This window comes from Rana temporaria, chromosome 13 (assembly GCF_905171775.1).
Source record: "Rana temporaria chromosome 13, aRanTem1.1, whole genome shotgun sequence".
Lineage (NCBI taxonomy): Eukaryota > Metazoa > Chordata > Amphibia > Anura > Ranidae > Rana > Rana temporaria.
Genome location: NC_053501.1, coordinates 117,628,627 through 117,700,715, shown reverse-complemented (window position 1 = coordinate 117,700,715; position 72,089 = coordinate 117,628,627). Strand labels below are relative to the sequence as shown.

General features: G+C 47.5%; 1 protein-coding gene across 1 annotated transcript; it reads left to right on the top strand.

Moving 5' to 3' along the window:
* Window positions 1-36,522: 36,522 nt before the first annotated feature.
* Window positions 36,523-65,830, top strand: MEX3A (mex-3 RNA binding family member A). The gene is made up of 2 exons (XM_040332620.1): window positions 36,523-36,955; window positions 64,493-65,830. The coding sequence occupies exons 1-2, from the start codon at window positions 36,607-36,609 to the stop codon at window positions 65,566-65,568; spliced, it is 1,425 nt and encodes a 474-aa protein (XP_040188554.1). The 5' UTR covers window positions 36,523-36,606; the 3' UTR covers window positions 65,569-65,830.
* The last annotated feature ends 6,259 nt before the right edge of the window (window positions 65,831-72,089 follow it).

Sequence of the window (72,089 nt, the reverse complement as noted above, 5' to 3'; positions counted from 1 at the left end):
ATTAAAATATATATATATATATATATTTTTTTTTAATTCATCAGGAAGACTGCCGCCACTTCCAGTTTATAAGAAAGCGGTTTCCCACCGGTCAGTGAATTAAGGGGCCTCCATTGGCCTTGGGCAAAGTTCATAACCTGCCCCTGTCATGACATCAAAGGGTACAGAGGGGCCATACAGCACGTATATCATTTTGACTTGACGAAATTTGCATCTGCAGGGCTGGAGAGAGAGAGCGAAAAAGAGGGCAAGAGTTCAGAGAGGAAAACTTGTCTTAGAGCTGAAATCTAGGCAAACCATATAAAAGACCCTTTAATCCCATTATGTCTTTGAAGGTCATTAAATGTAGTTTTAAATACAGTTCTAAGTACCTAAAAGGTATGTTTCTTTTAGCTTCCTGCCGTAGACACTGAGAGGAAGAGGAGTAAAGCACAAGTCAGTCAGCAATGCCCAGGGCTGGCATTCTGTCAGTGGGCGCAGTATGGTGACCAAACTGTATTGCCATTGCATGCCAGGGGTGGGTGGGAAAAATCAAAAAAATTACCTGGCTAATTTGCATACATTCATTTCATTGTCGTCATTTCAACCAGCTTTTCCATAAAACCTGGCACACTGCTTGGTGGCCTTGCTTTGCATGCAGAGGACGTTAGGAAAGCCTACATCCAGGGCTGATCATAGGCAGGTGCGTGGGGTGCAGTGCACCCAGGCGCCACAGAGGTGGGGGGCACTGAAGCGTCAGAGTGCTCCCCTCCCTCCTCCTCTCCTTGTCCGTTTCCAGAGGCGGCTCTCTCCGCCGGTCACCGCCGCCGCCACCACTGTGTTTCCTGTCCAAGCCTGTCCCCCCTCCCTCCTGTCAGAGGAGGAGAGCGAAGCAGCGGCTGTCTCTGTGTGGAGAGAGACCAGCCGTGCAGTGACATCGCTGAGGGGCGGTCCGTGCCTCACATGTGTTCTCCTTGTCCGTGTTAGAGGAGCATCTCTGTGTTTGAGTCATTGCCATAGAAACATTTGTAAAGAGGAGGCGTTGGTAAGATGACCACGCCCATGTGGGGGCGCCAGAAATAATTCTGCACCCAGGCGTCTGTGACCCTAGGATCGGCCCTGCCTACTTCACCAAGTCACATATATAGTTATAAGTTTGTAGATGAGCTGGTGATACCTCTGGGGTGACACAGGACTTTCATTCAGTTACTATACACCAGCCATTCTCAATTTGGTTTCCTCCAGATGTTGCAGTGGGTTCCTTGAGCTGTGGCAGGTTGGCTACCTGTTTGATGGTACCTGCTTAGCTCCAGGGCCAACGCCATATGGCAAAGCTGGCTGTAGGACACTAATCTAGCTGTCTGTGAGGGTGGCATTCTGACCACCACTGTAGGGGGGGGGGGGGCATTCTTGCCATTGGCCACCAATGTGTGAAGCATTTTTCCCACTGAACTTTATTGAATTGGTTTTAGCAGGGAATCCCCAAGACCTGGAATTTATTTCAAGTGTTCCACCAGGTGGAGAAAGGCTGCTCTACACCAGTGGTTGGCTCAACCTCAGTCCTCCAACAGGCCATGATTGCAGGTTTTCCTTTATCTTACACAGGTGCTTTAAATCAGAGTCAATGGCTTGGTATTTTGGACAGCTATTTAATCTAAGAGAAATTCCCAAAACATGGCCTGTTGGGGGTACTTGAGGACTGAGGTTGAGAACCACTGCCTGCTCTACACTATAAGGCCAAAAGTCATTCATATCTATATAGCTAGTTGCCAGCTTCTATCTCTCTACAGTGACTCACCTGTTGATGATTCTGCTCGTCAGTCTTGCCTACTTAAGCCATCCAGTTCAGTTGCTCTCTGCCTTCGACTTGGTCAACATCACAGAGACTATCTCCTGTGTTCCTGTTGAAGACTTGCTTGGCTGATGTCCCTTCTGGCTCCTGATCCTACTTGCTGTTCTACTACATTCTTCTCTGTGGCTCTATGACATTTGGCTTGGCTGACTATCCGATCAAGTTCCTGAACTCTGGCTATGTTTTGACTACACTTACTCTGTTTATCTTTTTATTATTATTATTATTAATAATAATAAACAAGTGTGATTTAACTGTATTTCTGTCTTGGTCTGATTCGTGGTTTCCGACAGGCTATAACATCCGTCACTCTTCTGGGAAGTCACAAAAGATTTTGGAGGGTGTCTGTGGGAATTGGTGCCCAATTGTGGTGTTGGAAGAGAAGACCTGGCTTGCCATCAGCGTTCCAATCTATCCGAAAGGTGTTCCAAAGAATTGAGGTCATGGCTCTCTCTGGAAGACACTTGAGTTCCTCCACACTGATTAAAACATGTCTTTATGGAGCTGGCTTTGTACACAGGGACACAGTCATGCTGGAACAGAAAAGGACCTTCACTAAACTGTTACCTCAAGGCTGGAAGAGCACAATTGTCTACAATGTCTGTGTATGATGTAGTATTAACGGAAGCACCCACTTCATACACCTGAACTCAATTTGGAGAAGCGTTCACATCTTTTGGGCCATATAGTGTATCAGTTTGTAGTTGGATGGCCCCATTAATGGTAGACTTCCTTAATCGTGAGCCTCCAAAGACCAGACTGATTTTAGGTGAGAAGATCTGGCTCACAATCAACATTCCAATTCATCCCAAAGGTGTTCGGTAGGGTTGAGGTTAGGGCTCTGTGCAGGACAATCAAGTTCCTTCACACCAAACTGGTCAAACCATGTCTTTTGGAGTTGACTCCACTCTTCTGGGACATCTTTCCACAAGATTTTGGAGGGTGTCTGTGGGAATTTGTACCCATTTGTGAGGTCGGTACTGATGTTGGATGACAAGACCTGGCTCACCATCACTATTCCAATTCATCCCAAAGATGTTCAGTAGGGTTGAGGTCAGGGCTCTGTGCTGGATACTCGAGTTCCTCCACGCTAAACTGGTCAAAACATGTCTTTATGGAGCTGGCTTTGCACACAAGGGCACAGATGCTGGAACAGAAAATGGTTTTCACCAAACTGCTACTGTCAGGGCTGGGCTCAGCCCTTCCTTCTCTGAGCTGGCCGCTCAGCTGTCGGCTAATTGCCAGCTCCTATCTCTCCACAGTAACTCACCTGTTGGTGATCCTGCTTGTCAGTCCTGCCTACTTAAGCCTTCCAGTTCAGTTGTTCTCTACCTTCGCCTTGGTCAACATCACAGAGACTATCTCCTGCGTTCCTGTTGAAGACTTGCTTGGCTGACGTCCCTTCTGGCTTCTGATTCCGCTTGCTGATCTACATGTTCTTCTCTGGCTCTCTGACATTTGGCTTGGCTGACTATCCAATCGGGTTCCTGAACTCTGACTATGTTTTGACTACGCTTACTCTGTTTATCTTTTTATTATTATTAAAAAGTGTGATTTACCTGTACTTCTGACTCGGTCAGATTCATGGTTTCTGACAGCTACCACAAGGTTGAATGAGCACAATTGTCTACAATGTCTTTGTATGATGTAATAGAACAGGACCCACATCTGAACTCAATCTGGAGGAGTACCCACATCCTTTTGGGCATATCGTTCTTCAGTTTGGACTTGGATGACCTCATTACCATTATTGGTAGAGTTCTTCAATCGGAAGCCTCCAAGGACTGGACTGATGTTGGATGAAACACTCGGCTCACAATCAGCATTCAAAAGGCATCCAGAAGGGTTGAGGTCAAGTCTTTGTGCAGGATAATCGACTTTATCCACACCTAACTGGTCAAACCATATCTTTATGGAGCTGGCTTTGCACACATGGGCACAGTCATGCTGGAACAGAAAAGGGTCTTCACCAAACTGCTACCACAAGGTTGAATGAGCACAATTGTCTACAATGTCTTTGTATGATGTAGTAGAACAGGACCCTTCACTGAAAACGTCTCAACTCAATCTGGACGAATATCCACATCCTTTCGGGCATATCGTTCACCAGTTTGGACTTGGATGACCTCATTACCATTATTGGTAGAGTTCTTCAATTGGAAGGCTCCAAGGACTGGACTGATGTTGGATGAAACACTTGGCTCACAATCAGCATTCAAATTCATCCAAAAAGGCATCCAGAAGGGTTGAGGCAGGACACTCGAGTTCCTCCACAAACAACCTTTCAAACCATATCTTTATGGAGCTGGCTTTGTACACAGGGACACAGTCATGCTTGAAAAGGGCCTTCACCAAATGGCTACTTCAAGGTTAGAAGAACATAATTGTCTATAATGTCTTTGTACGATGTAGTATTAATGTGTATGTATTCATACACCTGAATTTAATTTGGAGAGGTGTCCATATCGTTCGGGCCTTATAGTGTATCAGTTTGTGGTGGGATGACCCCATTAATGGTAGAGTTCTATATTCATGAGCCTCCAAGGACAGGACTGATGTTGCGTGAGAAGACCCGGCTCACAATTAACATTCCAATTCATCCCAAAGATGTTCACTCTTGTGGGAAGGCTTTCCACAAAATTTTGAAGGGTGTCTGTGGGAATTTGTACCCATTTGTGAGGTCAGGTACTGATGTTGGATGTGAAGATCTGGCTGACCATTAGTATTCCAATTCTTCCTAAAGGTGTTCAGTGGGGTTGAGGTCAGGGCTTTGTGCAGGACACTTGAGTTCCTCCATGCCAAACTGGTCAAACCACATCTTTATGGAGCTGGTTCTACTCTTCTGGAAAGACTTTCCACAGGATTTTAGAGGGTGTCTGTGGAAATTTGTACCCATTTGTGAGGTCAGGTACTGATGTTGGATAAGAAGATCTGGCTCACGTCGCTCGAGTTCCTCCACACCAAACTGGTCACACCATATCTTTATGGAGCTAGCTTAGTACACAGGGGCATAGTTATGGTGAAACAGGGGTCTTCACCAAACTGTTACTGTCTGACCTGAACTCCATCATTTGGAGTGGGGGGTGTCCACCTGCTTTGGCCAAATAATGTAGGTGTGATGGTCAGGTGTCCACAATTTTGGCCATATAATCTACCAAACTATTTGTCAGACTGTGGTTGAATACTTCTAAACCCAATTGTTGCTCCGGGAACGATCCCCGTTATTTTATCTTGACTTAGGGCTGACAGATAGACCTTATTTATAATATACGTATGGAAACACTTTTGCAGCCTCCTCTTTGTGAAAGTTTATTTTATTTTGCTGCACACAGGGTTCTTTTCAGCGGGAACGCGGTGGAATGCAGTTCCCGGCACCTCCAGAACTGAATGAATGTAATGGCAAGGGGTTCCCGGGGTGTGCTGGAGGGTCTATCAACGATGGCTGCTGGGGAACCTATTGTTGCTGGAGAGGATCTATTTTTGCGAAGGAAGAGGGCCTATTGTTGCTGGGGAGTTGCACGTGGGGGATCTATGGTTGCTAGGATGGGTCTTATGTTGCTCGTGGGGGGGATCTATGGTTGCTAGGATGAGTCTTATGTTTCTGGGCGGTCAGTCATTGCTGGGAGGGATGTACTGTTGAGAGAGGGGTCTTTGTTGCCGGCTGCTGGAAGATCTATTGATGTTGGCTACTGGGGAATCAATTGTTGCTAGAGGAGATCTGATTTTGCAAGGGGGGGTCTATTGTTGCTGGGGATGTCTACTGTTGCTGATGGGGGATCTATTGTTGCTAGGGGTGGGTCTTATGCTGCAGGGGGGGGGTCAATCATTGCTGGGAGGGGTCTACTGTTAAGGGAGGGGTCTAATGTTACTGGCTGCTGGATTGGTCTATTGATGCTGGCTGTTGGGAGTCCATTGTTGCTGTAGTGGATCTATTGTTGCTAGGGTGTCCATTGTTGCTTGATCTAATTTTATGCCTTTCTTGTTATCATTAACAAATTTCATACAATATACTTAACACCACAAAGTGATACTTGGTTCTGTATTCTCGAAAAAGGGGCGCCACTGGGAGGTAGGTAGGGGGGTGGAACCAAGGGATGTTGCTCAGAGGTGGGTAGGGGGGTGGAGTCAAGGGGCAACTCAGACTGGAGGAGTTCCTGCACCTATTCTCTGAGTTCTACCTCCACACTTTGGATTCTACATATGCCACTACAGAAAGAGATTATGGGCCATATTCTCAGTAGAGTTACGACGGAGTATCTCAGGAAACTCCGTCGTATCTCTCTTTTTTGACCCGCGTATCTATGCGAGTGATTCCTAGAATCATTTTCGCATAGATACACTGAAGATCCGACATGTGTAAGTCACTTACACTGTCGGATCTTAAATGTAATTTGCCGCCGGCCGCTAGGTGGCGTTTACGTTCAGGTCTCATTTGTTTATGCAAATGAGCCTGATACGCCGATTCACGAACGAAATCGCGTTGCGTAACCGTCGCTTACGTCGTTTGCGTAAGCGTAAGGTTACCCCTGCTATATGAGGGGTAACCTTACGCCAGTCCCACGTATGCCATGTTAAGTATGGCGTCGGGTCTGCGTCGTCTTTTCCCGTCGGGTACGTCGTTTTCCTAAGTCGTTCTTGAATAAGACTTTACGTCAATGACGCACACGTCGGCGTCATTGACGTTTTCCGCCGAGAACTGGAGCATGCGCACTGGGCTATTTTTAGCCTGGCGCATGCGCAGTTCGATCGAAACGGGGGCGCGCTTAATTTAAATATAAGCCGCCCCCTTTGAAATACGCAGGGATACGCCGGGCCTTTTACACTACGCCGCTGCAAACTACGGAGCAAGTGCTTGAGGAATACGGCACTTGCTCCAGTAAGTTGCGGCGGTGTAGTGTAAATAGCTTACGCGATGCCGCCGCAGAAAGTACGAGAATATGGCCTGATGGGATCACCCTAGGCTGAATAAGCCACATCTGCCAGGGGAGGTCCAAATCGCAGGTCGGGTTGCAGCGGGAGCGCCTGTAATGCGGGTCTAAATGTCCGGGAACCGCTGAATAGAAGGCAGCGATGTACATATACGTCGGAGACGACACTTTCACGCTTTTTCCCCCCCCCGACGACACGTCTCCGCACGCTCCATCATCCCCTTGCGTGACTCCTACTAATGTGATCTGTGCTGTGTAATTTAAACCAAACTGCTGAACTGGCTGGCCGTATTATTTCAGATTTCAACTGGTGAGCCCATCCCCCGTATACGGTCATGATTTTTTTTTTTTCTGCTAATGTTTATGTTTCCCGGCCTTTCTCACCTCTTTTAACACGAAGGAAACCTCGGAATATCTTCGGGAACGTCTTAGGGAACCCCCCCGATTGTACTTATTGTATCTACTGCTCCCGATACATCAGCATGAACAGTGAAGCTGAGATCGAAGGATGAATGGAAGAATAAGGGATTTGCCGTACTTACAGGATTTCACAACCGGCAACAAAATAATTCTCTGCGGTGCAAATAAAAAGGAAACAAATTATAATAATCAACAGAAAAGAAAGGCAGACGGTGAAAATTGTAGCGTTCCCTCAAATTTGTCGGAAGATTAAAAACATTCTTATATTGCTGGTTAGTAAAATGTCCCCCCCCCCACCTTACATTGATGGTCAACGAACAAGGGCCTCCTTACATTGGTGGTCGTTGGGAGAAGGAATGTCCCTTACATTGGTAATCAGTGGGAAGAATGTTCCTTACATTGGTGATCAGTGGGAAGAATGTCCCTTACATTGGTGATCAGTGAGAAGAATGTTCCTTACATTGGTGATCAGTGAGAAGAATGTCCCTTACATTGGTGATCAGTGAGAAGAATGTCCCTTACATTGGTGATCAGTGAGAAGAATGTCCCTTACATTGGTGATCAGTGGGAAGAATGTCCCTTACATTGGTGATCAGTGAGAAGAATGTTCCTTACATTGGTGATCAGTGGGAAGAATGTCCCTTACATTGGTGATCAGTGGGAAGAATGTCCCTTACATTGGTGATCAGTGGGAAGAATGTCCCTTACATTGGTGATCAGTGAGAAGAATGTTCCTTACATTGGTGATCAGTGGGAAGAATGTCCCTTACATTGGTGATCAGTGAGAAGAATGTCCCTTACATTGGTGATCAGTGAGAAGAATGTTCCTTACATTGGTGATCAGTGGGAAGAATGTTCCTTACATTGGTGATCAGTGAGAAGAATGTCCCTTACATTGGTGATCAGTGGGAAGAATGTCCCTTACATTGGTGATCAGTGGGAAGAATGTCCCTTACATTGGTGATCAGTGAGAAGAATGTCCCTTACATTGGTGATCAGTGAGAAGAATGTCCCTTACATTGGTGATCAGTAGGAAGAATGTCCCTTACATTGGTGATCAGTGAGAAGAATGTCCCTTACATTGGTGATCAGTGAGAAGAATGCTCCTTACATTGGTGATCAGTGAGAAGAATGTTCCTTACATTGGTGATCAGTGGGAAGAATGTTCCTTACATTGGTGATCAGTGAGAAGAATGTCCCTTACATTGGTGATCAGTGGGAAGAATGTTCCTTACATTGGTGATCAGTGGGAAGAATGTCCCTTACATTGGTGATCAGTGAGAAGAATGTCCCTTACATTGGTGATCAGTGGGAAGAATGTCCCTTACATTGGTGATCAGTGGGAAGAATGTCCCTTACATTGGTGATCAGTGAGAAGAATGTCCCTTACATTGGTGATCAGTGAGAAGAATGTCCCTTACATTGGTGATCAGTGGGAAGAATGTTCCTTACATTGGTGATCAGTGAGAAGAATGCTCCTTACATTGGTGATCAGTGAGAAGAATGTTCCTTACATTGGTGATCAGTGGGAAGAATGTTCCTTACATTGGTGATCAGTGAGAAGAATGTCCCTTACATTGGTGATCAGTGAGAAGAATGTCCCTTACATTGGTGATCAGTAGGAAGAATGTCCCTTACATTGGTGATCAGTGAGAAGAATGTCCCTTACATTGGTGATCAGTGAGAAGAATGCTCCTTACATTGGTGATCAGTGAGAAGAATGTTCCTTACATTGGTGATCAGTGGGAAGAATGTCCCTTACATTGGTGATCAGTGAGAAGAATGTCCCTTACATTGGTGATCAGTGAGAAGAATGTCCCTTACATTGGTGATCAGTGGGAAGAATGTCCCTTACATTGGTGATCAGTGGGAAGAATGTTCCTTACATTGGTGATCAGTGAGAAGAATGTCCCTTACATTGGTGATCAGTGGGAAGAATGTTCCTTACATTGGTGATCAGTGGGAAGAATGTCCCTTACATTGGTGATCAGTGAGAAGAATGTCCCTTACATTGGTGATCAGTGGGAAGAATGTTCCTTACATTGGTGATCAGTGAGAAGAATGTCCCTTACATTGGTGATCAGTGAGAAGAATGTCCCTTACATTGGTGATCAGTGGGAAGAATGTCCCTTACATTGGTGATCAGTGGGAAGAATGTCCCTTACATTGGTGATCAGTGGGAAGAATGATCCTTACATTGGTGATCAGTGAGAAGAATGTCCCTTACATTGGTGATCAGTGGGAAGAATGTCCCTTACATTGGTGATCAGTGGGAAGAATGTCCCTTACATTGGTGATCAGTGAGAAGAATGTCCCTTACATTGGTGATCAGTGGGAAGAATGATCCTTACATTGGTGATCAGTGGGAAGAATGTTCCTTACATTGGTGATCAGTGAGAAGAATGTTCCTTACATTGGTGATCAGTGAGAAGAATGTCCCTTACATTGGTGATCAGTGAGAAGATTGTTCCTTACATTGGTGATCAGTGGGAAGAATGTTCCTTACATTGGTGATCAGTGGGAAGAATGTTCCTTACATTGGTGATCAGTGAGAAGAATGTTCCTTACATTGGTGATCAGTGAGAAGAATGTCCCTTACATTGGTGATCAGTGAGAAGAATGTTCCTTACATTGGTGATCAGTGAGAAGAATGTCCCTTACATTGGTGATCAGTGGGAAGAATGTCCCTTACATTGGTGATCAGTGGGAAGAATGTCCCTTACATTGGTGATCAGTGAGAAGAATGTTCCTTACATTGGTGATCAGTGAGAAGAATGTTCCTTACATTGGTGATCAGTGGGAAGAATGTCCCTTACATTGGTGATCAGTGGGAAGAATGTTCATTACATTGGTGATCAGTGGGAAGAATGTTCCTTACATTGGTGATCAGTGGGAAGAATGTCCCTTACATTGGTGATCAGTGAGAAGAATGTCCCTTACATTGGTGATCAGTAGGAAGAATGTTCCTTACATTGGTGATCAGTGAGAAGAATGTCCCTTACATTGGTGATCAGTGGGAAGAATGTCCCTTACATTGGTGATCAGTGAGAAGAATGTCCCTTACATTGGTGATCAGTGGGAAGAATGTCCCTTACATTGGTGATCAGTGAGAAGAATGTTCCTTACATTGGTGATCAGTGAGAAGAATGTTCCTTACATTGGTGATCAGTGAGAAGAATGTCCCTTACATTGGTGATCAGTGAGAAGAATGTCCCTTACATTGGTGATCAGTGGGAAGAATGTCCCTTACATTGGTGATCAGTGAGAAGAATGTCCCTTACATTGGTGATCAGTGAGAAGAATGTCCCTTACATTGGTGATCAGTAGGAAGAATGTTCCTTACATTGGTGATCAGTGGGGAGAATGTCCCTTACATTGGTGATCAGTGGGAAGAATGTCCCTTACATTGGTGATCAGTGAGAAGAATGTTCCTTACATTGGTGATCAGTGGGAAGAATGTCCCTTACATTGGTGATCAGTGAGAAGAATGTCCCTTACATTGGTGATCAGTGAGAAGAATGTCCCTTACATTGGTGATCAGTGAGAAGAATGTCCCTTACATTGGTGATCAGTGAGAAGAATGTCCCTTACATTGGTGATCAGTGAGAAGAATGTCCCTTACATTGGTGATCAGTGAGAAGAATGTTCCTTACATTGGTGATCAGTGGGAAGAATGTCCCTCACATTGGTGATCAGTGAGAAGAATGTCCCTTACATTGGTGATCAGTGAGAAGAATGTCCCTTACATTGGTGATCAGTAGGAAGAATGTTCCTTACATTGGTGATCAGTGGGGAGAATGTCCCTTACATTGGTGATCAGTGAGAAGAATGTTCCTTACATTGGTGATCAGTGAGAAGAATGTCCCTTACATTGGTGATCAGTGAGAAGAATGTTCCTTACATTGGTGATCAGTGAGAAGAATGTCCCTTACATTGGTGATCAGTGAGAAGAATGTCCCTTACATTGGTGATCAGTGAGAAGAATGTTCCTTACATTGGTGATCAGTAGGAAGAATGTTCCTTACATTGGTGATCAGTGAGAAGAATGTCCCTTACATTGGTGATCAGTGAGAAGAATGTCCCTTACATTGGTGATCAGTGAGAAGAATGTCCCTTACATTGGTGATCAGTGAGAAGAATGTCCCTTACATTGGTGATCAGTGGGAAGAATGTTCCTTACATTGGTGATCAGTGAGAAGAATTTCCCTTACATTGGTGATCAGTGAGAAGAATGTTCCTTACATTGGTGATCAGTGGGAAGAATGTCCCTTACATTGGTGATCAGTGAGAAGAATGTTCCTTACATTGGTGATCAGTGAGAAGAATTTCCCTTACATTGGTGATCAGTGGGAAGAATGTCCCTTACATTGGTGATCAGTGAGAAGAATGTCCCTTACATTGGTGATCAGTGAGAAGAATGTTCCTTACATTGGTGATCAGTGGGAAGAATGTCCCTCACATTGGTGATCAGTGAGAAGAATGTCCCTTACATTGGTGATCAGTGAGAAGAATGTCCCTTACATTGGTGATCAGTAGGAAGAATGTTCCTTACATTGGTGATCAGTGGGGAGAATGTCCCTTACATTGGTGATCAGTGAGAAGAATGTTCCTTACATTGGTGATCAGTGAGAAGAATGTCCCTTACATTGGTGATCAGTGAGAAGAATGTTCCTTACATTGGTGATCAGTGAGAAGAATGTCCCTTACATTGGTGATCAGTGAGAAGAATGTCCCTTACATTGGTGATCAGTGAGAAGAATGTCCCTTACATTGGTGATCAGTGAGAAGAATGTCCCTTACATTGGTGATCAGTGAGAAGAATGTCCCTTACATTGGTGATCAGTGAGAAGAATGTTCCTTACATTGGTGATCAGTAGGAAGAATGTTCCTTACATTGGTGATCAGTGAGAAGAATGTCCCTTACATTGGTGATCAGTGAGAAGAATGTCCCTTACATTGGTGATCAGTGAGAAGAATGTCCCTTACATTGGTGATCAGTGAGAAGAATGTCCCTTACATTGGTGATCAGTGGGAAGAATGTTCCTTACATTGGTGATCAGTGAGAAGAATTTCCCTTACATTGGTGATCAGTGAGAAGAATGTTCCTTACATTGGTGATCAGTGGGAAGAATGTCCCTTACATTGGTGATCAGTGAGAAGAATGTTCCTTACATTGGTGATCAGTGAGAAGAATTTCCCTTACATTGGTGATCAGTGGGAAGAATGTCCCTTACATTGGTGATCAGTGAGAAGAATGTCCCTTACATTGGTGATCAGTGGGAAGAATTTCCCTTACATTGGTGATCAGTGAGAAGAATGTCCCTTACATAGGTGATCAGTGAGAAGAATGTTCCTTACATTGGTGATCAGTGAGAAGAATGTCCCTTACATTGGTGATCAGTGAGAAGAATGTCCCTTACATTGGTGATCAGTGAGAAGAATGTCCCTTACATTGGTGATCAGTGAGAAGAATGTCCCTTACATTGGTGATCAGTGGGAAGAATTTCCCTTACATTGGTGATCAGTGGGAAGAATGTCCCTTACATTGGTGATCAGTGAGAAGAATGTCCCTTACATAGGTGATCAGTGAGAAGAATGTTCCTTACATTGGTGATCAGTGAGAAGAATGTCCCTTACATTGGTGATCAGTGAGAAGAATGTCCCTTACATTGGTGATCAGTGAGAAGAATGTCCCTTACATTGGTGATCAGTGAGAAGAATGTCCCTTACATTGGTGATCAGTGAGAAGAATTTCCCTTACATTGGTGGTCAGTGGGAAGAATGTCCCTTACATTGGTGATCAGTGAGAAGAATGTCCCTTACATTGGTGATCAGTGAGAAGAATGTCCGAACGGTCTCAGCATTCTCCAGTAGGAAGGAGCAGCGAAGGGTGACTTTAGGCCGCTGCATGCCGGTTCAGAATTTAATGCGACCGCCGGCCCTCCACCTACAGGAAGTTATCGTTGTTATGTTTTGCGGTTGATTGGTTGTTTTGATTGCCTTTTGTGTTTCAATCTGTGATGGTTGGCGTGGCGATTCCTAATCCGCCGCTATAATCCAACATGCGCCAGGGAATCAAATTTTCCACATGAATCAGACAAGAGGAGATAAAAATTCAAGGAAGTGATCCACGGGTCGCAGCCACCCGCAGGAAGGGTTTAGAGCGTTTTTTTTACACCTGTTGGGAAATCGTTCCCGTCCTTTGGGAAGCGCTTTCGGTGTAAGTGACGATTCGGAGGATAGAATTTTCAGTGAACTATCATCCATTCTCTCCAGATTCTTTACCCTAACTCATCAGTCTCCAAACCACAACCCTTTGCTTGACTTTATCCGGCCTTAGGAACACTGTTCAATCCACCGACACCAATGATGGGACACTATTCCCCCCACCGACACCAATGATGGGACACTATTCCTCTCACTGACACCAATGATGGTCCACTATTCCTCCTACTGACACCAATGATGGGACACTATTCCTCTCACTGACACCAATGATGGTCCACTATTCCTCCCACTGACACCAATGATGGGGAACTATTCCTCCCACTGATACTAATGATGGGGCACTCTTAATTAATGCCAGGACATTTTATACTCCCACTGGCCCCCCTAAAGTCTGAAGGATGGCTAATTGGCCATTTGTAAAGTTGGGGTTAACTCTCATCCATTGAGATCAGTTTTGGGTGGAGTGACCCTTTAAGAAGCTTTCCCTGCCAATATCTACTGGTGGTTACATCCAGCGTGCTAAGCACCCACAGAAGGATGAAGTCCCGGCGGCGCTGACCACAAAGCCCGCAATGCAATGGGGCAGGCGATTCAGGAGTAGGGATGAGCGGAACAACCCCCTCTCCCCCCCCCCCCGGTTCGGTTCGCAGCAGAAAATGTGAACAGGCAAAAAATATTTCACTTTTATTGTTTCACTTTAAGCATTATTAAAATCACTGCTCCCGAAAAAAACTGAGGTTTTAAAACTTTGTTTTGCATTGATACATGTCCCCTGGGGCAGGACCCGGGTCCCCAAACACTGCCCTGGGGCAGGACCCGGGTCCCCAAACACTCCCCTGGGGGAAGGACTCGGATCCCCAAACACTCCCCTGGGGCAGGACCCGTGTCCCCAAACACTCCCCCGGGGCAGGACCCGTGTCCCCAAACACTCCCCCGGGGCAGGACCCGGATCCCCAAACACTCCCATGGGGAAGGACCCGGGTCCCCAAACACTCCCCCGGGGCAGGACCCAGATCCCCAAACACTCCCCTGGGGGAAGGACTCGGGTCCCCAAACACTCCCCTGGGGGCAGGACCCAGGTCCCCAAACACTCCCCCGGGGCAGGACCCAGGTCCCCAAACACTCCCCTGGGGGAAGGACTTGGGTCCCCAAACACTCCCCTGGGGCAGGACCCGGGTCCTCAAACACTCCCCTGGGGCAGGACCCGGGTCCGCAAACACTCCCCCGGGGCAGGACCCAGGTCCCCAAACACTCCCCCGGGGCAGGACCCAGGTCCCCAAACACTCCCCTAGGGGAAGGACCCAGGTCCCCAAACACTCCCCCGGGGCAGGACCCAGGTCCCCAAACACTCCCCTAGGGGAAGGACCCAGGTCCCCAAACACTCCCCTGGGGCAGGACCCGGGTCCCCAAACACTCCCCCGGGGCAGGACCCGGGTCCCCAAACACTCCCCCGGGGCAGGACCCGGGTCCCCAAACACTCCCCTGGGGCAGGATCCGGGTCCCAAAACACTCCCCTGGGGCAGGATCCGGGTCCCCAAACACCCCCCTGGGGCAGGACCGGGTCCCCAAACACTCCCCTAGGGGAAGGACCCGGGTCCCCAAACAATCCCCTGGGGCAGGACCCGAGTCCCTAAACACTCCCCCGGGGCAGGACACGGGTCCCCAAACACTCCCCCGGGGCAGGACCCGGGTCCCCAAACACTCCCCCGGGGCAGGACCCGGGTCCCCAAACACTCCCCTGGGGCAGGATCCGGGTCCCCAAACACTCCCCTGGGGCAGGATCCGGGTCCCCAAACACTCCCCTGGGGCAGGATCCGGGTCCCCAAAACACCCCCCTGGGGCAGGACCCGGGTCCCCAAACACTCCCCCAGGGCAGGACCCAGATCCCCAAACACTCCCTTGGGGGAAGGACTCAGGTCCCCAAACACTCCCCCGGGGCAGGACCCAGATCCCCAAACACTCCCCTGGGGGAAGGACTCAGGTCCCCAAACACTCCCCTGGGGCAGGACCCGGGTCCCCAAACACTCCCCCGGGGTAGGACACGGGTCCCCAAACACTCCACCGGGGCAGGACCCGGGTCCCCAAACACTCCCTCGGGGCAGGACCAAGATCCCCAAACACTCCCTTGGGGAAGGACTCTGGTCCCCAAACACTTCCCTGGGGGCAGGACCCGGGTCCCCAAACACTCCCCCGTGGCAGGACCCAGATCCCCAAACACTCCCCTGGGGGAAGGACTCGGGTCCCCAAACACTCCCCCGGGGCAGGACCCGGGTCCACAAACACTCCCCCGGGGCAGGACCCCGGTCTACAAACACTCCCCCGGGGCAGGACCCGGGTCCAAAAACACTCCCCCGGGGCAGGACCCAGGTCCACAAATACTCCCCCGGGGCAGGACCCGGGTCCCCAAACACTCCCCCGGGGCAGGACACGGGTCCCCATCAGTTTTGGGTGGAGTGACCCTTTAAGAAGCTCTCCCTGCCATGGTTAAGGTCAATATCTACTGGTGGTGACATCCAGAAGGGTTAAGCACCCTCAGAAGGATGAAGTCCCGGCGGCGCTAACCACAAAGCCCACAATGCAATGGGGGGGGGGCAGATGCACGAGCAGCAAAACATGAATAGACGGAGACTCAGGTGGCGGCAATTAGCCCCGACCATCTGTCAGGCTTGTTAGGCGATGCGGGAAAAAGGGATCAGATGTATTGATTATCAGTTATTAGGAGCCTGGGAGTCCCTGCCCTGCGGCCCCCACCCCCCCGGGGAGCAGATGCGGAGGGCTATGAGATCATAGCATCAATGTAGTAATCTATGAGATAAGCGGCGGCCAATCGGAGAGCCCGAACGGGTGACTTCCTGACAGCGCCGTGTGAGGAAAAGTGACACGGGGTCAGGATGGGGGGGGGGGTCTGAAGGAATTGCCGCTCACTATCCATGCAGTTAAAAGCTTCAGCACCACATTGGAGGTTAATCCAGAAAAGGGGTTCTTTTTTTTTTTTTATGGACACCCCCCCCCCCCCTCGTTGTTTTGAATTTTAAAATCAAGAGGGACCTTTTCATCGGGGGGCGCCCCATCCCGTCTCTCCCCCCCCCCCCCGGGCCACCAGGGGTTAAAAGTTCTGCCACAAGCACGGCGCTGACTCTTCGGGGGGATACGACAACATGGCCGCCGGCACCCTTTGTTCTCAGCGCTGCTGCAGTCAAGTTTTGGGGTGGGGGGGTGTCCGGGTGAAGAAAGGAGGGGGGGGTCTCTGGCTCTGGGCAGGCCACTGGGGGGGTCACAGAACTCAAAAGGGAAAGGGAAGGGGGGGTCACACGTGGGAGCGCGGACGGACCTCTGCATTGAAGGCTCCTCATGTAGCTGGATGAAGAGGGGGGCGTGGTGGCGGAGATCCAGTATTCGGAATGCTGCTAGGCAGAATCTGAACTGGGGGGGGGGGGATAGGAGAGGGGGTCCCCCCCCTTTTCTAAACAAGGGGGCGCTCTCCCTGTAATATTTCCTAGTAGAAGTGGATCACATTTAAAGGGCACCTGTCCCGTATTGGGTTGCCATTCTGAAAATTCTGATTCTGATTGCCTGGCTGCATGGCTTTCCAGGGCAAGCATGCAGCAAGTGAAAAAAAAAGGTAGAAGCCCTTGAATCCTTACTCAATCCCAGTCACTGATTTAAGGAGAGAAAAAAAAAAAAGATCAACATGGCAGCCAGGAAATTAGACATTTCTGAACCGGGCGCATCTTAGTAAACACCCGGTGGGGGGGCGGGCCATGTCGAGATCCAATGATCGCTTTGGGATCCCAGCAGCAGGAGATCTGTACCTACCCTCTTTACATCAACCACCTTTGCCGTTTCCAGTGTCCCCGCCCCCCACCTTAGGGTGACTCCTCCCCCTCGCATTCCTCCATAATAAAAATGTTTTAATACCGGCTAGTGCAAATATCAAAGCACCTTGGTGGGGGTCAGTCTGGAGGAGTGGGCGTTCCTAGGCGGGCTGTATTTACATAGGTAACGCCCACATGTGATCCTGAGCCTCCGTGATTGACAGAACTGATATCCAATGAATGAAAGGGGAGGGGTCAGTCTGGAGGATTGGGCGTTCCTGGGCAGGCTGTATTTACATAGGTAACGCCCACATGTGATCCTGAGCCTCCATGATTGCAGCCAATGAATAAAAGGGGCGTGTCAATCTGGAGAAGTGGGCGTTTCTAGGCAGGCTGTATTTACATAGGTAACGCCCACATGTGATACTGAGCTTCCACGATTAAAAGAACTGACATCCAATGAATAAAAGGGGTGGAGTCAGTCTGGAGGAGTGGGCGTTCCTGGGCAGGCTGTATTTGCATAGGCAACGCCCACATGTGATCCTGAGCCTCCGTGATTGACAGAACTGACATCCGATGAATGAAAGGGGTGGGGTCAGTCTGGAGAAGTGGGCGTTTCTAGGCAGGCTGTATTTTCATAGGTAACGCCCACATGTAATCCTGAACTTCCACGATTACAAGAACAGACATCCAATGAATGAAAGGGGCGGGGCCAGTCTGGAGGAGTGGGCGTTCCTGGGCAGGCTGTATTTGCATAGGCAACGCCCACATGTGATCCTGAGCCTCCGTGATTGACAGAACTGACATCCGATGAATGAAAGGGGTGGGGTCAGTCTGGAGAAGTGGGCGTTTCTAGGCAGGCTGTATTTTCATAGGTAACGCCCACATGTAATCCTGAACTTCCACGATTACAAGAACAGACATCCAATGAATGAAAGGGGCGGGGCCAGTCTGGAGGAGTGGGCATTCCTGGGCAGGCTGTATTTACATAGGAAACGCCCACATGTGATCCAGAGCTTCCAAGATTGACAGAACTGACATCCAATGAATGAAAGGGGCAGGGCCAGTTTTGAGGAGTGGGCGTTCCTGGGCAGGCTGTATTTGCATAGGTAACGCCCACATGTGATCCTGAGCCTCCATGATTGAAAGAACTGACATCCAATGAATGAAAGGGGCGGGTTCAGTCTGGAGGAGTAGGCGTTCCTCGGTAGGCTGTATTTACATAGGTACGCCCACATGTGATCCTGAGCTTCCAAGATTGACAGAACTGACATCCAATGAATGAAAGGGGCAGGGCCAGTTTTGAGGAGTGGGCGTTCCTGGGCAGGCTGTATTTGCATAGGTAACACCCACATGTGATCCTGAACTTCCATGACTGAAAGAACTGACATCCAATGAATAAAAGGGGCGGGGTCAATCTGGAGGAGTGGGCGTTCCTAGGCAGGCTGTATTTACATAGATAACGCCCACATGTGATCCTGAGCCTCCATGATTGCAGCCAATGAATGAAAGGGGCGGGGCCAGTCTGGAGGAGTGGGCATTCCTAGGCAGGCTGTATTTACATAGGTAACGCCCACATGTGATCCAGAGCTTCCATGATTAAAAGAAAGAGGCGGGGCCAGTCTGGAGGAGTGGGTGTTCCTAGGCAGGCTGTATTTACATAGGAAACTCCCACATGTGATCCTGAACTTCCATGATTAAAAGAACTGACATCCAATGAATAAAAGGGGCGGGGTCAGTCTGGAGGAGTGGGCGTTCTTGGGCAGACTGCATTTACATAGGTAACGCCCACATGTGATCCTGAGATTCCATGAATGATTGAAATAACTGACATCCAATTAATAAAGGGGCGGGGCCAGTCTGGAGGAGTGGGCGTTCCTGGGCAGGCTGTATTTGCATAGGTAACGCCCACATGTGATCCTGAGCCTCCATGATTGAAATAACTGACATCGAATGAATGAAAAGGGCCGGTTCAGTCTGGAGGAGTAGGCGTTCCTCGGTAGGCTGTATTTGCATAGGTAACGCCCACAGGTGATCCTGAACTTCCATGACTGAAAGAACTGACATCCAATGAATGAAAGGGGCGGGGTCAATCTGGAGGAGTGGGCGTTCCTAGGCAGGGGCGGAGTCAGGCTGGAGAGGAACGGGGTAAGATGAAGCCAGATCTCCTCCAACCAGGAAGCGGGGGGGCGGGGCTCTATCTGACTTGCTGGAGCTTCTAATGCACAAGGTGAGACGCTCGCAGTGTGCGAGAAATCAGAGGAAGCCAGGAGAAGAGACGGTACACCTGGAGGATGGAGGTCGGATTTAATGATTGGTTGGCCCGAGGTTCGGGCGCGCTGCGTTGCGCTTCGTCGGGGGTGCCAATTACTGTCTAGACAACCCCCAGAGAGGCAGACGTGTCGACTCTCCCGCAGGGAGTAGCTGCTGCCCTATATAACCATCGCTGAGCCTTCTATACTGACGGCCGCCGGGGCTAACAATGCCGTCCCCTCAGCATGCGCTGCGCTCAGCGTAAACACACCGCCGCCGTCCGCCCCGCAGAGCCGCCGTTTACTATTCATTGACCTCGTTACGATTACAGCAGCACCGCGAGACGCCTAATCGTCTCACATATGTCACACGCGCGCCTATGTGCCCCCCCGCATTGATCTCTGCCTGAAGTCTAAATAAAATAAAAAATACTAAATACAAAAAAAAAAATTAAAAAATTAAGACGATATCAACTAATAAAAACACGGGGAAAAAAAAACAGTATACAAATTAAGATTAAAAAATAAAAATAAAAAAATATCAAGTACAATAAACAAAAATGTATAGAAAATAAAAAGTTTCAAAAAGTGCAAAAAAAAATAATAATGGAAATATAAATAATATAATGTACAATACATTTAATTATTAAATAAAATATGAAATAATAAATGGAGCTCAAAAATAGAATACTTTTTTTTTTTCAAAAGGACAAAAAAAAAAAAAAAATAGCAAAAAATAAATGTAAAAAATACATATACACACACATATTGTATATTTTATATAAATACACACATTTTTATAAAATATTTAATAATCATTTTAAAGATTATTAGTTTAAAAAAGAATAGGCTAAAAAAGAGCAAAAAAGCCAATAATCAAAAATAAAATACACACACACACATTATATATATATATATATTTATTTTTCATATATATATATATATATATATATATATATTATACTTGAAAAATAAATAAAAACTAAATAAATAAATATATATATGAAAAATAAATATATATATGAAAATTAAATAAATATATATATGAAAAATAAATAAATATATATATGAAAAATAAATAAATAAATAAATAAATAAATATATATATATTACACATACACACACAAAACACAAAAAAGGTTGAATATATATATATATTCAATCTTTTTTGTTGTTTGTTTGTTTTTATATATATATATATATATATATATATATATATATATATATATATATATATATATATATATATATATATATATATATATATATATATATAATAAAAAGTAAATAATAGTTAAAACAAAAGAAAGGTAAACATAAATGATATAAAATAAAATACATGTAAAATTATAGACATAAAATGCAATACAACACTGTATTAAATAAATACAATTAAAAATGTGTTAAAAATAAATGATCTCTTTTCTGGAAAAATGAATAAATAAAATGAATGTAATAAAATAAATAAAAATAAATATAATTAAACAATAAATAATCTAAAAGTAAAAAGGGAAGAAAATGTAGAAATGGCTTTTTTTGCCTTCACTCCGATATTGGCGAGGTAGTCAGCTGTGGAAGCTCGCGTGTCCTGAAAATCTACAAATAAAGGCCACCTCCCCCAGTGACCAGTCTGCTGCAGGCAGTAAGAAGCATTTCCTCAGTCTCTCCTCCCCCAGTGACCAGTCTGCTGCAGGCAGTAAGAAGCATTTCCTCAGTCCCTCCTCCCCCAGTGACCAGTCTGCTGCAGGCAGTAAGAAGCATTTCCTCAGTCCCTCCTCCCCCAGTGATCAGTCTGCTGCAGGCAGGAAGAAGCATTTCCTCAGTCTCTCCTCCCCCAGTGATCAGTCTGCTACAGGCAGGAAGAAGCATTTCCTCAGTCTTTCCTCAGTCTCTCCTCCCCCAGTGATCAGTCTGCTGCAGGCAGGAAGAAACATTTCCTCAGTCTCTCCTCCCCCAGTGATCAGTCTGCTGCAGGCAGTAAGAAGCATGTCCTCAGTCTCTCCTCCCCCAGTGATCAGTCTGCTGCAGGCAGGAAGAAGCATTTCCTCAGTCTCTCCTGCTTCAGTGACCAGTCTGCTGCAGGCAGGAAGAAGCATTTCCTCAGTCTCTCCTCCCCCAGTGACCAGTCTGCTGCAGGCAGTAAGAAGCATTTCCTCAGTCCCTCCTCCCCCAGTGACCAGTCTGCTGCAGGCAGTAAGAAGCATTTCCTCAGTCCCTCCTCCCCCAGTGATCAGTCTGCTGCAGGCAGGAAGAAGCATTTCCTCAGTCTCTCCTCCCCCAGTGATCAGTCTGCTATAGGCAGGAAGAAGCATTTCCTCAGTCTTTCCTCAGTCTCTCCTCCCCCAGTGATCAGTCTGCTGCAGGCAGGAAGAAACATTTCCTCAGTCTCTCCTCCCCCAGTGATCAGTCTGCTGCAGGCAGTAAGAAGCATGTCCTCAGTCTCTCCTCCCCCAGTGATCAGTCTGCTGCAGGCAGGAAGAAGCATTTCCTCAGTCTCTCCTGCTTCAGTGACCAGTCTGCTGCAGGCAGTAAGAAGCATTTCCTCAGTCTCTCCTCCCCCAGTGACCAGTCTGCTGCAGGCAGTAAGAAGCATTTCCTCAGTCCCTCCTCCCCCAGTGACCAGTCTGCTGCAGGCAGTAAGAAGCATTTCCTCAGTCCCTCCTCCCCCAGTGATCAGTCTGCTATAGGCAGGAAGAAGCATTTCCTCAGTCTCTCCTCCCCCAGTGATCAGTCTGCTGCAGGCAGGAAGAAGCATGTCCTCAGACTCTCCTCCCCCAGTGATCAGTCTGCTGCAGGCAGGAAGAAGCATTTCCTCAGTCTCTCCTGCTTCAGTGACCAGTCTGCTGCAGGCAGGAAGAAGCATTTCCTCAGCCTCCCCCAGTGATCAGTCTGCTGCAGGCAGGAAGAAGCATTTCCTCAGTCTCTCCTGCTTCAGTGACCAGTCTGCTGCAGGCAGTAAGAAGCATTTCCTCAGTCTCTCCTCCCCCAGTGACCAGTCTGCTGCAGGCAGTAAGAAGCATTTCCTCAGTCCCTCCTCCCCCAGTGACCAGTCTGCTGCAGGCAGTAAGAAGCATTTCCTCAGTCCCTCCTCCCCCAGTGATCAGTCTGCTGCAGGCAGGAAGAAGCATTTCCTCAGTCTCTCCTCCCCCAGTGATCAGTCTGCTATAGGCAGGAAGAAGCATTTCCTCAGTCTTTCCTCAGTCTCTCCTCCCCCAGTGATCAGTCTGCTGCAGGCAGGAAGAAACATTTCCTCAGTCTCTCCTCCCCCAGTGATCAGTCTGCTGCAGGCAGGAAGAAGCATTTCCTCAGTCTCTCCTGCTTCAGTGACCAGTCTGCTGCAGGCAGTAAGAAGCATTTCCTCAGTCTCTCCTCCCCCAGTGACCAGTCTGCTGCAGGCAGTAAGAAGCATTTCCTCAGTCCCTCCTCCCCCAGTGACCAGTCTGCTGCAGGCAGTAAGAAGCATTTCCTCAGTCCCTCCTCCCCCAGTGATCAGTCTGCTGCAGGCAGGAAGAAGCATTTACTCAGTCTCTCCTCCCCCAGTGATCAGTCTGCTATAGGCAGGAAGAAGCATTTCCTCAGTCTTTCCTCAGTCTCTCCTCCCCCAGTGATCAGTCTGCTGCAGGCAGGAAGAAACATTTCCTCAGTCTCTCCTCCCCCAGTGATCAGTCTGCTGCAGGCAGGAAGAAGCATTTCCTCAGTCTCTCCTGCTTCAGTGACCAGTCTGCTGCAGGCAGTAAGAAGCATTTCCTCAGTCTCTCCTCCCCCAGTGACCAGTCTGCTGCAGGCAGTAAGAAGCATTTCCTCAGTCCCTCCTCCCCCAGTGACCAGTCTGCTGCAGGCAGTAAGAAGCATTTCCTCAGTCCCTCCTCCCCCAGTGATCAGTCTGCTGCAGGCAGGAAGAAGCATTTACTCAGTCTCTCCTCCCCCAGTGATCAGTCTGCTATAGGCAGGAAGAAGCATTTCCTCAGTCTTTCCTCAGTCTCTCCTCCCCCAGTGATCAGTCTGCTGCAGGCAGGAAGAAACATTTCCTCAGTCTCTCCTCCCCCAGTGATCAGTCTGCTGCAGGCAGGAAGAAGCATTTCCTCAGTCTCTCCTGCTCCAGTGACCAGTCTGCTGCAGGCAGTAAGAAGCATTTCCTCAGTCTCTCCTCCCCCAGTGACCAGTCTGCTGCAGGCAGTAAGAAGCATTTCCTCAGTCCCTCCTCCCCCAGTGACCAGTCTGCTGCAGGCAGTAAGAAGCATTTCCTCAGTCCCTCCTCCCCCAGTGATCAGTCTGCTGCAGGCAGGAAGAAGCATTTACTCAGTCTCTCCTCCCCCAGTGATCAGTCTGCTATAGGCAGGAAGAAGCATTTCCTCAGTCTTTCCTCAGTCTCTCCTCCCCCAGTGATCAGTCTGCTGCAGGCAGGAGGATGGAGTTCCTCAGTCTCTCCTCCCCCAGTGATCAGTCTGCTGCAGGCAGGAAGAAGCATTTCCTCAGTCTCTCCTCCCCCAGTGACCAGTCTGCTGCAGGCAGTAAGAAGCATTTCCTCAGTCTCTCCTCCCCCAGTGACCAGTCTGCTGCAGGCAGTAAGAAGCATTTCCTCAGTCCCTCCTCCCCCAGTGACCAGTCTGCTGCAGGCAGTAAGAAGCATTTCCTCAGTCCCTCCTCCCCCAGTGATCAGTCTGCTGCAGGCAGGAAGAAGCATTTACTCAGTCTCTCCTCCCCCAGTGATCAGTCTGCTATAGGCAGGAAGAAGCATTTCCTCAGTCTTTCCTCAGTCTCTCCTCCCCCAGTGATCAGTCTGCTGCAGGCAGGAAGAAACATTTCCTCAGTCTCTCCTCCCCCAGTGATCAGTCTGCTGCAGGCAGTAAGAAGCATTTCCTCAGTCTCTCCTCCCCCAGTGATCAGTCTGCTGCAGGCAGGAAGAAGCATGTCCTCAGTCTCTCCTGTAACGTTGTAGCCAGTGATAAGGGGAGAAGCTGCAGCACGGGGCTGATTTGTGGCAGACAAGAGTTAACAGAGTTTCCTTATTAGCAGGCGCTGTGGGAATAGTTTTCACATCGGTGGGATAATTCTGGGATTTAATTGGACGGTGTATATTGGCGCTGTCACTGGGGGGGGGGGGGGCGTCTGATCCATTCATCCTCTCCCAGCAGCGTCAGGACGAAACGTAATGAGATACGCCGTTACGGTTACACAGCGGCGCCGCGCGCTCCCAGGTTGTACTCCCGGGGGGAACACCTGGCGGGTTAATTTGTAGCGTCGCCCCCCCCCCACGAGACGAGCCGGAGACAGCAGTCCTGCACAACAGGCGGTCCCTGCGGAGCCGCGATCTCCGACGGCGGGGGGGAATTAAAGGAGCGCTACAGCCGTCTCATCTTTCTATAAAAGGAAAAAAAGAACGCCCCCCCTTCTTCCCCCCCCCTTACCTGCTTTCCCCCGAATCGCCTTACTGAACCTGCAGCGGCTTCTTTTGGTGCAGCTCCATGGTCTGCCGCCATTTTAGGGGGGGGGGGCGGGTCACAAGAGGTGCCCCCCCCCAGAAACCAGAACTTTCAGGTGTGAGGATGGATCTGCATGGAGATTTTCCACTGCTGATTACTCGGGAGCAGAACGAGGAGGACGGCACTTACTGCTGCTTGTTATTCGGCGTGCGCTCTCTCTCATTTACACCGCTTACCTGAGCAAACCGGGGGCGGGCGCGGGGCCCCATCCTCCAAACGTCCTATCGAAAGCCTCGGCACAGATCACATGACCTCTGGCTACCAGGGGAGACTGCGGTTTTGTCTGGGAGACCTGCAACGGAAGAAGAGATGAGGAAGGTGAAATCGCAGAGCAGGAACGCGCGGGGCAAAACTGCGCTTCTCTATGCAGTGCAGGCAGATCGTAGCTGGTGGGAGGGGCCAGCAAAGGGGCTGTACATCGCTTCCTGAAAACATCCCCGCCTCCGTACTCAGTGGGAGGAGTTATGCAAATATCAACATGGCTTGATGGGCGGGGTGTCAGTCTGGAGGAGTGGGCGTTCCTAGGCAGGGCTGTATTTGCATAGGTAACGCCCACATGTGGTGCACCTGGTCACTTGCCGCCATTGCCAGCCTGGGGGGTTGGGGACCCGATTTAGACTGCAGGTTCCTGGCCCCGCCCCCTCCTATTCATTGGCTTTCAGTATTGTCAATCCGTGAGACTTAACATCACATGTGGGCGTTACCTATGTAAAAAACATCCTGCCTAGAAACGCCCACTTCTTCAGACTGACACCTGCCAATCATTTAATTTTTATATTTGCATAACTCCTCCCACTCAAAATACAATCAGATTAAACTTCAGTATTACCCCGCCTCCAATTCAGTATGAAACCATCAACCCTAACCCCGCCCCTAATTCACTGTGTCACCATCAACCCTAACCCCGCCCCTAATTCACTGTGTGACCATCAACCCTAACCCCGCCCCTAATTCACTGTGTGACCATCAACCCTAACCCCGCCCCTAATTCACTGTGTGACCATCCACCCTAACCCCGCCCCCAATTCACAATGTGACCATCATCCCTAACCCCGCCCCCAATTCACTATGAGATCATCAGCCCTAACCCCGCCCCCAATTCACTATGAGATCATCAGCCCTAACCCCGCCCCTAATTCACAATGTGACCATCAACCCTAACCCCTGCCCCCAATTCACTGTGTGACCATCAACCCTAACCCCGCCCCTAATTCACTGTGTGACCATCCACCCTAACCCCGCCCCCAATTCACAATGTGACCATCATCCCTAACCCCGCCCCCAATTCACTATGAGATCATCAGCCCTAACCCCGCCCCTAATTCACAATGTGACCATCAACCCTAACCCCTGCCCCCAATTCACTGTGTGACCATCCACCCTAACCCCGCCCCTAATTCACAATGTGACCATCCACCCTAACCCCGCCCCCAATTCACAATGTGACCATCCACCCTAACCCCACCCCCAATTCACAATGTGACCATCAACCCTAACCCGCCCCCAATTCACAATATGACCATCAACCCTAACCCCGCCCCTATTCACTATGTGACCATCAACCCTAACCCCGCCCCTAATTCACTGTGTGACCATCAACCCTAACCCCGCCCCTAATTCACTGTGTGACCATCATCCCTAACCCCGCCCCTAATTCACTGTGTGACCATCAACCCTAACCCCGCCCCCAATTCACTATGTGACCATCAACCCTAACCACTCCCCCAATTCACAATGTGACCATCAACCCTAACCCCGCCCAATTCACTATGTGACCATCAACCCTAACCCCGCCCAATTCACTATGAGATCATCAACCCTAACCCCGCCTCCAATTCACTATGAGATCATCAGCCCTAACCCCGCCCCCAATTCACTATGTGACCATCAACCCTAACCCCGCCCAATTCACTATGTGACCATCAACCCTAACCCCACCCCAATTCACTATGAGACCATCAACCCTAACCCCACCCCCAATTCACAATGTGACCATCCACCCTAACCCCGCCCCCAATTCACAATGTGACCATCAACCCTAACCCCGCCCCCAATTCACAATGTGACCATCATCCCTAACCCCGCCCCTAATTCACTGTGTGACCATCATCCCTAACCCCGCCCCTAATTCACTGTGTGACCATCAACCCTAACCCCGCCCCCAATTCACTATGAGATCATCAGCCCTAACCCCACCCCCAATTCACAATGTGACCATCAACCCTAACCCCCCCCCCCAATTCACTATGTGACCATCAACCCTAACCCCGCCCAATTCACTATGAGACCATCAACCCTAACCCCGCCCCTAATTCACTGTGTGACCATCAACCCTAACCCCGCCCCCAATTCACAATGTGACCATCAACCCTAACCCCGCCCCCAATTCACTATGTGACCATCAACCCTAACCCCGCCCCCAATTCACAATGTGACCATAATCCCTAACCCCGCCCCCAATTCACTATGTGACCATCAACCCTAACCCCGCCCAATTCACTATAAGATCATCAACCCTAACCCCGCCTCCAATTCACTATGAGATCATCAGCCCTAACCCCGCCCCCAATTCACTATGTGACCATCAACCCTAACCCCGCCCAATTCACTATGTGACCATCAACCCTAACCCCACCCCAATTCACTATGAGATCATCAGCCCTAACCCCGCCCCAATTCACTATGTGACCATCAACCCTAACCCCGCCCCCAATTCACTATGTGACCATCAACCCTAACCCCGCCCCCAATTCACAATGTGACCATAATCCCTAACCCCGCCCCCAATTCACTATGTGACCATCAACCCTAACCCCGCCCAATTCACTATGAGATCATCAACCCTAACCCCGCCTCCAATTCACTATGAGATCATCAGCCCTAACCCCGCCCCCAATTCACTATGTGACCATCAACCCTAACCCCGCCCAATTCACTATGTGACCATCAACCCTAACCCCACCCCAATTCACTATGAGATCATCAGCCCTAACCCCACCCCAATTCACTATGCAACCATCAACCCTAACCCCACCCCCAATTCACTATGTGACCATCACCCCTAACCCCACCCCCAATTCACAATGTGACCATCAACCCTAACCCCACCCCCAATTCACTATGTGACCATCACCCCTGACCCCACCCCCAATTCACTATGTGACCATCAACCCTAACCCCACCCCCAATTCACAATGTGACCATCAACCCTAACCCCGCCCCCAATTCACAATGTGACCATCATCCCTAACCCCGCCCCTAATTCACTGTGTGACCATCAACCCTAACCCCGCCCCTAATTCACTATGTGACCATCAACCCTAACCCCACCCCCAATTCACTATGTGACCATCAACCCTAACCCCACCCCCAATTCACTATGTGACCATCAACCCTAACCCACCCCCAATTCACAATGTGACCATCAACCCTAACCCCGCCCCCAATTCACTATGAGACCATCAACCCTAACCCCGCCCCTAATTCACTATGAGACCATCAACCCTAACCCCGCCCCCAATTCACTATGAGACCATCAACCCTAACCCCGCCCCTAATTCACTATGAGACCATCAACCCTAACCCCGCCCCTAATTCACTATGAGACCATCAACCCTAACCCCACCCCTAATTCACTGTGTGACCATCAACCCTAATCCCGCCCCTAATTCACTGTGTGACCATCCACCCTAACCCCGCCCCTAATTCACTGTGTGACCATCATCCCTAACCCCGCCCCCAATTCACTATGTGACCATCGACCCTAACCCCGCCCCTAATTCACTGTGTGACCATCATCCCTAACCCCGCCCCCAATTCACTATGTGACCATCATCCCTAACCCCGCCCCCAATTCACTATGTGACCATCGACCCTAACCCCGCCCCTAATTCACTGTGTGACCATCAACCCTAACCCCGCCCCTAATTCACAATGTGACCATCAACCCTAACCCCACCCCCAATTCACTATGAGACCATCAACCTTAACCCCGCCCCCAATTCACTGTGACCATCAACCCTAACCCCGCCCCCAATTCACTATGAGACCATCAACCCTAACCCGCCCCCAATTCACAATGTGACCATCATCCCTAACCCCGCCCCCAATTCACTATGAGACCATCAACCCTAGCCCGCCCCCAATTCACAATGTGACCATCAACCCTAACCCCGCCCCCAATTCACTGTGACCATCAGCCCTAACCCCACCCCTAATTCACTGTGTGACCATCAACCCTAACCCCGCCCCTAATTCACTGTGTGACCATCAACCCTAACCCCGCCCCTAATTCACTGTGTGACCATCAACCCTAACCCCGCCCCTAATTCACTGTGTGACCATCAACCCCGACCCCGCCCCTAATTCACTGTGTGACCATCAACCCTAACCCCGCCCCTAATTCACTGTGTGACCATCATCCCTAACCCCGCCCCTAATTCACTGTGTGACCATCTACCCTAACCCCGCCCCCAATTCACTATGAGACCATCAACCCTAACCCCGCCCCCAATTCACTGTGACCATCAACCCTAACCCCGCCCCCAATTCACTATGAGACCATCAACCCTAACCCTGCCCCTAATTCACTGTGTGACCATCGACCCTAACCCCGCCCCTAATTCACTGTGTGACCATCTACCCTAACCCCGCCCCCAATTCACTATGAGACCATCAACCCTAACCCCACCCCCAATTCACTATGTGACCATCAACCCTAACCCCACCCCCAATTCACTATGAGATCATCAACCCTAACCCCATCCCCAATTCACTATGAGATCATCAACCCTAACTCCGCCCCAATTCACTATGTGACCATCCACCCTAACCCCGCCCAATTCACTATGTGACCATCAACCCTAACCCCGCCCCCAATTCACTATGTGACCATCAACCCTAACCCCGCCTCCAATTCACTATGTGACCATCAACCCTAACCCTGCCCCCAATTTACTATGTGACCATCAACCCTAACCCCGCCCCCAATTCACTATGAGACCATCAACCCTAACCCCACCCCCAATTCACTATGTGACCATCAACCCTAACCCCGCCCCCAATTCACTATGAGACCATCAACCCTAACCTCACCCCAATTCACTATGTGACCATCATCCCTAACCCCGCCCCCAATTCACTATGTGACCATCAGCCCTAACCCCGCCCCCAATTCACTATGTGACCATCAGCCCTAACCCCGCCCCCCAATTCCCTATGAAGCCATCAGCCTTTGAGATGGAGATAGAGGAAAGAGCAGAGTCCTCCAGCAGAGCAGAGTGTTTCAGGAGAGGAGAGTTCTGGAGGAAGGAGCAGAGTCCTCCAGCAGTGCAGAGTATTTCAGGAGAGGAGAGTTCTGGAGGAAGGAGCAGAGTCCTCCAGCAGTGCAGAGTATTTCAGGAGAGGAGAGTTCTGGAGGAAGGAGCAGAGTCCTCCAGCAGTGCAGAGTATTTCAGGAGAGGAGAGTTCTGGAGGAAGGAGCAGAGTCCTCCAGCAGTGCAGAGTGTTTCAGGAGAGGAGAGTTCTGGAGGAAGGAGCAGAGTCCTCCAGCAGAGCAGAGTATTTCAGGAGAGGAGAGTTATAGAGGAAGGAGCAGAGTCCTCCAGCAGAGCAGAGTATTTCAGGAGAGGAGAGTTATAGAGGAAGGAGCAGAGTATTCCAGCAGAGCAGAGTATTTCAGGAGAGGAGAGTTATAGAGGAAGGAGCAGAGTCCTCCAGCAGTGCAGAGTATTTCAGGAGAGGAGAGTTATAGAGGAAGGAGCAGAGTCCTCCAGCAGAGCAGAGTATTTCAGGAGAGGAGAGTTATAGAGGAAGGAGCAGAGTCCTCCAGCAGAGCAGAGTATTTCAGGAGAGGAGAGTTATAGAGGAAGGAGCAGAGTCCTCCAGCATTTTTATACGAATATTTGATATCAGTGATGGGATGGAATGTAATTTCAGGAAGACATTTGACTTTATCTCTGCTGTGTCAGTGGATGCAGAATAGACAGTGATGTCATCACTTGCCTCGGAAGGGATGACATCATCCACATGGAAATGTGAAGGTGACATCATCAGGTGCTTCCTCTGCTGAGATCGCAGAACATTGCGCCTCATCATGAGATCAGTGTCCAGGCTTCATCCTTCCGTTGTGTTCCATCAAATACATAATCTTAGCATAACTACCTGGAACTGGCCACTCACCCCCCCTGTACACACCTCATACCTCCCTCACCTTCCTATACTCCCCTCATACCTCCCTCACCTTCCTATACTCCCCACATACCTCCTTCGCCCCACTGTAAACCCCTCATACCTCCCTCACCCCCCTATACACCCCTCACCCCCCCTATACGCCCCTCATACCTCCCTCACCTTCCTATACTCCCCTCATACCTACTTCGCCCCACTGTAAACCCCTCATACCTCCCTCACCCCCCTATACACCCCTCACCCCCCCTATACGCCCCTCATACCTCCCTCACCTCCCTATACACCCCTCACCTTCCTATACTCCCCTCATACCTCCCTCACCCCTCCCTTTGCCGCGGCGTTTTGTCGCGGAAAATCGTGGTACAAAACGCCGCAATTTGTCGCGGCAAATCTTGGTACAAAACGCCGCAAATCGCCTACGCAAAGGTGTGAATGCAGCCTAAGATGTGAGGTAATTATGAGGGGTTTACAATGAGGCATGAGGGGAATACAGTGAAGTGTGGGGTATACAGTGAGGTATGAGGTAATTATGAGAGGTATACAGTGAGGTGGGTATGAGGGTGTAGGTGGTGGGGAGAAGTATATATGAAGGATATAAGGTGAGGAGTTGGGTAATTTATAAGGGGTAAACAGTGAGGTATATATGAGGGGTATACAGTGAAGTGTGAGGTAATTATGAGGGGTATACAGTGAGGTAATTATGAGGGGTATATAGTGAGGTGTGAGTGAAAATCTTATATAGCGCTGCACATGCGAACTGAATCGCCTCTGGGCGCTTGTTTGACCATTTCTCCTTTGACCTCAAAAGAGATGGGTTGGTGTGAGGCAATTATGAGGGGTATACAGTGAGGTGTGAGGTAATTATGAGGGGTATACTGTGAGGTGTGAGGTAATTATGAGGGGTATACAGTGAGGTAATTATGAGGGGTATACATGAGGGGTATACAGTGAGGTAATTATGAGGGGTATACAGCGAGGTGTGAGGTATATCCTGTATGAGGAGTATACAGTGAGGTATATATGATGGGTATACAGTGAGGTATGTATGAGGGGTATACAGTGAGGTACACTACTACAACCCCCAGCAGACAGAGCCCCTCCTCGTTATAGCACTACAACCCCCAGCAGACAGAGCCCCTCCTCGTTATAGAACTACAACCCCCAGCAGACAGAACCCTCTTATAGAACTACAACCCCCAGCAGGCAGAGCTCCTCCCCCTTATAGAACTTCAACCCCCAGCAGACAGAGCTCCTCCCCCCTATAGAACTACAACCCCCAGCAGACAGAGCCCATCCCCCTTATAGAACTACAAGGGTATAAAGTGAGGTGTGAGGTAATTATGAGGGGTATACATGAGGGGTATACAGTGAGGTATATATGAGGGGTATACAGTGAGGTATATATGAGGGGTATACATGAGGGGTATACAGTGAGGTAATCATGAAGGGTATAAAGTGAGGTGTGAGGTAATTATGAGGGGTATATATGAGGGGTATATAGTGAGGTGTGAGGTAATTATGAGGAGTATACAGTGAGGTATATATGAGGGGTATACAGTGAGGTAATTATGAAGGGTATAAAGTGAGGTGTGAGGTAATTATGAGGGGTATACAGTGAGGTAATTATGAGGGGTATATAGTGAGGTGTGAGGTATTTATGAGGAGTATACATGAGGGATATACAGTGAGGTAATTATGAAGGGTATAAAGTGAGGTGTGAGGTAATTATGAGGGGTATACAGTGAGGTGTGAGGTATATATGAGGGGTATACATGAGGGGTATACAGTGAGGTGTGAGGTAATTATGAGGGGTATACAGTGAGGTGTGAGGTATATATGAGGGGTATATATGAGGGGTATACAGTGAGGTGTGAGGTATATATGAGGGGTATATATGAAGGGTATAAAGTGAGGTGTGAGGTAATTATGAGGGGTATACATGAGGGGTATACAGTGAGGTGTGAGGTATATACTGTATGAGGAGTATACAGTGAGGTATATATGAGGGGTATACAGTGAGGTGTGAGGTATATACTGTATGAGGGGTATACAGTGAGGTAATTATGAGGGGTATATAGTGAGGTGTGAGGTATTTATGAGGAGTATACATGAGGGATATACAGTGAGGTAATTATGAAGGGTATAAAGTGAGGTGTGAGGTAATTATGAGGGGTATACAGTGAGGTGTGAGGTATACATGAGGGGTATATATGAGGGGTATACAGTGAGGTGTGAGGTATATATTACCGGTCAGGACGTCTCTCTCAGGAAGTTTGGGGGTGTCGGTCTTGGTGAGTCCTCTCTGTGATTGGTGGAGATATGGAGGTCGGAGGATGAAGTCTCCTCATTGTATTGTATTCTGTGATTCTTTTACTGAGGAGTATATAGTGAAAGGGGTATGTGGGGTGTAGCATACAGAGCCCCTCCCCCATAGAGCACTACAACCCCCAGCAGACAGAGCCCCTCCCCCTTATAGCACTACAACCCCCAACAGACACAGCCCCTCCCTCTTATAGAACTACAACTCCCAGCAGACACAGCCCTCCCACTTATAGAACTACAACCCCCAGCAGACACAGCCCCTCCTCGTTCTAGCACTACAACCCCCAGCAATCACAGCCCCTCCTACTTATAGAACTACAACCCCCAGCAGACACAGTCCCTCCCAATTATAAAACTACAACCCCCAACAGACAGAGCCCCTCCTCCTTATAGAACTACAACCCCCAGCAGACAGAGCTCCTCCCCTTATAGAACTACAACCCCCACCAGACAGAGCACCTCCCCCTTATAGAACTACAACCCCCAGCAATCACAGCCCCTCCTACTTATAGAACTACAACCCCCAGCAGACAGAGCCCCTCCTCGTTATAGCACTACAACCCCCAGCAGACACAGTCCCTCCCAATTATAAAACTACAACCCCCAACAGACAGAGCCCCTCCTCCTTATAGAACTACAACCCCCAGCAGACAGAGCTCCTCCCCCTTATAGAACTACAACCCCCACCAGACAGAGCACCTCCCCCTTATAGAACTACAACCCCCAGCAATCACAGCCCCTCCTACTTATAGAACTACAACCCCCAGCAGACAGAGCCCCCTTATAGAACTACAACCCCCAGCAGACAGAGCCCCTCCCCTTATAGCACTACAACCCCCAGCAGACAGAGCCCTCCCCCTTATAGAACTACAACCCCCAGAAGACAGAGCTCCTCCGCCTTATAGAACTACAACCCCCAGCAGACAGAGCCCCTCCTCCTTATAGAACTACAACCCCCAGCAGACAGAGCTCCTCCCCCTTATAGAACTACAACCCCCAGCAGACAGAGCCCATCCCCCTTATAGAACTACAACCCCCAGCAGACAGAACCCCCTTATAGAACTACAACCCCCAGCAGGCAAAGCTCCTCCCCCTTATAGAACTTCAACCCCCAGCAGACAGAGCTCCTCCCCCCTATAGAACTACAACCCCCAGCAGACAGAGACCCCCTTATAGAACTACAACCCCCAGTAGACAGAGCCCATCCCCCTTATAAACTACAACCCCCAGCAGACAGAGCCCATCCCCCTTATAGAACTACAACCCCCAGCAGACAGAGCCCATCCCCCTTATAAACTACAACCCCCAGCAGACAGACCCCCTTATAGAACTACAACCCCCAGCAGACAGAGCCCCTCCCCCTTATAGAACTACAACCCCCAGCAGACAGAGCCCCCTTATAGAACTACAACCCCCAGCAGACAGAGCCCCTCCTCCTCCTTATAGAACTACAACCCCCAGCAGACAGAGCCCCCTTATAGAACTACAACCCCCAGCAGACAGAGCCCCTCCTCCTCCTTATAGAACTACAACCCCCAGCAGACAGAGCTCCTCCCCCTTATAGAACTACAACCCCCAGCAGACAGAGCCCCCCCCCCTATAGAACTACAACCCCCAGCAGACAGAGCCCACCCCCCTTATAGAACTACAACCCCCAGCAGACAGAGCCCCTCCCCCTTATAGAACTACAACCCCCCAGCAGACAGAGCCCCTCCCCCTTATAGAACTACAACCCCCAGCAGACAGCCCCTCCTCGTTATAGCACTACAACCCCCAGCAGACAGAGCCCCTCCCTCTTATATAACTACAACCCCCAGCAGACAGAGCCCCTCCCCCTTATAGAACTACAACCCCCAGCAGACAGCCCCTCCCCCTTATAGAACTACAACTCCCAGCAGACAGCCCCTCCCCCTTATAGAACTACAACCCCCAGCAGAAAGAGCTCCTCCCCCTTATAGAACTACAACCCCCAGCACAGAGCTCCTCCCCCTTATAGAACTACAACCCCCAGCAGACAGAGCCCCTCCTCCTTATAGAACTACAACCCCCAACAGACACAGCCCCTCCTCCTTATAGAACTACAACCCCCAGCAGACAGAGCCCCTCCCCCTTATAGAACTACAACCCCCAGCAGACAGCCCCTCCCCCTTATAGAACTACAACTCCCAGCAGACAGCCCCTCCCCCTTATTGAACTACACCTCCTAGCTATCAGGGAAAGCCCTTTCCGCAATTACGTAGAACTACAACAACCAGCAGGAAAAAGCCCTCCCCTTTTGTAGCACTACAACACCCAGACAGGCAGGCGGTCGGCTCCTCCCCCCACGGAAGGCAGACAAAAGGCGTGGGGTGTGCGAAGCTCCGCCCCCTGTGTCTCTGTTCCCTTCTAGGCCCCGCCTACACTAAGCAGACAATAGGCGGAGGGGGTGATGCGAAGCTCCGCCTTGTGTCTGTTTCTCTCACTGCGTCCCCCCTCCTTCAGTAGGCCCCGCCCTCCCCATGTGTCCTTTGTGTCTCTCCCTCCCTCCAGTAGGCAGTGTGTTGCCGAGAGAGACACACGGGGGGGCGGGGACACACCGCCTACTGGAGGGAGAAATACACGGGGGGGCGGGGACACACCGCCTACTGGAGGGAGAAATACACGGGGGGGCGGGGACACACCGCCTACTGGAGGGAGAAATACACGGGGGGGCGGGGACACACGGCCTACTGGAGGGAGAAATACACGGGGGGGCGGGGACACACCGCCTACTGGAGGGAGAGACACACAGGAGGGGGCGGGGAAACGGCAACACACTGGCTACCAGTCGGCAGTGTGTTGCCCGTGTCCCCGCCCCCCCCCCGTGTGTCCCTCCCTCCAGTAGGCGTGCGCCCCCCGTGTCCCCGCCCCCTTCGTGTGTCTCTCACTTTCTCCAGTCGGCAGTGTGTTGCCCGTGTCCCCGCCCCCAGTGTGTCTCTCCCTCCCTCCAGTACTCAGTGCGCCCCCGTGTCCCCGCCCCTCTCTCTCCCCTCCCCTGGTAGGCGGTGTGTGTGTTGCCCGTGTCCCCGCCCCCCGTGTGTCTCTCCCCGTGGCTCCTCTGCCTCTCTTTCTCTCTCTCTCTCTCTTCTTGCCCCTCTTTGTTCCCAGCCTTTGTCAGCCATGCCTAGTCTGGTGGTGCCAGGGCTGATGATGGAGAGGAATGGGGCCCTGGCAGAGCTCACCAAGGAGCGGGTCCTGGAGGACGAGCGAGCCCTGCAGATCGCCCTGGACCAGCTGTGCCTGCTGGGGCTGGGGGAGAGCGAGGAGGACAGCGCCAACAACAATGCCAGCAGCGGCGGCGGCAGCGGCAGCAGCAGCAGCGGCAGCCCTGGCACCCGGGACAGCAAGGGGGACAGCAAGCTGTGTGCCCTCTACAAGGAGGCCGAGCTGCGGCTCAAGAGTTCCAATACCACGGAGTGTGTGCCAGTGCCCAGCTCCGAGCACGTGGCTGAGATTGTGGGCAGACAAGGTAAGAAGAGGGAGAAACAACACCAACACCCCCCCTACCACCAACCTACCCCCCCCCCTACCACCAACCTACCCCCCCCCCTCACCACCAACCTACCCCCCTACCCACCACCAACCTACCCCCCCCTCACCACCAACCTACCCCCTCTTTGTCTCCACCTGCCCCCCCATTCCATCATTACTACCACCCACCCCCCAACAACAACAAACCCAAGCGTACCCTTCTTTGTTTGGGCGCCGCGACGGGACGTTGTCATTATAACACACCCCCCTCGCCCACCGCCGCCGCATGTGCCTTTGTTTGGCTAACCGCTTCGTTTCGGCCATGTGGGATGGGGGGGGGGGTACCCACCCCCTTTCTTATCCCGGCGCCGTCCGTCCGTCCCCCCCTCTTTGTTGTCCCTCCGTACCGATTTTTCTATTGTCTGCCTTTCTTTTTTTTTTTTTTTTTTTTTCTTCGCTCGGGCACTTCCTGAGCTGGAAAGTTTATGTGAGGATAGCGTGCTGCAGTCTGGCGTTCTATATAGCGTGGCGTGTATAGTCTGTGCCGACGGTGGGGGGGGGGGGGGGGGGTTACATTGTGATCCCCTATGGAGGGGGGACAGTTTGTTTTTATAGTAGGGACCTATTGCCCCCCCCCCCCACGCCCCCCATGGGATGGGACAGATGGTGGCAGGAAAGAAAGGGACGGAGTGCCTCTAGAGAGGGAAACGTTTGCCCCAATAGAAGGGACCGTTTTGCCTCTATACCGGAACGTTTGCCCTATAGAGAGGGAACGTTTGCCCCAATAGAAGGGACCGTTTGCCCTATAGAGAGGGAACGTTTGCCCCCCCAGTGGGAGGGGACAGACGGTGGCAGGAAAGAAAAAAGGGGGCGGTGTGCCCCAAGGAAACGGACCACTTGCCTCCTATATGGGAAACGGTTGCCCTATAGAAAGGGAACGTTTGCCCCCCACCCATGGGAGGGGACAGGTGGTGGAAGGTCCCCTATATAGAAAGGGAACGTTCTTTCTGTAGTAGGGAACGTTTGCCCCCCCCATGGGAGTAGACAGGTGGAGGAAGGTCCCTTATAGAACGGGACGGCATGCCCCTAGAGAGAGGAAAACGTTTCCCCTATATGAGCAACAGCTTGCCTCTATTCAGGATCAGTTCCCCTATAGACGTGACAGTGTGCCTCTATAGGGTAACAGTTCCCCCATAGAAGCGACAGTTTGCCTCTATAGGGTAACAGTTCCCCTATAGAAGCGACAGTTTGCCCTTATAGGGTAACAGTTCCCCTATAGAAGCGGCAGCTTGCCTCTATACGGGATCAGTTCCCCCCCCATAGAAGCGACAGCTTGTCTCTATATGGGGACAGTTCCCCTATAGAAGCGACAGCTTGTCTCTATACGGGAACAGTTCCCCTATAGAAGCGACAGTTTGTCTCTATACGGGAACAGTTCCCCTATAGAAGCAACAGCTTGTCTCTATACGGGAACAGTTCCCCTATAGAAGCAACAGCTTGCCCCTATAGGGTAACAGTTCCCCTATAGAAGCAACAGCTTGCCCTTATAGGGTAACAGTTCCCCCATAGAAGCGACAGTTTGCCCCTTTGGGGGGGGGGGGGGGGCGGGACGATTTTGTCCTGTAGATGGGAACGTTTCCCCTATGGAAGAAACTGTGTGCCCCATAGAAGGGAGTTTCGAAATGTTTGCCCCTACGAGCAGAAGATTTGCGCTAAGATGGGGACTGTTTTCCCCCTATAGAAGGGGCAGCTTGTCCATGTCAGGGGGAGAACATTTGCCCCAATGAAAGAGGCAGCTTGGGGAGGGGGGGCAACTGTCGTATAGGAGGGGGAACATATTTGCTATTGAAGTGTCAGCTTGCCCCTATAGGGGGGGAACATTTGTCCTATGGAAAGGTTAGGTTGCCCATATAGGGGGGAGCGTTTGCCCTATGGAAGGGACAGCTTGCCCCTATAGGGTGGAACATTTCCCTTATGGATGGGGTAGCTTGCCTCTGTAGGGGACAACATTTGCCCTATAGAAGGGCAGCTTGCTCCTATAGAGAAAAAAACATTTGCCCTATGGGTGGGGTAGCTTTCCCCTATAGGTGGGAACATTTGCCCTTATGAAAGGGACAACTTGCCCCAGTAAGGGGGAAACATTTGCCCCTATGGAAGGGACAGCTTGCTCCTATAGGGGGAAACATTTGCCCCTATGGAAGGGACAGCTTGCTCCTATAGGGGGAAACATTTGCCCCTATGGAATGGACAGCTTGCCCCTATAGGGGGAACATTTGCCCTATGGGTGGGGTAGCTTTCCCCTATAGGGGGGGGGCATTTGCCCTTATGGAAGGGACAGCTTGCCCCTGTAAGGGGGAACATTTGCCTCTATGGAAGGGACAGCTTGCTCCTATAGGGGGGAACATTTGCCCCTATGGAAGGGACAGCTTGTCCCTATAGGGAGGAACGTTTGCCCCTATGGAAGGGACAGCTTGCCCCTCTTTTAGAATGAACTGTTTGCCCACCTAAACCTCCCCCCTCCCTTCTTTCCCGGAGGGGATCGCACGTGTGCACACGGAGGGAAGCCTCTGTCCTTTGTTTGGGCTGAGGAGGGGGGGTCCTCGGCGTTCCAGGAAGAATGATTTTTTGTCCCGGGGGCAACTTCCTCCTCGCGTTTAAGTTTCTACGTAAAGTTGTTGTGTTGCTTTGTGTGCCCGCTAACCCCAGACCGTACGCCAGGCAGCCTTTGTTCTCGTTTAGGGGGAGGACCAGTTAGGGTTAAATTGAGAGATACCACACCCACCTTTTTTTCTGGCTCACCAGCGGTCCCTAAGATGTGTTTGGGGATGCGCCGTGGTCCCTCTCCCTTCTGCCCCCCCCCCCCCAGTACCCTCTTGTCTTTGCCCCACTAATGCTTGCAGTGCCTGGTCCTGAGACAGTTGTGGTCCAACTTCTTTGTTGCATGTTTTTATTATGGGGGGCAGGGGGTGTGAATGAACGCACTGAGCTCCCCAAAGTGCAGCAGAACCTCAACGCTACCGAAATCCATGAAAAAGTTGACGAAAAGTCCAGCGAGCGGTCTCTGGACCCTAGAGCTAGCAATCTATTCCATGTACAGGCGGCTCCGTGAAAGCAATACAAAAAAAAAAAATCAAAGGTGCAGGTTTTCAAAAAACGTGCAAATCTCGCGCGCTCGTGTACGTGTGCGTTTTTTTTTTTTTTTGGTGTGGTGCGAGGTGGCCGTAAGATGCGGCAGCGTGCTTCCGAAATAAGTTTTTTTTTTTTTGGTGGGTGTGTGCCGCGTGCTGCTGTGTTTGGTGCCGGAGACGACGCTTGCGCGAGCCGGACCCTGTTCGCGGCGCGGAGATCTCGTTTTAAAATAGAAAGCGGTTGTTGCCAACTTTTTTGCAGGGGGCAATAGGGAATTCGGGTATCGGGGGGTCCCTCGTATGAAGTGGTGATATCGGGGGGCTGCTGGGATCAGAACGGTGTGTTGTCGTTGTCGCCCCCCCCCCCCAAAAACGAGTTGACCCGTGACAAAGTGAGGTGCGGAGTCACCTCTGCGGATATCTCTAGGCTAGCGCGTTGCCAGCTCGCTTGGGGCTGCAGTGATGTTCTCCGGACCCAGTTTTGCGCACACGCCCCCCACTCCCTCCTCCGCCTCCTTTCCAAAACCTGCCGTGTGTAGAATGAATGATGTGACATCACTGTTGCTTTGCGCATTGTTCTCCGATCTACCCCGACTGGCGCAAACCAACAAAAAAAAATAAAAAATTCCCAAAGCCTCCCGTTCCTTTTTTCGGAAGTTGGCTGGCGTGCGAAGCTCGTACGAGGCTACAGCAGCAACGTTACGACTTTTTGCCCGCCCCCCCCCCTTTACAATGTCCATTTGGCCCAAAAACCTCTCCTCCCAGAACAGTACCCCCATAAACGGGGTGCCTGACAACCCCCTGAACCCCCCAGGATTGGTCGCATCTTGTACTCTTCCGGAGGTGGGGAGAGAGAGTAGGTGTAAACTTGAAATATTGCCCGCAATAGCTGTCAACTTAGGTCTTTGTTCGGCGGCGCACGTGCCGCGTTCATTGTAAATAGTACGATTGTTTATCCAAGTAAATCCGGACGGCAACAACAGATTGCGTGGCCCAGCTGATTAACCTCCTCCGCCCAAACACCCAACCCCCCCACGAGCCGACCCCCCGCGGGAAAAGGCTGGCCCGCCGTTCCGAGAGGGGAATGGTTTAGGGGAGTGAAGGGCTCCTTTTTTTTTTTTTTGCGTACCAAAACAACGAAAAGGCTACCTAGCATGTGCTTCAGACAAGACAACTGGCAACAAAGACTTTCCACCAGACAGCCTTGTCTATAAAAAAAAAAACGAAGCGCCCCCCTTCGCCTCTCCTCCACCAAGAAGGGTCGCCCCGTCTTGACGTTGGCCCCCTTTTTTTTTCACGTCTTGAAGGGGGTGAGATGTCGGAGCTCCGAGACGTTGAGTTTTTCGAAAAAAAAATAAAAAACGTGAAATTATGTAACTGCAGACAGTCAGTAGACAGTGTCGGCTCGTGGGGTCTGGTGGTAGACGTTATAGTGCTTGCTGTTGTTGTTGTGGTTGTTGCTTTGTTGGTCGTAAATCTTGGGCACCACCTGTATAAGAATTTTATGTTTTTTTTTTTTTTTGTGTGTAGGAGACTCTGCAGCGTGCTGTGGTGCAGGAAGTGAGCTTGTTGCAGGCTTCTTTGTCTGAAGCTCTAGACTTTTTTCTCTCTCCTGCACATGTGCTTCCACCGAGCAGCACAATTTTTTTTTGTCCCATCTTTTGTCTGAAACAACAAGGAAAAAAAAAAACACACACTGCCTGTCGGTGAGCCTTCCAGCCCATGTCGTCATGGGGGTCTCGCTCCAAGAATCAGCACAGTCTGCAAGCTAACGCTTTCTTTGTGTTTTTTTTTTTTTTTTTTAATAATTCATAGCCAAATCTTTTAGATAATTTAACTCCAGCCTTGGAGATTGAGGTCTTCAAGACGTCTGAAGATCACTATGGGCTTGATTTGTTGTTGTTACAGGGTAACAGTTTTACCTTCCTGTGCAAGCATATCCCAAACAAAAGAACTGGGGTGATATTTGACGTCTCGGGCCAGACAAAGTGGCCGAAAAAAACAAACTTGCCTAAGTTACCTGCTGAACCTTAAGGTCTTCACAATTCTTTAATGGATTCTTTAGAAAAAATCCTGTGGTTTTTGTTTGGCAATTTTGACAAATGAACGTTGACTTGGCTTTTAGATATTTAACTCCAGCCTTGGAGATTGAGGTCTTCAAGACGTCTGAAGATCACAATGGGCTTGATTTGTTTTTGTTGTTGTTACAGGGTAACAGTTTTACCTTTCTGTGCAAGCATGTCCCAAACAAAAGAACTGGGGTGATTATTTGATGTCTTGGGCCAGACAAAGGCTACCAAACTTGCCTAACTGGACCATTAAGGTCTTCATAAATCCTTGATGGATTCTTTAGAAAAATCCTGGTGTTTTTGTTCGGGAATTTGGCAAGTGAACTTTGACTTGGCGTTTTTAGATATTTAACTCCAGCCTTGGAGATTTGAGGTCTTCAATACGTCTGAAGATCACAATGGGCTTGATTTGTTGTTGTTGCAATGTAACCGTTTTACCTTCCTGTGCAAGCATGTCCCAAACAAAAGAACTGGGGTGATATTTGACGTCTCGGGCCAGACAAAGTGGCCGAAAAAGGCCACCAAACTTGCCTAACTTACCTGCTGAACCTTAAGGTCTTCACAAATCTTTAATGGATTCTTTAGAAAAAATCCTGTGGTTTTTGTTTGGCAATTTTGACAAATGAACTTTGACTTGGCGTTTTTAGATATTTAACTCCAGCCTTGGAGATTGAGGTCTTCAAGACGTCTGAAGATCACAATGGGCTTGATTTGTTTTTGTTGTTACAGGGTAACAGTTTCTACCTTTCTGTGCAAGCATGTCCCAAACAAAAGAACTGGGGTGATTATTTGACGTCTCGGGCCAGACAAAGGCTACCAAACTTGCCTAACTGGACCCTTAAGGTCTTCATAAATCCTTGATGGATTCTTTAGGGAAATCCTGGTGTTTTTGTTCGGGAATTTTGACAAATGAACTTTGACTTGGCGTTTTAGATATTTAACTCCAGCCTTGGAGATTGAGGTCTTCAAGACATGGGCTTGATTTAGTTTTTGTTGTTGTTGTTGTTTGTTATAATGTAACAGTTTTTTACCTTCCCTGTGCACAGCATGTCCCAAACAAAAGAACTGGGTTGGTATTTGATGTCTGGGGCCAAAGTGGCCGAAAAAAGGCTACCAAACTTGCCTAACTTACCTGCTGACCCTTAAGGTCTTCATAAATCTTTGATGGATTCTTTAGAAAAATCCTGGTGTTTTGTTCGGGAATTTGGCAAATGAACTTTGACTTGGCTTTGGGATCGACAACCTCCAACAATGTGTTTTTTGTTTTTTTCGATTGACCCTTTACTGGTTTAAGATGCCTGGCCTGTTTGTTTTTATTTTTTCTTGGCTTTGAGATCACCAACCTCCAAGAACGTGTGTTAATAATTCATAGACAAATCTTTAGATATTTAACTCCAGCCTTGGAGATTGAGGTCTTCAAGACGTCTGAAGATCACAATGGGCTTGATTTTGTTTTTGTTGTTGTTACAATGCAACAGTTTTACCTTCCTGTGCAAGCATGTCCCAAACAAAAGAACTGGGATGATATTTGACATCTCGGGCCAAAGTGGTCGAAAAAGGCCACCTAACTTGACCCTTAAGGTCTTCATAAATCCTTGATGGATTCTTTAGAAAAATCCTGGTGTTTTTGTTCGGAATTTGGCAAATGAACTTTGACTTGGAGATCACTAACCTCCAAGAACGTGTGTCTTTTTTTATTTCTTTTTTTCGATTGACCCTTTACTGGTTTCAGAAGCCTGGCCCATTTTGTTTTTTTTAAATGTTTTATTCTGAATGAGATTTTGTGTTCCAGACAAAAGGGGAAAAAAAATTGCACCAGTTATTGCTTTTGTGTCTGCGTGCGAGGGGGGAATGCGTGCGAAATGCGCAGGTTTGTAGCGAGAAACAGTTAGGGGGGTGTGGTCCTTATTCTACAGTCGCGATCAGAGCCATGCGTGTCTGTGTGCTTTTTTCAGAAGGTTAGAGAGATACTGCGGAGGGTCGGAGATTGTCATTTTTCGGATGATTTTTTTAAAAGGGGTTGCCGTTTGAGACCTTCAACCCCCATCTGTTCAATTAAAAGGTTGTCGAATTATTTTTGGATGAGCTGTTGTATTTTTTTTTTTTTTTTTTATGATTTGGGAGATGGCGGGAGAAGGTTCCATTTTTAAAGGGGAGGGTAGGTGTCTTGTTTTTAAAAATTTAAATGGGAGGTTCTTTTTTTTTTTCGGTTGCAGGAGTACCTAGACATCGTTTCTAAATTTGAACAGTAAACGGTTATTTAAGATGTCCATCTCAAGGTAGCGAGATCTGATCTCGTGCTTTTTGGATATTGTAGACCAGACCAAAAAAAAGGGGGGGGGGGACATGTATAGGGCAACGTACCATTGTACCTCGATCATGCTTTTAACATGATCTAAGACTTTGTCGAGCATGACCTTTGTGTCAGCATACCCCAAAATTTGAACAAAAGGCAGGCTGCTTACCAGAAATGGTGCAAATTTTTTATAAATATATATATATATATATATATATATATATATTAAACCAGATCAGGATTCTGAAGGGGGGAGTTAGACTAAATTCCATATTTTTTATTTATTTTTTAATCTACCAGAGATTACGATTCTACCAGCGTTTGGCGGGGGCACGTGGCTTGGCGCTGCGTCTTTAGATCTTCCATGACTCTGCAGCCCCCCCCCCCCCCTTATTATAAACCTAGATACAGCCCTTTGTATCTGTCATCTGCCTGAGAAAGGCAGGTGATAGCCATTGGCTGCTCGCATGGGGTGGTGGCATGGAGGGGCGTGGCGGCTGTTGGCAGCGGCACCCTCACGCGGTCCTCCGAGCAGGCGCAGTGTTGGTAAACACACGGCACATTTTTTGGCATGGTGAAGGATGTTGACGGGAAGGGGGGGGAGCACGAACTTCCAATATTTCACTCTTCCCAAATGCGCCAAATGCTAAAACCTTTTTTTTTTCGTGAACGCAAGATTTTTTTTTTCAAGGTTGTAAACTTCCAGAACTCTTAAGAAGTCTCTAACTTAAATTCAACACCATTCTTTGTGAAAGAGGTTTTATTAAAATTGATGTCAACGGTCTCATAGGGTTCACACAATATTTTAGTATTTTCAATTTTAGGCCTTTTTGGGTTTATCAAACTTCTTTTCTTTTTTTGTATTGCTATGGCGATAGAAAGTGTTTTTTTGCTCAAAGATGATCAAGAGACTGGTCTAGAGCTTCAGCATGAGTTAACCGTCAAGAACTGAAGACAAGCTGGCCAATAGGGTTAGGGCCTGCATAATTTGCTTTGTTCAGGTTGTCCGTCGTGCTTTTTGTGTGCGTGTGTCGTAGGCTGGGCTCGCAGAAGGGGGGATTGGAGCGCTGCTCAAGATCCTGCTTCGTATTGTTCTTTTGTAGGCTACTGTACGCAGTGCGAAGGGGGTTAAATCTCGCTCAGCTTTAGCGCTGGTCAAGCTTTCCCCTGTTTTTTGGCAGGCATTTGGAATTTTTATGGACTATATTAATGATCTTTTGAGCTGTGTATTATTTTTTTTTTTTTTTTATTGGTTTCTTAAAGACTCTTCGTGTCTTTTGTCAGGTAGGCCAGTGGTGCTGGCTTTGTGTGTTCAAACTATGGACATCTGGTTGATGCAACCCCCAGCTTGCTGCCATACGAGAAGTGTGAGCTTCTGGGTTATCTCTGTTGCTCGGGATATAGTTACTTGGGATAGATCTGCGAACACAGCCGAGTAGCAGGGCCCACCTCGGTGACAAGGGGTCCCTTGTTGACCCTTCTCATTGTTTGATGAGAAACTTCATATTTTTTTATGTGTGTGTATCTCTGTGTCATGCTTGATCAATTTATCCAATGAATAGGGCACTTGAAGCAGTAGAGCAAGGGACAGTTGCCACGTAATACTAGGGCGGGCAAAGCTGAATGTATAAAGTGTGCATGATTGTGAGCGATCAGAAACCAACAATGACCCTTTTACGTTAAATCCTGAGTAAGATTCGGCATTAAACAATACCCAGAAGAACTGGGGCTTTGGATTGTTGCCCAACTTCTGCCCTACTTCTTGGGCAATACTTCTGCCCAAGTCTATGAAGTAGTGGTTGGGTTTGGACAATATGTCCATACCTTACTAGGAAACTGTGTAGACCTCTTCAGACTTGGTGACCTTAAAAGATAAAGTAGTGATTGGATCAGGACCATATGTCATTGTTTTTAAGTACCTGTGCACACACCCCCAAGACTTGATGGCCTTAGGGTCCCGATTCAAACAGTACTTTATTTTCTATGTCCATACGTTACTAGGGACCCTATGTCCATACGTTACTAGGAAGCTATACAAGCACCCCCAGACTTGGTGGCCTTAGAACATAAAGTAGTGTTTGGATCGGGACCAAATGTTTGTTTTTAAGTACCTGTGCAGACACCCCCAGGCTTGGTGTCTTTAGAAAATAAAGTAGTGTTTGGATAAGGACCATATGTTTATACTTTACTAGAAACCTGCAAAGACATCCCAGGCTTGGTGACCTTAGAAGATATATAGTGGTTGGTTTGGGACTATAGGTTTTGAAGTACCTGTGCAGACACCCCCAGACTTGGTGACCTTAGAACAGGGATATGCAATTAGCGGACCTCCAGCTGTTGCAGAACTACAAGTCCCATGATGCATAGCAAGACTCTGACAGCCACAGGCATGACACCCCGAGGCAGAGGCATGATGGGACTTGTAGTTTTGCAACAGCTGGAGGTCCGCTAATTGCATATCCCTGCCGTAGAAGATAAAAGTAGTGGTTGGATCGGGACCAAACGTTACTAGGAACCTGTACAGGGACCCCCAAACTTGGTGACCTTTAGAAGATAAAGAAGTGGTTGGATCTGGACCATATATCTTTGTTTTTAAGTACTTGTGCACACACCCCCAGACTTGGTGTCCTTAGAAAATAAAGTCGTGTTTGGATAAGGACCGTGTCTATACTTTACTGGAAACCTGCAAAGACATCCCAGGCTTGGTGACCTTAGAAGATAAAAGTAGTGGTTGGTTTGGGACCATATGTTTGTTTTTTAGTACCTGTGCACACACCCCCAGACTTGGTGGCCTTAAAAAATGTAAGCAGTGTTTGGATCGGGACCCTATGTCCATACATTACTGGAAATCTGTACAGACATCCCCAGACTTGGTGATCTTAGAAGATAAGGGATCGTTGCCCGCATTCTCCACCAAAAAAAAAAAGATGATGATAAAGTAGTGGTTTAATCGGGACCATATTTCTTTGTTTTTTTTAAGTACCTGTGCAGACATCCCCAGTCTTGGTGGCCTTAGAAAATAAAGTGTTTTGGATTCAGACCATCTAAGCCATACATTGCTAGGAACCTGTGCAGACACCCCCCAGACTTGGTGACCTTAGAACATAAAGTAGTGTTTTTGATCGGGACTATATGTCCATACATTGCTAGGAACCTATACAGACCTCTCCAGTCTCGGTGATCGTAGAAAATTAAAGTAGTGGTTGGATCAGGACCTTATGTCTAAGTTACTAAGAGCCTGTGCAAACACGCCAAGGATTGGTGACCTTTGGGGGATGGAGTAGTGGTTGGATCGGGACCCTATGTCTATATTCTACTAAGAACCTGTGCAGACACACCCCCAATATAAATCGTTCTAGAGAGAGAACTGTATCACCTGGAATGTTTTTTTTTTCCTGGATTACAGCATTTGTACCCCAAGATAAAGCCAGCAATATCATACGATTGTTTGACAGAACTTTTGATTGTCATCTAATGCCTGGGAAAACCTTAAAGTGTAACCCTAGCCAGATAATTCCTTGTTTTTGTTTTGGACAGCGTGGTGGAAGGGAAGAAGTTTTTGTTGCAGAATGTGGCCCTTTTAGGGAAATTTCCCATCATTTTCTGTCCTGGTGGTAATGTTGTCAATTGGACTCAATTTCCAAAGGGGGGTCACAGCAATAGGAAGCAAATGGAGGCCCCAACCTTACCCAACTCTACTAATATATATTTTTTAGAGTTGTCACTGTTCTAGAAAGTTTCCCTTTCTGCAATAAGGTGCAGACAGGGAAAAAAACAAGGTTCTAGCTTTTCCCCATTCCGGCTTTAAAAGGGTTAATTTCCTTAATGCTGTAAAGCGGGGATCTCAAACTACGCCCCCCCCAGCTGTTGTGGAACTACATGTCCCATGAGGCATTGTAAAACTCAGACATTCACAGACATGAATAGGCATGATTGGGATTGTAGTTCCTGAACAACTGAATGGCCATAGTTTGGAGACCCCTGCTGTAAAGTATTGGCCTGCATGTGACGTGGGTAACTTTGTTTGTCCACAGGTACCTCTTAAGCACCCTGGAGGAACCTGTAGTTTTAATATGTGACTTTTAGACAGAAAGTGAAGGGCTGGCCCATCCCTTTGTGCCTCCTTTGTGGATGTTGATGGTCCATCCTGTGGCCTTTTTTTTTTTTTCGCAGGCGATGGGGATCCCTGGGGAGTTGGAGACCTCAGGGTTCCCGTATTGCCATTGTGCTGCTATACGGAGTTCAAATTTGATTTAAGCAAAAGATTACGGCCTATGCTGGGTCACCCTCTTGGCTAGCTGGGTACCAGGCATGGGCTCGTCCACTGCCCGAGCTATCCTTGAATCCGGCTAAAAGAAGCCATTTGGTACACCATAGTTTCTCATATGTAATGGACAAAACACAAAAGGTTCACCTGGGACCTCCTCCTTTGACAAGTTTCATCCACAATGAGGCTTAATCATAGAAACGTCTCTCTTCATTTTGGGTGAGATGCCCCCGAGGAGGAGGTCTCGGATGAGGCTTCAATTTATTTGTACGCCAGCTTCTTTTTCTTTAACCCGTTTGGTCAAGAACAATTACACTTGTCCTCCATTAGCTCCAGGGAGAATTAAAAAAAAAAACGGGTCAACTTTCGAGCAGGATCGGGATGTGATGGCCTGAAGTTAGCAGGGTGCTGGTGACAATTGAAGGTTTACAGAGAGGTCTGAACCTTTTCATATGGAAAATCATCCCTTTATTAGGGACAGACGTGACGTGTAATAGGCTGTATGTGATAGGATGTCGGCTTTCAACCAAGATTTGTGTGTGTGTGTGTGTGTGTGGGGGGGGGGGCAGGCAATGTAATACCCAGGATTTACTGGGGCTTTTTTCTTTTCTTCCTCCTTTGGTCAATAAACCACATTCAGAAATGTTCTATTCTGACGCAAAGCACCAGTAGTTCAGCAAAAAAAAAAGAGACCATTACATAACCTGGAGGTCATCTTCTAGCAGAATTTGAAGGGTTTGTTCCCAATTAATGATATGAGACCACCGCAGTCTCCTATCCCATGGGATCATAGTGGTTTCATATCTAGTTTTGTTCCTAGCCAGCTTGCAAGGTGGTGCTTTTCTAGTTTGAGTTATTTCCCAATTAATGTTGTTTTGAATTTCTTACAAATTAAAATTTGTGTTCTCTTGGGTCAATCGTGATTGGGGACTGGTGTGGTTCCTACAATTCACTGGGCCTGGGTTTACAATGAACTGTTTAAAATTCTTTGCCAGAATTTTTTTTTTATATCCCCTACGAATATTAATTCCCAATTTAATGATTTTTCTAATGTCTTCCAGAGAAAAATTGGTCTTCTCTTAGGCCAACGTCCAACCATGGTTGGGGGTTGATGTGGTGTTCACTAGGACTGGGTTTACAATGAACTGTACAGAATACTTTACAAAAAGGAATACCGAATAATGATATTCAAATTCCCTCCAAAGAAAAATGAGTCTTCTCTTAGGCCAAAGTTTAACCCTGATGGGGTGGGGGGAGATGTGGTGTTCACAATTTACTGAGTCTGTGTTTACAACTAACTTTTAGAAATTCTTTACAAGGACATTTTCTCGATGTTCCCTACGAATATTAATTCCCAGTTTAATGATATCTGAATTTCTTCTAAAGAAAAAGTTAGTCTTATCTTGGGTCAATATCTAACCATAATTTGGGGGGGGGGTGACTTGGTGCCCACAATTCACTAGAACTGGGTTTACAATGAACTGTAAACTTTACAAGAAACATTTTTCGATATTTCCTACGAATAATAATTCCTAATTAATGTTGTTCGGATTTCTTCCAAAGATAAATTGGTCTTTTCTTAGGCCAATGTCTAACCATGGTTGGGGGGTGATGCGATACCCACAATTCATGGGCACTGGGTTTACAATGAACTGTTCAGAATTCTTTACTAGAAAAATTCCTTGATATTCCCTACGAATATTCATGCTCAATTAATGATATTTGAATTTCTTCCAAAGAGAATTTGGTCTTTGCCAACGTCTAACCATGATTGGGAGTTGAAGGGTGGTGTGGTACCCACAATTCACTGCATCTAGGTTTACATCGCCCTCCAACCCCCAATCATGGTTAGACGTTGGCCTAAGAGAAGACTTAATTTTTCTTTGAAAGAAATTCGAATATCATTTATATAAATCTTGTATAATAATTTGAGAATGAATATTCGTAGGGAATATTGAGAAAGTTTTCTAGTAAAGAATTCTGAACAGTTCATTGTAAACCCAGTGCTAGTGAACTGTAGGCATCACATCGACCCCCCCCCCCAATGATGGTTAGACGTTGGCCTAAGAGAAGACCAATTTTTTCTTTGGAAGAAATTCAAATGTTAATTGTGAATTAATATTCGTAGGGAATATCGAGAAATTAATCTTGTAAAGAATTCTGAACAGTTTATTGTAAACCCAGTCCTAGTGAATTGAGGGTACCACATTACCCCCCCCCCCCAACCATGGTTCTTTACCAGAAATATTTTTCGATATTCCCTACGAATATTAATTCCAAATTTTAATGTTGTTGGAATTTTTTCCAAAGAAAAATTGGTCCTCTCTAAGGCCAACATCTAACCATGGTTCACACAATTCACTGCAACTGGGTTTACATCAACCCCCAACCATTGTTAGACGTTGGCCTTAGAGAAGGCCAATTTTTCTTTGGAAGAAATTAGAACATCATTAATTAAGAATGAATATTCATAGGGAATATCTAGAAATTTAGTCAAGAAATCTAGTAAAGAATTCTGAACAGTTCATTGTAAACCCAGTGACAGTGAATTGTAGGCACCACATCAAACCCCCAATCATGGTTAGACATTGGTCTAAGAGAAGACCAATTTTTCTTTGGAAGAAATTCAAATAATATTTGGGAATTAATATTAGTAGGGAATATTGAGAAATTATTCTTGGAAATAATTCTGAACAGTTCATTGTAAACCCAGTCCTAGTGAATTGTGGGCACCAACCATGGTTAGACGTTGGCCTAAGAAGACCAATTTTTCTTTATGGAAGAAATTTGAATATCATTAATTGTGAATTTAATATTCATAGGGAATATTGAGAATTTATTTTTTTCTTGCAAAGAATTGTGAATAATTCGTTGTAAACCCAGTCCTAGTGAATTGTGGTTACCACATCAACCTCCAACCATCGTTAGACGTTCACCTAAGAGAAGATCTATTTTCTCTTTGGAAGAAACTTAGAAATCACCAATTGGGAATTGATATTCAAAGGGAATATCCAGAATGGTTAGACGTTCGCCTAAGAGAAGATCTATTTTTTTTTTCTAGAAGAAATTCAAACAACATTAATTGGTAATTAATATTTGTAGGGAAATTGAGAAATTAATCTTGAAAAGAATTCTGAACAGTTCATTCTAAACCCAGTCACAGTGACTTGTAGGTACCATATCAACCCCCCCCAATCATAGTTGGCCTAGGAGAAGACCAATTTTTCTTTTGGAAGAAATTTAGAAATCATTAATTTGGAATTAATATTCAAAGGGAATATCCAGATTTTTTTTTTTTTTTTTTTTGCAAAGAATGTTGAACAGTTCGTTGTAAACCCAGTTGTAGTGAATTGTGGGAACCACAACAAACTTCAAAATTCTTTGCAAGAAAAATATCTTGATACTCCGATACGAATATTAGTTCCCAATTAATGAGGTTTGAATTTCTTACAAATTTAGAATTGGTCTTCTCTTAGGCCAATCATGATTGGGGACTGATGTGGTTCCTACAATTCACCGGGTCTGGGTTTACTATGAACTGTTTAAAATTCTTTGCCAGAATTTTTATTTATTTTTTTGATATCTCCTACAAATATTAATTCCCAATTTAATGATTTTCAAATGTCTTCCAAAGAAAAATTGGTCTTCTCTTAGGCCAACGTCTAGCCATGGTTATGTACCCCACAATTCGCTACGGATTACAATGAACTCGTCAAAAAAAGAAAAATTTCTCCCGATTATTCCCTACGAATATTAATTCCTAATTAACGATATTCAAAATTCTTCCAAAAAAAAAGTATCTTCTCTTAGGCCAACATCTAACCATGGTTGATGTGGTGCCCACAATTAGGACCATGTTTACATCTAACTGTTCAACATTCTTTGCAAGAAAAATTTCTCGGAATTCCCTACGTGTAGACTTTTTTTTTTTTTTTTTCTCCTGCCAGTTGATGAAAAGAACGACCCTTGAACCAGGATTGGAAGTAATCTGATACTCCCAGATTATTATGGGCTCTCGTTTCCCAACTGAGAATTACCCAGGAGAGGATTTGCACTCAGCTTGGTGATGGTGTTTACCAGGTTTAAGCTTCGTAGGTTTTTTTTGTTTGCTTGTTTTTGTTTTTTTTTAAATGAGAGATTTTGGTCCTGTTCTCCGGCATAGACCTAACCCCCGAAATTTTATATTTAAAAAAAAAAAATTAAGGTGCTGAGGTTAGAAGGTGACACGGCTCTCGTCTACCAAGGAAGGAGGACAAAGGTGAGACAATCTCTTTGTTGTGCGTTTGGTTAACCCCACCCATTGCCCCAGCGCTGCTATCCCATTCTCCTTTTACTCTTCTCTTGGCTGCCCGCCAGGCCTGTGTAAAGCCAATTTTAGCATTTAAAAGTGACTCAACACGAAGCATTTGCAAACCCGCATCTGTTGGGCGAAAGAGTGTCGAATCACTTGGCAGCTCCTCTTTTGCCCTGCCTAAGAAAAGAAAGCCAAAGGGGTGGGGGACAGAAGGACTAAGTTGCCGATAATAATGTATTTAAAGGGTGTTTCAGCACCTTCGACACCAAAACGTTGGACCTTTTTTAAAACTCGGGGGTCCTCGCTCTGAGACGTTGATGGAAAGAGATGCTTATTATGCAGTGGCGGAGTCTGAGTGACCTCTGGCAAGTCCATTGTGCCTCTGAGGCCTCCGGGTCACGTGTTGGGTGTAGCATGATCCAACGGTCACATGCTTTCTCCTCCATTATGCGCTGCTGTGTCATACTATGCAGAGTCTGGAATTTTTTTCTCTACACTTTTATAAAAAAAAAAAATAGGCAATTTTACCAATTACTGGTCTACCGGATGCCTAAAAATGTGGTGAAACGCATTCGGAATGATAAGGCATGTGGAGTTAAGCGTAAAATAGGGAAAAGGTCATTCCTAAGTTGTAGGAAGTTCTCAAATAGGTAGATTCAGGTAGAGTTAGGCCGGCGAATCAGTAGATACGCCGTCCTAACTCAGAATCTGCGCCGACCTATGTTTAAGTGTATTCTCAAACAGAGATACGCTTAAACATATCTAAGATACGACGGCTTGCGCCGTCCTATCTTGGGTTGCAATATTTCGGCTGGCCGATAGGTGGCGCTTCCATTGCGGTCAGCATAGAATATGTAAATCGGTAGATACGCCTATTCACGAACGTACGCCCGGCCGCCGCAGTACATTCACGCCGTTTACGTAAGAGATAGGCCGCCTAAAGTTAAAGCTGCCCCCTAGGTGGCGTAGACCATGTTAAAGTATGGCCGCCGTTCCCGCTTCGAAATTCAAAAATTTTACGTTGTTTGCGCAAGTCGTCCGTGAATAGGGATTTACGTAGTTTACGTCCACGTCGAAATCAATAGGCCCGTGCGGCGGACTTAGCCGCAATGCACACTGGGAAATGTAGGCGCCCGGCATGCGCTTCGGGTCAAGCCTCATTACCATAAAACACGCCCCCTCAGACAAATTTGAATTAGGCGCCCTTAAGCACGCCAGCCCGCTTTAGGCTACGCCGCCATAACTTAGCAGGCAAGTACTTTGAGAATCAAGTACTTGCCTCGCTAACTTACGGCGGCATAGCCTAAACAAGCTAAGCCGCCGCAAAGTTGCGGCAATCTCCATGAATCTACCTAAAAGTTCTTAGGATAGCACCTTCTTTTTTTTTTTTTAGGCCTTCACTCCAGGCTTAATCCAAACATCGAGGAAAAAATTATCCGCACTCCGGTCATTGCTCTTTAAAAAAAAATCATTGTTACAGTGAACAGACGCACATGAGAACAGTTGACGGGTTTCAGCCTATAAGGCCTTAGTCATAACCACCTTAATCCAAACATTGAGGAAAAGACACTCCGGTTGTTGCTCTTAAAAAAAATCGTTGGTACAGTGGGCAAACGCACATGAGGAAATGGATACCAAGCGCCTTGAGGCGATTCAGTTTGCATATGTAGCGCTATATACAGTTTTTTTCATTCATTCAGAACAGTTGACGGGTTTCAGCCTATAAGGCCTTAGTCATAACCACCTTAATCCAAACATTGCTTCGTGGGGTATTCTGTGTGGAAACCTAGAAAAGTGATGGCAGAAAGACAAAGTAGTCCATTGAGTCCGCCCATAATTTTGTTTTTTTTTCCAAATATTTTGGGGGAACAGTCATTGGACAGCCAAAAATTGCAACCCATAAATGCGCTTGGAGATTGCTTCTGTACCCAGCCCCAAAGCAAACCATCATTTGGTTACACGGGTGGCCGTGGGGCTTACTAGAGTACCAAAATAACCACAAAGATATCCATAAAATATATATTTCCTATTCATGAAGTACTAAAAAGTACATCTGGTCAGATCCATTTCGCACCTCTAAAAACAATGGTGTGCCACAACATTTATCATGGGTTGTCATTTTTGAAACTGTTAACCCAGAATCGATTGAGCCCTGGATTTCTGATGCATTTTGAGACTTGCTCTTCCTCTGTACTTCTCTATACAATGCAGGCAGATCGTGGTCGGTGGGAGGGGGGCTGTACATAGCTTCCTGAAAACATCCCAGCACCTGGCCTTGGTACTCCTCTCAAGTGCCCCCAGCCTTCTTGCCAGCAGTGGGAGGAGTTATGAATGCCTCGATGGGCTAGTGTCAGTCTGGAGGAGTGGGCGGACCTGTGTGGGCTCTAGGTAACGCCCACATGTGACGCTGAACCTCCATGATTCCACTGTGGGCCAGGGAGAGTCACGCTGGAGGGGGACACTCATGGGTGCTCAACCTGTGGCCCTCAGGCTGTTGCGGAACTACAAGTCCCATGAGGCATTTTAAGCCTGACCGTTACATACATGGCTCCCAAAGGCTGAGGCATGATGGGACTTGTAGTTCTGCAACAGCTGGAGGACCGCTGGTTGAGCACCCGTGGACTCAATAAAATGTTGATGATGTTGGACGTCTCAATCGGACGTAGATGACTTTGGACGTCTCAATAGGACGTAGATGATGTTGGACGTCTTCCAGACAGGATATGGGGCGGGGCTCTATCTGACTTGCTGCAGCTTCTAATGCACACTGTGAGAAGCTCGCAGTGTGCAGGGAAAGTCGTTTTTAGTTCAGGGGGGGGGGTCCTGGACAACTGGGCGGGACTGAATGGAAGGGCGGAGCTTGGCGTTAAGAAACGTAGAAGTTCCACCATTCGTTCACCCTGGAGAAATCTGCAAACATGAATAATATATGAAGGGTGGAATGAGAAAGGGACAGCTCCTATAAGAGTGGAGGGAGAGATTTAGATAGGGGGGTCGCCATATGATAACCCCCCGGCCGAACGTATAAGTTACTAATCGGGGCTTGCGATCTGCGGCATATGTTGTTGTTGACACTCTGCGGACGCCAGTCCCTGGCCGGCATGTGTCACATATGTGCGCCGCATAGGGACAAGACGGGGGGGGGGGGGGGGCACCGCATGTGGCCAGTCAGGCCTGGGACCCATCAGACAGGACTGAGCAAGATTCTAAGAAATCCTTTGTGGCGGTTCCAGCCCCCCCCCTCCCCCCCCCTCCGCTCTCCCTCCCCGGAGAATGAGGCCTTTTCACAAGAGATTACTGCAGCCGCTCAAAACTCTCAGACCGTCGACGGCCTGTTAACCAGTTCCTGGCCCGGCCGGGTCCCCCCCCCCCCCCCCCCGGCGTCCTGCTTGCCCAAAACCAGGCCTGGTGCCACGCGGCTCACTCAGGGTTAAGTCAAATGTGAGAATACGGCCCAAAAAAAAATGTATTGTACATTTGCTCCCGAAAGTAAAAAAAAAAAGAAAAGCACTTTGTGGAATTATTTTACTTTTTTTTTATTCCATTTGGCGTGAAAGACAAAGCGGCCATTTTGTTTGGGAGCCGTTTGTCCGCGCACGGCCCGGGCGTAAGGCGCCCCGTGTAAAGAACAAAGTCTAAACGGTCATAGAGGGCCAATTAACGCTTCAACCTCTCTTCCTTGCAAAGGGGAGGGGGGGTAATGCCCCAACCTAGTGCCCGACACCCTCCTAGGTTATGCGTCTGTACCCGCCTCGCTTACCGCCCTGATGATGCAGCTCATGAAGGGTGGGGAAAACGCCAACTGCGTTATGGGTGCCGACCGCTCACTTTAGGGATTAGGTTAGCCATTGTAAAGATGGAGTATTGGGGCACTGAGAGGTCTACAAAAAAGTGTTGGCTCTTGGGGATTTCAGTGGTAATATCTGCTTTGTAGAGCTGGCTGGGGCCCCTCTTAACTGCTATTAAAAAAAAATAAAACGCACAAGGGTGGACAGAGGCTGGGCAAAGATACTTGACATATTGGTTCAGCGTGGACGCATCGTTTTAGGGCGGAGCCGAGAGTCTACTTGGATAGGACTAATGTGATGTGCATGGTGTGAGCGGGGCACTTACGGCAACCTATGGAACGGATGTGCGTTTCACTATTGCAACCATGGCAGTTCACGTCCATTGGAAGGTGTGTTGAATTGATGGCATTGCATTTAATGCGCAACACAGTGTGAATGGGCCCCAACGTGAGCAGCCCACAACCTTTGACCGATTGTGTTACCAAAAACGCATCCTTAGCTCATCATAGGGCCATGATGGTGAATATTCTGCGCTATGTTCCTTGTTGAGCTTCTCCTATATCGGTCATTGTAGGTGGTACAGGTCTGACAAGGATCACAAAACCCGACCATATGGGGGAGGCGTGCCCATGATGGAGGGGGCGTGTCCCATCTATAAATCTCTATAACCCATGATGGAGGGGGCGTGTCCCATCTATAACTCTCTATAACCTATAACATCTCTGAGTGTCATGGCGGCTGTTTGTCCAGAGCAGCGGTGACCCATTGGCTGGGGTCTAGCCAGATTGACTCTAAAAACGCTGTTTGACCAGATTTTTTTTCCCTGTATTCGCTGTTGCTGAACTACAGTCTTGAAGTGGTCGGAAGATTGTTGGCCGAAACGTGTTAGGCTTGTCGAACTTTGAATGCAAGCCAAAGGCTTAATAAAAGAAGCATAGAAGATCAGAGACTGCCGACTCCACAAACCAATTGAATAATATAAGGAGCCAAATTTTTGGGCATACCTCTATTGGGCAAAATATTGACTAACTAATCTTCGGGACCATTATTTCTTACTTTTCAAACTCAATTTGAACAATTATTTGTAGAATTTTTATTTGGCGAACCATCAATAGTTTATCGATCCCATTGTCTACATCAGTCTTTCTCAACAAGGGTTCCTCCAGAGGGGGCTATGGGTTCATTCACCATTTTCTGCCTCGGATTGGTTACCACTGACGCCAATTAGATTTTCAGATGTTTGTAAGAGTGGCATTCTTACCACTGACCACCAATGTAAGGAGGCTTCTTCATTGACCGCCAATGTAAGGAGGCTGCTTCTTAATTGACCGCCAATGTAAGGAGGCTACTTCTCCATTAACCAACCACCAATGTAAGGAGGCTACTTCTCCATTGACCGCCAATGTAAGGAGGCTACTTCTCCATTGACCGCCAATGTAAGGAGGCTACTTCTCCATTGACCGCCAATGTAAGGAGGCTACTTCTCCATTGACCGCCAATGTAAGGAGGCTACTTCTCCATTGACCGCCAATGTAAGGAGGCTACTTCTCCATTGACCGCCAATGTAAGGAGGCTACTTCTCCATTGACCGCCAATGTAAGGAGGCTACTTCTCCATTGACCGCCAATGTAAGGAGGCGACTTCTCCATTGACCGCCAATGCAAGGAGGCGACTTCTCCATTGACCGCCAATGCAAGGAGGCGACTTCTCCATTGACCGCCAATGCAAGGAGGCGACTTCTCCATTGACCGCCAATGCAAGGAGGCCACTTCTCCATTGACCGCCAATGTAAGGAGGCTACTTCTCCATTGACCCGCCAATGTAAGGAGGCTACTTCTCCATTGACCGCCAATGTAAGGAGGCGACTTCTCCATTGACCCGCCAATGCAAGGAGGCCACTTCTCCTCCATTGACCCGCCAATGCAAGGAGGCCACTTCTCCTCCATTGACCCGCCAATGCAAGGAGGCCACTTCTCCTCCATTGACCCGCCAATGCAAGGATGCCACTTCTCCTCCATTGATCCGCCAATGCAAGGATGCCACTTCTCCTCCATTGACCCGCCAATGCAAGGAGGCCACTTCTCCTCCGTTGACCCGCCAATGCAAGGAGGCCACTTCTCCTCCGTTGACCCGCCAATGCAAGGAGGCCACTTCTCCTCCATTGACCCGCCAATGCAAGGAGGCCACTTCTCCTCCATTGACCCGCCAATGCAAGGAGGCCACTTCTCCTCCATTGACCCGCCAATGCAAGGATGCCACTTCTCCTCCATTGATCCGCCAATGCAAGGAGGCCACTTCTCCTCCATTGACCCGCCAATGCAAGGAGGCCACTTCTCCTCCATTGACCCGCCAATGCAAGGAGGCCACTAAAACTTGGGTACTTAAAAATCTCCATAGGCAATGTTTTAAAACTTTTTACAGGTTACCAGTTTAGAGTTACAGAGGAGGTCTAGTGCTAGAATTGTTGCTCACGCTCTAACACACGCGGCAATATCTCACATGTGTGGTTTGAAGGGCGTTTACATATGTGGGCGGGACTTGCGTGTGTGTGTTCACTTCTAAACGCGAGCTACCGAGGACGGGGGGCGTTTTTATACTTTATTTTTTGATCACATGATCACATCCCTTGTAATAGGAATGGTGTGTGACAGGTCCACCACACATCTCTCCTACAAGCTGGAAAGCATGAGATTGGTGAATTTTTTTTTCCCCCCGATCTCATGCTGACCGCGGCTTTGTTTACTTCCGGGAACCCGGGCGTGACGTCATAACGTCGCGCCTGGGCCTCCGACGGTCATAGAGATGACTGGACGGAAATCTCTATTGTCATCGTCCAGGCGCCGGATGATTCGTTCTCTGGGCCCCCGATGACATGGGAGAGCCCGGAGAAGCACCAGATGGTGAGGGGGGGAGGGTGTCCCATCCCGTCACCTATAAGGACGATCAAGCGGCGGAACTGCCGCTATGATCGTTCTTATGGTGCGCAGAATCGCCGGCTGCAAATGATATCTGATGCCTGTAGCTGCACCCATCATTCAGATGTTGTCCAGGACGTCATATGACGTCCAGCGGTAGGGAAGTGGTTAAAGTTTTTGCGCATGGAATCCCTGCACAGACGTCTGCCAGCGGCGACATGCAACACTTTTCCCACTTGGCACAGTGGGCACTTGAGCCACCTATGTTGGGGCCTATTAATACCGGGGCGTTGGGCTCTTTTTGGTTGACGCCATACGCATGGACGAGGCAAAAAGCCTTTTTTTTTTTTTGACCAATCACACCAACAAACTGGGGAAGGGAGCGTTTTATCCCGAAAATCGTAAAAGGCGTTCGAAAATAAAACCACGGTCGTGCCCCTTCACCAGCTCATGCAATCGCGTACGATGCACGCACTGTCGTGTGAACCCCTAAGGTATGTTTGGGTAGCTGCAGATCGCCAGCAGGGGCTCTTTCCCCAACCCCCCGAGAGAGCAAGTGAAAAAAGTAAAAAAAAAACAAACAACAAAAACACCAAAGGAATGTCACCTAAATTTTTTGCCGGTTGAACGCTCGCCCTGAATTGCTATTCTGGGACCAGCCTGCCCTATTTTTAGAAAGCGGGCAGAAGTTGGTTTTAAAATTAGCGGTAAAGTGGTGGTTGGGGGGGAGGAATAATTTGGGGGACTTTTTTTTTTCTCAGACAGCGAGCGGTTGCGGCAATTAGTCGCGGTCCTGTTTACCCCCGCGTCAAACCGACACGCGTTTGGCTGTCTAATTATTTTGTGAGCCCATGAATGCAGCGTTTGAGAAGGGCGAGTTTATGAGCCTGATTTTATGAGGGTACAAGGACAAGCCATCAGCACCCCCCCCCCCTCATTTTTTTCCCCTCGACTCTATTAACAGTTAAAGGGGGGGGGGGGGATTGTGACCACCCTTACAATAAAAAACCTCGAGGCTTTTAGTAGGCTATTAAAGCAGACTTCATTTCCTAGAGCGCGGAGACCCTCGTGAGACGGCCAACAATAAGGGTTTTGTTTGCTCTGAGAGAGACCTAGGCTGGGTTCTGGATAAGGGGAGGGGGTGATGGGAGATTAATAGCACCCCCATGGGCCGGCTCCTCGCATACACCTTTTTTTATTAACCATTTTCCTCCCAGGTAGGACAAAAAAAAAGCTTTTATTACAGGGGAGGGGGAGTCAGATATAGTTTTGCATCTTAAAAATTGCCCGTAATTGGGCCTGGCGAGCAGCAGCTAGACGACAATGCCAACTCCATCCAAATTTCCCTGCAGTAGTTTAGACCCCCCAGTAAGTTGTGTCTCTGCCCCTCCCACAATGGTGAGATTTCCCTGCAGTAGTTTGTGTCTCTGCAACTCCCACAATAGTGAGCTACTCCCCCCCCCCCCCCCAGTAGTTTGTGTCTCTGCCCCTCCCACGATAGTGAGATCCCCCCAGGAGGTTGTGTCTCTGCCCCTCCCACAATGGGAAAATTTCCCTGCAGTAGTTTAGACCCCCCCCGTAGGTTGTCTCTGCCCCTCCCACAATGATGAGACTTCCTGTAGTAGTTTGTGTCTCTGCCCCTCCCACAATAGTGAGATAACCCCCCCAGTAGGTTATGTCTCTGCCCCTCCCACAATAGTGAGACCCCCCCCCCCCCCAGTAGGTTGTGTCTCTGCCCCTCCCACGATAGTGAGATCACCCCAGTAGGTTGTGTCTCTGCCCCTCCCACAATGGGAAAATTTCCCTGCAGTACTTTAGACCCCCCCCCCCCAGTAGGTTGTCTCTGCCCCTCCCACAATGATGAGACTTCCTGTAGTAGTTTGTGCCTCTGCCCCTCCCACAATAGTGAGATCCCCCCCCCCAGTAGGTTGTGTCTCTGCCCCTCCCACAATGGAGAGATTTCCCTGCAGTAGTGTGTCTCTGCCCCTCCCACATTAGTGAGGTCCCCCAGTAGGTTGTGTCTCTGCCCCTCCCACAATAGTGAGATCCTTCCTAGTAGGTTGTGTCTCTCTCTCTTTGCCCCTCCCACAATGGTGAGATTTCCCTGCAGTAGTTTGTGTCTCTGCCCCTCCCACAATGGAGAGATTTCCTGCAGTAGTTTGTGTCTCTGCCCCTCCCACAATAGTGAGATCCTTCCTAGTAGGTTGTGTCTCTCTCTCTTTGCCCCTCCTACAATGGTGAGATTTCCCTGCAGTAGGTTGTGTCTCTGCCCCTCCCGCAATAGTGAGACCCCCCTATTAGTTTGTGCCTCTGCCCCTCCCACAATGGGGAGATTTCCCTGCAGTAGTTTGTGTCTCTGCCCCTCCCACAATAGTGATATTTTCTGCAGTAGTTAATGTTTCTGCCCCTCCCACAAGTCCATAATGATTCCTATGGTTCATGATCTTTTTCCATACACCGTTTTTGGAATTGTCTATGATGAATTATCTTGGCTGGCATTGCTTACCCCCCCAACATTCTATATCCATTCTGTCCGATGTGGACCCACTTTTGTGTTGTCTCTCTAGTCTGCACTTTTTGCTTTTTCTTCTGATTTGCCTTTTATTATATCTGATCTTATGACTTGTACGGCATCTAACTGACCACGTCTACATAATACAGTCCGAGGGTCAATAGCTAGAAGAACTTTTTCTATAATGACTTTGCATGAACACGGGTGATTGCTTCGACCCGGAATAGATATACTCTGAGCCTCATCGCAGATCAACAGAGATTGGAAAATTCATCCTGAACGGTTAATTTTCTTTACCCGAGATCTGATGTCTTGAGGCAGTCTGGATGACTCCTCTCTAGAGCACTCGGCCGTTGATGCAAGCAGTGGGAGGAGCTATGCAAATATCAAAATGCCTCGATGCGTGAATGTCAGTCTGGAGGAGTAGGCATTCCTAGGCAGGCCTCATTTACATATGTAACGCCCACTTGTGGTTGTCGGCCTCCATGATTGAAAGAACTGGAGTCTGGTGAATGAAAGAGAAGGGCCAGGAACAGTCAAGATGGGAGAGGGAATGGTTAGATGATGTGGTGGGCTCTGACCAGCTTCTAATGCACTTTGTAAGAAGGTCACAGTGTGCAGTGAAATCGGAGTAAGCCATTTCACTCCAGGAGATGAGTCGGTACACCTGGAGGATGAAGGTCAGGTTTAAGACGGAGCAAGTTTTGTCATGTTGGATACTCTTTTTAAAGTGATAAGAACGATAAATGGTTCACATTGCTAGAGTTCCACAGCGACGTTTTTCTCAACTCTGCTCCCGATAAAGCCCCACTTGTGTCCTAGAGCCGTGTCGCTTCTGATGAAGCCCCACGTGTCCTGAGAGCCGTGTCCCTCCCGATGAAGCCCCCACTTGTCCCGAGAGCCGTGTTGTGCCCAATGAAGCCCCCACGTGTCCCGAGAGCTGTGTACCTCACGATGAAGCCCCCACGTGTCCTGAGAGCCATGCCGCCCCCGACTTGAAGCCCCACGTGTCCCGAGAGCCGCGTTGTGCCCAATGAAGCCCACACGTGTCCCGAGAGCCGTGTCCCTCCCGATGAAGCCCCCACATGTCCCGAGAGCCGTGCCGCTCCCGACGAAGCCCCCACATGTCTCGAGAGCCACGTCGCTCCTGATGAAGCCATTTCGAGTCTGCACGACCCTCTTCAAATTTGAATTCCTTTTTAACCCCTTTCTAGTTCATTTCCGTCCCGTTTTACTTTTGTTCAATTTGCTCCTAATCATATATACTCGTTCTGCTTTTTTTTTTTTTGATCCCACCCTTGTGTGCCCTTTTTGTTTTATGTTTTTTTTTTTTTTTTTTCCTTTTTGTATTTTATCTCATCTCAAGTGATGGAATATTACCTGCATGCGTTCTTCAGGGATTTTTTATCGTCCGACTTCCTTTGCTTATAACCCTGTGTATTTGTAGTACCCTAGCGGTTTAAAACTTGAAGCCCAGGCATGAAGTTGGGAAGCATCAGTGCTCTATGCTAATCCAACGGTGATGCTTGTGCTAGTGAAGAACTTGTTGACAGGACGAGAGTGTTGACTTCATAAGTGTTCTGCTGCTCCCCTTTTTTTTGTAATCCAATCACATTTCAGCCTATCTTGATGTTGGAAGGTCACTTGGCCTTAATGTAACGTAAAGTAGAATTCCAGGCTAAACCCTAAAAATGTTCCCCTCCCCTCTTAACACCTTTGCTGACTAACCTGTGTGGAAGAAATATCTATATATACTTATTTTTTCAGGATTATCTGCTCTGGTCACATGAGCCGGCTGCAGGGGAGAAGAGGGAGCGCTGAGAAAGGAATGGGGCTATAGGGGTGACGTGGGCATTCCTAGCCGCTGCAAGGGAAAGGAGAGAGCGCTCAACAACGGTTAGGAATTCCTGGGAGTGGCGACGTCACACAGGCAGCCATGGCCCATCTGTTCTTGGCGCTCTTTTCCCCTGCAGCTGCCGCTGGCTAACATCGGGGGGGGGTATAACATGACCAGAGGGGTGGGAATTTTTTTTAAGATGACGTTTTTAGCTATGGATTCCATTTTAAGTTGCATTAAGGCCAAGTAACATCTCATCAAAAAAAGCTAAAATGTTGAATCCTGCAGATCACATCTTTATAATAACGGAATACTCTGTAGTTCTGTGAGTTGTTGTCTTATATGTTGGTGCTGAACTTTATATTTTTGAAGCTTTAGGACTTCTGTTCTAATTTCTTTTTCTTTTGTCTTTTTTTTCTTAATGGCCAGGTTGCAAAATCAAGGCATTGAGGGCCAAAACCAATACATACATCAAGACGCCCGTCCGGGGAGAAGAGCCAGTGTTCATGGTGACCGGACGGCGAGAGGACGTAGCCATGGCAAGACGTGAGATAATTTCTGCGGCAGAACATTTCTCCATGATCAGAGCTTCCCGTAACAAAGCCGGCACTGCCTTCGGCAGCGCCCCGACTCTACCCGGTCAAGTGACTATCCGAGTGCGAGTCCCGTACAGAGTGGTGGGTCTGGTGGTCGGACCCAAGGGCGCTACCATTAAACGGATCCAGCAGCAGACCAACACCTACATCATCACGCCAAGCCGCGACCGAGACCCCGTCTTCGAGATCACGGGGGCCCCGGGAAACGTGGAGCGCGCCCGGGAGGAGATCGAGACGCACATCGCGGTACGCACCGGGAAAATCCTCGAGTACAACAACGAGAACGACTTTCTCTCCAGCAGCCCGGACTCGGGCATGGAAAACCGATACCCGGAAAGCTGGAGGGTGCACGGCACGGCGGGCGGGTGCAAGCCCCTCTCGACCTTCCGGCAGAACAGCCTTGGCTGCATCGGCGACTGCCCGACCGAGCCGGTTTACGAGACGCCGAGGCTCAACGATCAAAACGAATTCAACTACGGATACCTGTTCCCCAACTACAAGCAAGAGGTGTATTACGGCGTGGCCGAAACCGGAGGTCCCATGTGGGGCGGTCAGGAGAACAACGGCTCCACGCCAAATATTTTCACAAAGCAACAGCGTTCCGGGAGTAGCGGTACAATCCAGACCAACTCCACGCAACGGTCTCCGGAATCCGGCCTTTCTAGCTTGCCAAGGAGGAGCCAAGGGGAAGCTCTTCAAGGCTTTACCAAGATCAACGCCACTCGGACCTCCATTTCGGGAAGCCGGGAGTGCATGATCTGCTTCGAAAGCGAGGTCACAGCTGCACTTGTTCCCTGCGGACACAACCTCTTCTGCATGGAATGCGCCGTCCGTATCTGCGAGCGCAACGAACCCGAATGCCCCGTTTGCCATGCATCTGCCACTCAGGCTATCAGAATATTTTCTTAAAGAGACGCAGGGAATGGGACTGTGGGTAAGGGAAATGAAAAGAAGGAAACAAAAAGGGTGCCAGGACTTTGTGGTGCATAGAGGTCAACAAACCCGATATTTAAACTTCATCGAAAAATCTTACCGCCAATTTAACTTATCAGGAACCTTTTCGATGAGAATGTGGACATGTTTACTGGTTTCATGAAAGGGGGGGAGGGGTCACCCTTCCCAAAAATCACAACGGTTTTTCTGGGGATATTGTACACTCCCCCAAAAAAAATCACTCAGTACCAGATGTACTTTTTTTTTTTTTTATAATTTTTTTTTATTTTTTATTTTTTATTTTTTTTACACGAGAACATTGGATAAAAGCAGGTTTTCCATCAGATGACACATTGAAGTTGTGGATTTAAAAACAAAAAAAACAAACGTTGAGCGTATAATAAGAACAGAGTTGATTAAAGAGGAACAAATTTTTTTTTTGATGCAGTCCAAACCTTGAACGTCTGCTGCCGTTTTAGTGGATGACCGATGGGAGGCGCTGTTCTTGCGAAGAAAGGAATTACGTGTACCTAAAAAAAGTAAAGACTGATCGATACAAACATTGGGAGTTTTCGTTAGTACAGCGGTTACGTTTTTTTTTTCTTTTTTTTTCATTCCCCACGTGTGCTGTTATTGTTGTCCTCTTCGGAATTTTTTTTGAAAAAAGAAAAAAAAAAAGCGGGCAGCTTTAGCAGAAGGGCTAAATCGAGGATTATTGGACGAAGCGTTTTATGGGCACTCAGGGGTACTTCTAGCCAGGTTCAAAAAAATGTTTTTAGGCATTTGCAGGCCCCTCCCTCCTGCGTCCAGTGATGCCTTTTTTTTTTTTCCTCACTTTTTCTGCCTGACTACAGAAATCTGTTTTATCGTGTTTTTTTTTTTTAACTAGCAAAAAAAAAAAAATTACGAAAAAAATAAAAAAAACTGTACGTATCAAACTCTGGGAACCTGCAACATTGAGGACACAACACTTACCTCGCGCTCAACAAAAAATGCAGCTTAATCTAACGTTTTTTTTTTCTTCTAATTTTTAACCGTCATTTGCTGATTTCTTCTTTTTTTTTTATTTTTTTTTTTTATTATTTAAATTTATTTTTTAAATGGAAAAAATAATAATAATCCGCCGGGATTTAAGCACCACGAAAAAAAAAATTACAACGAAAATAACACACAACTATCAGGACTTATGCATGGAACTCTTGCTTTCTTTTTACAAAAGACAAGGGTGGGTGGGGGGGCGGGGAGGGTAAAAATATACATTTCTTTTGTTTTTTACTGTGCACTGAATTTGAGGCACCAAGAATTGCGGTCCTCTTTTTATCTCAGACAACTGCCGCTGTACTGTACCTGCCAGGTGTCTATGGCCATTTTTTTTAGATGAGCAAAAGCAGTCCAAGTTTTTTCTTTTTTTCTTTTAAGCAGGAGAGCACTGAGGTGATGAAACGGAGGAACACTTCCAATTGTGTCCACAGGACTTTTTTTTTTTATTATTTTTTTTTTTTCCTCCTGAATGCAAAGAAAAAAAAATGTAAAAAACAAAAAGTTATTTTCTTCCTTGGAACTGGACAAGACAGAACATTTTATTGATAATGCAGATACGTTGGACCAAAGTTTCACGTGCTGGGGGGGGGGATCAAAAAATAATATTGTTTTTAGATTGTGCCATGTGTTTAAAAACTCCAGCTTTTTTGACCACTTTTTTGCCGTGTTAGGGTCTTCGGATCAAATTTTTTTTTTAACGGGGACGACAGTCAAAACCAGAGGGGGTTGCGATACAAAAGACTGCGCCCTGTCATATATATTGCTCATCTCATCCAATATATACATATATATCTTTATTTTTTTTTTATTTTTTTTTCATCCCTTTGTTAGATTAGGGTTGGTTTAATCCAAAATTTGGTGCTTCCTGGATGATACCATCCCTATATTTTTTTTTTTTTTTTATTGGGACTAGAACAACACTAGGTCATGGCATTTTCTCAAAAGAAGTTGCAAAACTTTTTTTCCACTTGTGTTCTATGAACTCTAAAATACCATTTTATTATTATTTTTTTGGTATCTGAAGATTCCAACAAAAAAAAAAAATTATCCTTGTGCCATCATCCAGTGGTGGTGTGTTCCATTTTTCAACGCTTCCCTGGCGAAAGGGGGTGGGGCCTGTTCCTTTTTTTTGGCCTCATTTCATACCGCACCTGTGAAAAAAAAAAAAAACGCTTCCCATTTACTTTGCATCTGATGCATCCGAAATGTGAGGTCAAGGGATGTGAAGCTTCCCCAATTTCCTCCCCCTACCCAAGAAAATAAAAATACCAATATTCTTTAAAATGGATTTTTATGGGAAACAAAGTTCACCCAAATATTTCAAAAAAAATTTATACTTTCGACATTTTTTTTATATATATAATTTTTTTAATGTATGGTTTTAAATGTATGTAGCACTCCTTTATAGCTTATTACGGATTAGCAGTATTTTTTTTTTGTTTTTATTTAAATCAAAATGTAGCAGTTTTACTTTTTATTAAAGAAAAAGGGACCTAATGGGGGGGGGGATAAATATTTCAGGTCAGTCTTGGTGGGAACTGCTCAGTCAGGTCTCGTAGGACAGGATAGGCTCGAGATGGGACTGTTTTTTTTGTTTTTTAAAATGACTGCATGAGTCTACATTGTCAAAAGAGTTTGGTTGAATTATTTTAATTCCGCTCTCAAAGCTTCTAAAGGTCTTTTATTTAAAAAAAAAATCAAAAACACAAAAAAAAAAAAGCCTTCAGTGGGAATGTATTTACTGCACTGAAGAGTTTTAACAGTTAAACTACCAGTCTTACAAGTCTTTTTGTAAAGCTTGCTTACTCGTTCATAACCAACTACACCTCCAGGGTTGGTCAACCTTCTTTACGTTCTTGCATACTCCTTCCAATGGTTGATACATTTCATGAGAAAGAGAGGGAAAAAAAAGCACTTTTCATAAAAAATTTGGTTCCATGGATATTGGAGGAAGTTTGTGAGATGGTCCAGCAGTTTGCTGCACCTGGGCCCGTTCTCTCTCTAGGATTGTGGTGGTACACTCCTTTGTGTCGCAGAATGGATAGTCAGACGTAAAGGAGGACCTTGGGTCCTTCAGACCTAAAGGAGGACCTTGGGTCCTTCAGGCCTAAAGGAGGACCTTGGGTCCTTCAGGCCTAAAGGAGGACCTTGGGTCCTTCAGGCCTAAAGGAGGACCTTGGGTCCTTCAGGCCTAAAGGAGGACCTTGGGTCCTTCAGGCCTAAAGGAGGACCTTGGGTCCTTCAGGCCTAAAGGAGGACCTTGGGTCCTTCAGGCCTAAAGGAGGACCTTGGGTCCTTCCGGCCTAAAGGAGGACCTTGGGTCCTTCCGGCCTAAAGGAGGACCTTGGGTCCTTCCGGCCTAAAGGAGGACCTTGGGTCCTTCCGGCCTAAAGGAGGACCTTGGGTCCTTCAGACCTAAAATGGTGTCTAGACCTTTTTTTCTCTATACTTGCCCAAAGTTTTTGGGAGACAAGGGATCCTGTCGTGAAGTATGTGATGGAAGCGTCTACTTTTTCATGGGCCTCGTGCCATCTACTCCACCTTATCTTTTAGTCGTTGCCCCACGACTAGAGGGATTCTGAGTAGACTGATGGCTAGCCCTCCTCACTAAGAGCTGCTTGGTGGTGGCCCATTTGGTATCACATTTTGGTTTGAGGTGACCTCTTATTTTTTTTTGTCTTTGTTTAATTGAAAAGTGGGTTTTGAGAAAGCCGTTAAAGAATTTTCGCACTTACCATAGTCTACTCTTCCACAAAGAGTAACCATTTTTGAGTTGAGGTGAAGCTGCAGCTGATGAAGACCTTGTGGGTAGAAACAATGACCATTTACCGACCTATTTAATTGGTAGAGGAAACTGGCATAGCCGAATCACATAAACTAGCCTTGTGATCACCATTTTAAAGGGGCTGAATTTTCGGTGATGTCACCAGTCTCTAAGATTGGATGAGCTACATCCTTAGTGATGTCAACAATCTTTAATTGCGGGTGGACCATCCTTGGTGATGTCGCCAATCTTTATTCGGATAGGACTACATCCTCGGTGATGTCACCAATCTCTAATTGGGTGGGCCATCCTTGGTGATGTCACCAATCTCTAATGATGGGCTACGTCCTTGGTGATGTCAACAATCTCTAATTGGGTGGGCCATCCTTGGTGATGTCACCAATCTCTGATGGACTACGTCCTTGGTGATGTCAACAATCTCTAATTGGGTGGGCCATCCTTGGTGATGTCACCAATCTCTAATTGGGTGGGCCATCCTTGGTGATGTCAACAATCTCTAATGATTGAATAAGCTACATCCTTGGTGATGTCACCGGTCTGTAGTGAATGGATAGTCTACATTCTCAGTAATGTCACTGGTCTTTGATTGGATAGGCTACATCCTCTGATGTCACTGGTCTATAATGAATTGATTTGGTGACATCACCAAGAATGCAGCCTGTCTCTAATGATTGGATAAGCTACATCCCTCTGTGATGTCACCAGTCTCTAATGAATGGATAGGCTACATCCTCCGTGATGTCACTCGTCTCTAGTGCATGGATAGGCTGCATTCCCAGTGATGTCAGCGCTCTCTAGTGAATTGATAGGCTGCATTCTCAGTGATGTCACCGGTCTCTCGTGACTAGATAGGCTGAATTCTCAGTGATGTCACCAGTCTCTAGTGAATGGATAACTACAGTATATTATGAGTTGATATCACCTGTCTAAAAATATGGGAGCATTATGGGCGATGTCTCTGCTCTCTAGTAAAGGGTTAGGCTGCATTATGAGTAGCGGTGCACCGAAATGTTAAAATTCTGGACCAAAACCGAAAACTGATGATGCACTTGGCCGAATTCCGAAAACCAAAATGGACATTTTTGTAAAATATATATATTTTTTTATATATAATTGTATTATATTCGACTTTTTACTAGTTTTTGAAGCTCTTTTGCGTTAAAAAAAAAAGCTTAAAAAAAATTGCATCAGTAACGCACCTCCCCATTTGAAAATGCATCAAAAGCGCACCCGTGTTGCATTCTTTTAATGTGTTTTTTGAGTCACGTGACCTATTAAAATCACGGTACAACCGTGTGCTTTTTTTTTTGTGGCCATTATAGGCACTTTTATATCGGCAAAATGCCAATAACCCTATATTCGGCCAATTCAATCGGTGCATCCCTATTTATAAGTGATACCACTGGCTTAAAATTAATGGTTAGGCTGCATTCTGAGATATATATCTTTTGTTTTCTAGTGGACGGATAGCTCCGTGATATCACCTGTATCCAGTGCATGGATAGGCTATGTTTTCGGTGATGTCACCAACCTCCACTGAGGTTGATAGGTTGCATTCTCTGTGTCTGCCGAATTTGATAGTCTGCTTTCCCAGTGATGTCTCCCTTGGTCTAGTAAAGAGCAGAGCTGTATTCGGGGTGCTTGTCTTGTTTTAGTATTAAATGGATAGACTGTATTCTTCATGGTATTGCCGATCTTTTGGTGAACAGATCGGTGCTGCTTTCTCAGTGCTGCAATTGCTCTCTAGTGAAAGTATAGGCGTGTAGTTCAGTAAAATTCTGGCCTCTAGTGACTGGTTATGCTTCGTCCCTAACGATATTGCTCGTCTCTAGCACATGGATAGGTTGCCTCCTCAGACACGTCCTTTTTAGTGATTGGATAGGCAACATTTTCCGTGAAGTATTTCCATTTCAGAAAACGGCTTTCTCAACAACCACGTAGGCGATGGTTACCCATTTGATACCGACTGTGAACCAAATGAACAGAAATGGTGGGGAAACTGACTTGAAATTCTGAAGGACATGTAAGGGGTCTACCACCCGCACGCCAGTTGACACTCAAAAGTGCCGTAACCTTGTTGCCTGGATCGACTTTCTCAGATTATCTTCTTTTTTTTTTTTTTTTTGGCATATGGTGCTTTACCAACGGAGGTTATGTAACCTGTATCAGTCAGGCCAAAGCTTTCTCCATTTTCTAAAGTGCACTACAAACATGACAATTAGGACCTGGTTGTTGTGGGTTACATTACTTTTTGAACAACCCGTTTTCTGAAGCCTTGTGCCACTTTTGTTTTTTGTGAATGGTGCTTCGTTGTGTCAAAACATTTCAGGATTGTCTTTTACATGTGAATTCAGTTTTGGCTTTTTTTTTTTTCTTTAAACATACGGCACTTCAAATAGACACGGTTCCCCCCCCAAAAAAGGGGGTATCTACTGGCATCACATAAATAGAGATATATGTTAAAGGATAGAAACTTTCCTCCTGTGACCGATAGGATTGTGGATACTTAGCTGATCGAAGGGATACTGTATAACCTGATGGGTCGTAGCTTTGGAAAGAAAGGTTTGGAGACGGCCTCCTCCCGGGGTTTTGTGGTGTTATCGGGAAGCCACCTAAAGTGGGGTAAGGTTTCCTTGGGAATATGGCTCATTGTTGGACAGATTTTTAAGTC

Bases quoted from the DNA above. Each gene is read 5' to 3' on its own strand.
- MEX3A (XM_040332620.1), top strand. From the start codon at position 36,607: ATGCCTAGTCTGGTGGTGCCAGGGCTGATGATGGAGAGGAATGGGGCC. The intron at 36,956-64,492 runs GTAAGAAGAGGG...CTTAATGGCCAG, and splicing joins TGAGATTGTGGGCAGACAAG to GTTGCAAAATCAAGGCATTG.